The 71020-nt window shown below is 40.6% G+C and overlaps 3 protein-coding genes and 2 pseudogenes across 7 annotated transcripts in view; 1 reads left to right on the top strand and 4 right to left on the bottom strand.

The window, feature by feature from the left end:
- Gfpt2 (glutamine-fructose-6-phosphate transaminase 2) overlaps positions 1-2805 on the bottom strand; it is a 119203-nt gene extending 116398 nt beyond the window's left edge. Inside the window, exon 1 of the mRNA XM_028781899.1 lies at positions 2769-2805. Coding sequence (XP_028637732.1) covers positions 2769-2805 — 37 coding nt within the window. The remainder of the gene's footprint in view (positions 1-2768) is intronic.
- Positions 2806-14354: 11549 nt separating this feature from the next.
- Cnot6 (CCR4-NOT transcription complex subunit 6) lies at positions 14355-56619 on the top strand. 4 transcript variants are annotated; one of them, XM_028781904.1, is made up of 13 exons: positions 14355-14736; positions 24427-24540; positions 38870-38874; positions 38963-39056; positions 41341-41426; positions 42678-42767; positions 42878-42946; positions 44658-44815; positions 45772-45926; positions 46631-46785; positions 47784-48014; positions 49732-49934; positions 52720-56619. In XM_028781904.1, exons 4-13 carry the CDS (start codon positions 39043-39045, stop codon positions 52930-52932), a joined length of 1374 nt encoding a protein of 457 aa, XP_028637737.1. In that variant the 5' UTR covers positions 14355-14736; positions 24427-24540; positions 38870-38874; positions 38963-39042; the 3' UTR covers positions 52933-56619. The 4 variants fall into 4 exon arrangements, with proteins under 4 accessions (XP_028637737.1, XP_028637735.1, XP_028637734.1 ...); XM_028781902.1 differs by having other exon boundaries at positions 38870-39056; XM_028781901.1 differs by having other exon boundaries at positions 38870-39056; positions 42678-42782.
- LOC114633325 lies at positions 30685-31174 on the bottom strand (annotated as a pseudogene).
- LOC114633319 lies at positions 51112-52017 on the bottom strand (annotated as a pseudogene).
- Positions 56620-65694: 9075 nt separating the features above from the next.
- Positions 65695-67115, bottom strand: Scgb3a1 (secretoglobin family 3A member 1). Of its 2 annotated transcripts, XM_028781913.1 has the most exons (4): positions 66997-67115; positions 66670-66774; positions 66194-66429; positions 65695-65827 (listed from the first exon to the last, which is right to left on the bottom strand). In XM_028781913.1, the coding sequence occupies exons 2-4, from the start codon at positions 66692-66694 to the stop codon at positions 65804-65806; spliced, it is 285 nt and encodes a 94-aa protein (XP_028637746.1). In that variant the 5' UTR covers positions 66695-66774; positions 66997-67115; the 3' UTR covers positions 65695-65803. The 2 variants fall into 2 exon arrangements, with proteins under 2 accessions (XP_028637746.1, XP_028637745.1); XM_028781912.1 differs by lacking the exon at positions 66670-66774.
- Positions 67116-71020: the final 3905 nt, after the last annotated feature.

Genomic DNA, 71020 nt, shown 5'->3' with positions numbered 1-71020 from the left:
TTGAGTATTTTGTTTAGCCAAAAGATGTCTGCACCTTAATTTTTCTCTCCTGTTGGCTCTGTGAACCATCACAAATAAGCAGTTAATCTGTTCCATATTTCTTTGTATTCATGTTTCTCTATGTACAGAATGGTATGTAAGTTGATTCTAGGCTCTTTCTCTGTGTGTGTATGTGTCTGTATATGATGCATGTGTCTATGGTGTGGGTACATGTGGAGACCAGAAGAGGACACTGAGTGTCCTGTTCTATCACACTCTGCCATATTCCCCTGAGACAGGGTCTCTCACTGAAACTGGAGCCAGGCTGGCAAGGGGCAGGCCTTAGCAATCCTCCTGTCTATCCATCCACCGGCTCTGGGCTTACAGACATGTCTTCAGCATGCCAGGCTATTTATATGTATCCTTGAGATTTGAGCGCAGGTCCCCATGCTTGCACAGCAAGTCTTACCCACTCCCCCAGCTCCCTGGGTTTGATTTTTTTTTTGTCTGTTTGTTTTTGGTTCTGTTCACAATTAAAAAGGATACTTAGATGACATTTAACTTCCTTGAACTTCTATTTATGAAAATGTGTTCTGTTTATAGACTGTTATTTGCAAAATCATGATGTATGATATATATTTATGATATGGATTTAATGCAATGCATAGGTATAAAACCTTAGAGCAGCACTGGTTCCCAAGTTGGGATGATTCTGTGTGCGGAGGGCTGTTGCAACATCTGAAGATATTTCTGGATGAAAGAACTGGCAGAGATGTTACTGTCATCTAGTAGATTAGAGGCCGAGGATGCTGAGCATCCCATGATGTGCAGGGTAGCCCCCTACAAGAAAGACTTTCCAAAGCCCAGAGAGTGAGTGAGCACGACCAACCATTGCACACAAGTCCTTGTTTCAAAGCTTCAATGAAAGTTCTTTGCTTTATTGTCTATACAACACAGTGAGTCCCTCGAGACTATCATCTCTTCAAATATGCATGAAGCATATACCAAAATCACTTTACTCAGCCACAGGGACATCCAAGTGAATTAAAAAACGTAGGAGTTATACTACTTCCTTACCATGAGGCAGTAACTGGGAAACTATTATAAAAGCTAGCCTCACCCTGCTTCATCCTTTCCCTCTCGGAACCTATGCATAATTCTAACACCAGTCAGAAGTTCAAATGTCACATATAACATCAGTCTGTCTGTTTTTGTGTCTTTCTGAGTCTTTCCTCTTCCTCTTCCTCTTTCCTCCTCCCTCTCCCCCTTCTTCCCCCCTCCATCTTCTTTGTTTAAGATAGGGTTTCCTCAATGTAGCCCTGGCTTTCCTGCAACTCACTCTAAAGATCAGGCTGGCCTTAAACTTGCAGCAATCCACCTACCTCTGCCTGGGACAGGGCTGAGATAAAAGGTGTGGACCACCATGCCTGGCATAAATAACTACTTTCTAAAAAAGAAACAAAAAGTGAAACAGTAATTCTGGAAGTAATGTCAATTAGAATATTGGATGCTCAAAGTTCTTGAGTACTTCAAAACAAACAAACAAACAAACAAACAAACAAACAAAACACCCAGGGGAAAAAATAGTCTTGTGAAGTTTTATAAAATGAAGACAACTGAAAACAAGAGAGATGAGTTTTCTTTCACTTGTAGAAAGAAAACGAGGAAAATTATAGTTACCAAGAGAGTAGGAGGAGAATTTCATAAAAATGAAATGAAACTAATGAAACACAAACCAAATGTGACTCCAATAAAGGCTGCTTTAAAATTCCAATAAAAATAAAGAATAAAAGAAACAAAACTCAGATTCCTAGTCTGAATTTGAACACCCAGCATCCACGTAAAATGCTGGATATGGCCATCCAAGAACCTATAACACCAGCACTTTAGGGGGCAGAGACACGGCATAAGGATCAACAGAGCTTGCTGGCTGCTAGCCTAGCTCCTGGTTCAGTGAGAGGCCTTGTCTCGATGGATTAAGGTTGAGAGTGATAGAGGGACATCTGACATCTTCCTCTGACCCCCTGTGCACACACAGCCATGCACAAACATCTCATACACACACACACACACACACACACACACACACACACACACCCCTACCTTCACAGTGCACATGCTGCCCCACAGCCAGTACTATACAATTGGCTTGCATCAGCAGAGCGGTGAAAACACTCACTGTGCCAACTGTTCTGTTGAGAATGATTGAAGTCTCATGTGAATATATCACCCCAATGCCTAGACCCATGTCAAAGCCTTCCCTGGGTGAGGTTAGAGAGATTGTATGCCTTTCCCTGATCCAAGTGTGAATGTTGTTGGTGTGTGTAGGAAATGTCCAGTATAGTCTTCGTCTTTCACATGCTCTGTTGCAGAGACTGCTCCTACAAAGATTAGCTAACCCTGTTTCCTTGTTCAGCTCTATACAATAGCCCTACCCCTTTGTTCAAATGCCTCCTTGTTCATCTTATATGTAACTCTGCCTCCTTGCTTACTGCATACACTAACCCTACTCTCTGCACAGCTGTGTGTATTAAATATTCTGAGCATTCATGCTATTGTCTCTCCATCAACACAGCCCACTCGACCCCAACTTTTCTGTACCTGTGTCTGTGTGTCCCTGTCCTCTCTTCATTTTCCCATCATCCCTAGTCAGGTTCCCAGGACTAAGCCGTGGAAGAACATAGCACAGATCTAGCCCTAGCTACGGTACTATCTGAGGCCACTGTCCTCAGCAGCAGTGGTAGCAAAACTTTGGCAGGTCCCAGATCCTACTCTACAACCAGACAGACCTAAGGCAGTGACGCCAGCAAAGCCCAGTGTCTTCATGGTGGCGTAAAGAGACTATGGCTTCTTCTCTTTCCTTCCCAAAGGCCACCTAGAAAATGCCTAAGAGACAGGTGCCTTCCGTTGTCATGATGAAAACAGGGACAGAGGGGGAGAGGAGGTGACATGGCAGCATCAGAAAAACAGAGACCAGGATGGTACTGCAAGAGCTCAAAATTCAAGCAATTGTCAGAGCTAAAGTCCACAGAGGAAGACAGAAGTGCATGCTAACCTGGAGAGTGCATGCTGAAATAAGACATTGAAGGAGGATTAAAGGTCCTCTTGTCCAATAACCAAAATAGGAAGGGTGCAGCAGAGAATCACTCAGCAGACCCAGAACCAGGAAAACCACAAATTGCATTAGAGATGACAATCTATGCCAGTACTAACATGAATCAACGAACACGTTGGGATGATATGGGATTTTAAAGTACCCATTTTAAAAGTGCATCAGTGGTCATTTACAAATTCTGTTGAGACGTTTTTTAAAAAGAAACATCTCAACAAAGGAAAAGAAGCTCTGAGAAGGCAGAGGGATTGGAGGGGGCACTTATAAAACTGGAAAATGCAAGAGTTACAACTTCAACTCTTACCAGGCAGACTTAGTCACACCATGCATGATGCTTACCCGATTTCAGTTGTTCTCATATGGGTGACAGAGGAGTCTTTCAACTTAAAGACAGATGGAAGGAAGTTATTAAGGCTGAATAATAGAAAAACAGACTGAAAAAGGAGCTGAGACTAGTGGTATGATGTCATTGTTCCCTGTGATCTCACTGTCCATGGTTTCAGTTAGCCATGCTCAAGGGCAGTGTGAAAATGTTTCAGAGAAAACATCTTTAAAACATTGCTCATAGCCAGGTCTTCATACCTTTAGTCCTAGTACTTGAGAGGCAGAGTCAGGTTGATCTCTGTGAGTTTGAGGACAGCCTGGTCTGTAGATCCAGTTTCAAAACAGCCAGAGCTATACAGAAAAACCCTTTCTCAAAAACAAAACAAAACAAAACAAAAACTTGTTTATAACTTTTAAACTGTATGCCATTCCAAGTGACAAAATGAAACTACATGCTGCCTTGGTCCAACCCAACCAGGATACAAAGGACCCCTTTGTCATATACTACCGGTCCATTACTCACTTAGCAGACATCAGATGAACTGTTGTGGTATTGCAGTGTTATGTTCAGGTAACCCTTACATTAATTAATAATGGCTCCAATGTATAAACTTGTATTGTTATAATTGTCTGGTTTTGCTGTTAGTCCTTTTATTTACCTCATTGTGCCTAATGAACGATTTTATTTACTTATAAATTAAGCTTTACCATAGGAATGCATGTATAGGAGAGTAAACAGTATGTAAGCTGAAGTTTTAAGCATCAGTGCTGTAAGTCTTGGAACTTAAGTCTGAGGATAAAGAGAAACTGTATAGAAAAAGAATTGATACCATAAAAATTCTAGGAGGTGAGGACAAGATTTGTATCAGACACCAAATGACTGAGTATTTCCTTGGTGAAAGCTGTTAAGTCTACAGATCTAAGAATAGGAGTGACTCTCAAATAGAAATCCTAAGAAAGTCCATATGACACATAATTAAACCTCTCAAACCAAAACCAACTTAAAAGTCTTTAAAACAGTTAAGAGAAAAGGGGCAAGTCCTTGCGAAAGAACAATTAGAAACTGATAGGATTCTCATCTGAAATGATGGGTAGGAGGATGTGGTACCCTTCAGGTTGCTAGAACCAAGACCCCCCCCCAGACCCTACGCAGGTTGTTATGGAATTCAAGGACACCTTGAATAAAGGAAAATGAAGGAAGTTGCTGCTGGCATGTTGGGGGCACAAAAAATCCTTGTGCCCACAGAGCCCTAGAGAACCAGGTATGTTAAACACACAGGGGCCTCTCCACAATGGAGGAGATAAAAATATCTTTTTTTTTCCTACCCAGAGGGCTGGGAGTAGATACTGATGCCTTGGTGACCCTTTGCCTATCTGTGGAGGCAGACCACACCCAGCTTTTGTTATAGAAGCAGACCTCCCCCAAATCCCCTACAATGTTTATCTCAGATTCTTGTCCCCTGGCTCTCAATCAATAGAAAGCATCCTTAGGGTGGGATGTCACATGTACTTCATAGTCTGCTGACCTCTAAGCTAACCCAGCCAGAGAGCATACTAGATTCTAGGCCCTTTACCAATAGAACCCGCCGTCTTGGTCTTGTGTACTTTGCAAATGAGTTTCTAAGTAGTCACACCTTAAGCTTTATTGAGCACCTGGAATTGGAATGATTGTTGCTTGGAAACCTGGAATGGCAATGACTGTTGCCTGGACATTTTTTCCAGATTGCACTGTGTTTTAAATATGCAGACAATGAACTGCCTGGCGTTCGACTCCCTGAAGTCTGATCCAGGTTGACAAAGTCAATCTGAACCAAGTTTTCATTCTCATCTCTTGGTGGGTTCGCTTCCCTGCCTGGACACCTGCAGATCCCTCTCATTGAGACCTACCTTTAGAGAATGGCTAAAGGAAGCTCTCCAGAACTGAAGAAAATGAGAGCTGATGCTTCTAAGAGGAAAACACAATGAGGTGGGTAAGCTGACATAAATGTAAGAGACTCTTCACCCCATGAGTTCACTTCCTCACACTTTATGGTTAAAGTAGGACGATCAGATGATCATCCAAGGTGCTCAATGTATGTGGAGCAATGACTTGAGATGACACATTTTAAGTGACAGGAGTTTGGTGGTGGTGTGGCTCATTGGTAGCCTGGGTATTTAGTACCCACAAAGCCTTGGATTCTACCTCTAGCACCCCATGGGCCAAAGGATATAAAGAGCAAAATGACAGCAGTAGGTAGTGATATGTTGTATATGGGTATAAAAATGCACAAGAAAATGGGATACAACTGCAACAGCTTTATGGATACACATAGAAGGTCAAGCAGCCAATAGGAAGGCATGGAAAAGCAAAACAAAACAAACAAAAAATAACAGCAGTCAGACACAGAGCAAACAGAAGGAATATGCAAAACCCAAACATTTAAATGATGGACTTAGCCCTAGCATTTCAATAGCTGTGCTAAATGTAAGTAGTCTGAAGCTGGACAGAAGCCTCAGCGGTTAAGAGTGCTCTGCTCTTACAGAGGACCCAGATTCAGTTCCCAGCATCCTTGTCAGGCAGCTCTCGGGGGATCCAATGACTCTGGTCTCTGTGCATTGCATTCACATGCACATGGCCAATCACACACATACATACACACATACAAACAGACACACACAAATTTAGAAAAATGAAATAAATCTTGAAAAGAGAAAGAATAGAACAATGAATGTTTTTTTAAAAAATGAAAAAATGATTTTTTTTTAAAAAATATGGCCCAACTATATGTTACCTACAAAACACATAAATAAAACTGTTAAGACTTTGAATATATGTCCTCCCACAGGCTCCTACAGTGGGGATTTGGTGGCTGGTAGGCCTTTGGGAAATAATTTGATCCTAAGGACTTTGGCCTAAGTAATGGGTTTATCTTTCATGGATTCTCGATGTGATGCCATTGTTGGGAGGTGGTACAAAGCAGGAAGTGGGGCCCAGTTAGAGGAAGTAGGTCAGTAGGTTGTGCCCTAGGAAGATGTATCTTGTTCCCTTACTCTTCTTTCTCTCTTCTTAGCCACCATTAGGTGGATGAATTCCTCTTCCACATGCTCATGGTCTGCTTCATCCCAGGCCCAAAGTGATGGGTCCAGTAGTCATGTACTGAAACCTTTGAAGCCACGAGCCACCGTAAGTTACCTCAGGTATCTTTGCCACAGCAACAAAAACTGGCAGAGTAAGGAAAGTAAACAGATGGAGAAAGATAAAGGAGTCCCAGGCTGAATACTCCGCCAAATATAAGATCTGTTCCTTCAAATAGAAGAGGGGGCACTTCACTGGTTTTATGGGCCAGTTGTACTCTCATATAAAGATAGCACAAAAAAGAAAACCACAAATTTATATCTCTCCTAACTTATGTAAATATACGCATGAAAACATTGGCAGATCAAATCTAAGAATGTACAAAGGGAATCAGATGCCTCCACTAACTGGGATCTGTCCCAGTTACACAAGGTGTCTCAGTATTTGAAAATCAACAGGAAAAGTCATATGACTGTATCAACTTAAGCAGAAAAGCTGAAGATATCATGTATTTGTGATAAAACATTTATGATAAAAACTCTCTGTGTGGGAAGGGGATGTAGTAGCTCGGTTGAGTAAGTGCATGTGTGCTTAGTACACTAGTCAGGGTTCTCTAGAGGAACTGATAGAATGAATGAATGAATGAATGAATATATTAAAGATTTATTTAATTATGTATATGAGTGTTTTGCTTGAATGTATGTCTGTGTACCACCTGTGTGCCTGGTACCCAAGGAGGTCAGAAGAGGGCATCAGATCCTCTGGTACTTGAGTTATGGACAGTTGTGAGTCCATGTGGATGCTGAGAATCAAACGTGGATCCTCTGCAAGAGCAATTATTCTTAACTGCCAAGCCATCTCCAGTCCTCCTGAATCTCAATCTCTCTCTCTCATATATATATGTATATGTATGTATATGCATATGCATATGTATATGTATACACACACACACACACACACACACACACACACACACACACATGTGGCAGCTAGCAAGCTGCGATCCAGCCAGTCCAACAACTGTCTCCAGATAGAAAGGCAGAGGATCTGGTAGTTGTTTACTCCACCGGCTGGATGGCTCAGCTGGTCTCTCAATCTTCATTGGAATCCTAAAGTAGGTTAGATGAACTTGCCATAGAGAATGAGGGCAAACAAACAAACAAACAAACAAACCAAAGCCCGGAGAAACACCACAACTTCCTTCTTCCATGACCTTTATATAAGCTGCCACAAGAAAGTGTGGCCTAGATTTAGGGTGTGTCTTCTGAACTCAAATGATCCAGATTTTAGGGTAAGTCTTTCCACTTTCAAATGATCCAATGAAAAAAAAACCCCTGAGTGTCCAACTCCTTGGATTTTAGTTGATTCCAGATGTAGCCAAGTTGACAACCAAGATTAGCTATCACACTTAGCATGCATATAATGTTCTGAGTTTGCTACCTGTGACCATATAACCCAGTGGTGCTGCAAGCCTGTGAGCTGGGCACTCAGGAGGAAGTAAGAGAAAATCAGGTGCTCAAGGTCTCAGCCTGTGAGACTGTTTAACTGGTAAAGACACTGCCAAGCCTGATAACCTGAGTTCAATCCCTGGGTTCCACATGGTAGAAGAGGAGAACGAATTCATTCACATTGTCCTCTGACCTCCACACATGTGACATGCCCCCCCCAAAATAAATTTAAAAATGTGATTAAAATTAATAATAAAATGAAGACAGCTAGAAAGAAGATTCAGTGGTTACGACCATAAATTACTCTTCTAGATGACCCAAGTTCAATTCCTAGTACCCATGTTAGGTGTGGCTCACAACCACCTGTAACTCTAGTCCCAGGGGATTTGATGTGTAGACATATGTATTCATGTATGACCTCTCCTCTCTTTCTCTTTCTCTCTCATGAACATAATTAAAAATAAGTCAGGTGTGGTGGTGCATTCCTTTAATCTCAGCCTACATAACCAATTTCAGGCCAGCCACATAAGGAGACAATAAACATAAAGAAGTTCAAGATAATCTTTGGCTACATAGCAACTCCTCAGCCAGTCTGGGATACAGGAGACACTGTCTTAAAGATGGGGTTCAGTGAATGAGGACTTAGCTCAAAAGCAGAAGGACCTGAGTTTGAATCCCCAGAAGCCACATAAAAACTGGATGCAGGATGCAGTAATGTACTTCTATGATGCAAGTGTTCCAACTACAAGATGGGAGAAGATAAGAGAATCCCCAGATGCTCATGGGCCAGTGAATCCATCCAGCATACACAGTAGACAACAATAGGGATACCCTACCCTATCTCATACTAGGTGGAAAGAAAGACCCAATACTAGAGGTGTCCTCTGACCTCAGGAACAAGCTATGGCAATCTCATGCCCACATTCACACACACACACAAACACATACATCTGGTATACCATTACATGCACACGCACAAAGATAAAAAAGCAAAAAACCAAAAACCCCTCTCAGTTTAGTAGTAGTGATTTATATATGAACCCTAGTCATCTGGAAGAGCCATAAGGGTTCTTAACCACTGAACCACCTCTCCATACACTAGTTATACATTGAAATAGTGCATTCAATAACAAGATATTCTGGTGAGCCTAATGTCCGAGTCACAGCAGTAAATGAGTTAAAGTGGTATTTCAAGACATCTCCAATAAACTCTGCCTTGGGATGAAAATACTTTATAACTGGAGAGAGATGAGTTTACAATATTGCAAGGGCACCAAATGCTACTGAATTATACTTTATAAAGTGGTTAATTTCTACACAATAAGAATCTTACTTTAGTAAAGAAAACAGCATTAACTTGAGGAGAAAGATGATCTTCTCAACATCCAGACAGGAAAATGAAAATGTCTCGTTTGAATTTCTGCTGATGATTTCAGGGGTGCTGGTCACCTTTCTGGAACTTGTTACCTGTGCTTAGTTTCTCTTGTTGCTGAGAAAGTAGTTCAGCTTACAGTTCCAGGTTACAGTCCATCATTGTAGGAAAGTCACTGCAGTGGAAGCTTGAGACAGCTAGTTACAGTGCATCTGTAGTTAAGAAGCAAAGAGCAACAGATGAATGTATGCTGCTACCTGGCCCCCCTTTTCATTTATAGAGTCCAGGATCCGAGGCAAGGGATGGTGCTACCCACAGTGGTCAGGTCTTAACCTGATCAAGATAATCAACTGGCCTGCCTAGAGGCCCATCTCTAGAGTGAGGCTAAGTTAGATCAAATGTACAACACTAACACGCTGCTCTAGTCTCTTTTTCTTTTGCCAATATCATGAAACTATAGACTGAATAAGTTATAACGGGGGAAATGTTTACTTCAGCTTGTGGTTCTGATCAATATTGAAGGGCCACATCTGGTAATGGCTTTCTTGGAGCCAGAGTCCAACGATATCTCAGGCGTGATAGTTTGGAACATATACATTCACCAAAGGCCCATGTGTGAAAGACTTGGTCACCAACCTGTGGTGCTGTTGGGAGGTGGGGAGGCCTTTAGGAGGTAGGGCCTAGTGGGGGGAAGTTAGGTCACTGGAGGCATACCCTGGAGAAGGCTATTCTAACCCCTGTGCCTTCCTGTCCGTCTCTCTGCTTACCACTCACCATGAGCTAAGTAGCTTTCTTCTCTCTGTGTTCCTACCACCAAGCATCCTTCGCCTTGCCTCTGGCACAAAGGCAATCGGAGGAAGCAACCACGAACTGGTGCCTCTAATAAACCTTTTTATTTATATATAATTTGGTCTGCATAGTGAATTCCAAGCCATCCAGGACTGCATAGTGAGACCTTGTCTCAAAACAAATCAACATAAAAAAAGAGTACCCTCAAAGAGACCTGCCATTTAACTGATTCTAGATCCAATGAAGTTGACAGGCAGAATTAATCATCACACGATGCAGGATCAGTTTTGAGAATTCTCTAAAATAAACACAGACTTCGAGTTCAGGTTCCTGCCATCACTCTAACACCTCATTTCTTATAATAAGAAGCAATGTAATGGAACGAGCTCTTCACCCAGGGGAGTATCAGTGATTAATCACTTATAGGCGTTGGTACTTTACATTTGAGGTGGAAGGAATCTCTGGGCTTTTCCAGCATTGCCCAAACTGAACTCCAACACCTCTGTCCTACACATCAGAACTGACACCAAATAACCTGCTGGTTGCTGGGGCCAAGGTTTCTTAAAAACACATAAACGTGTTGGATTTATGAAGTGGTCAGAAAGATGATGGTGTCTTCATGCTTGCACAAGGAAGTGTTCCTACCCACTGAGGCATCATCTCCCCACCTTGCCTCCTCCGGACGCACCCACTGCCATAAATCTACAGATTTACTAGCCTGAAATGGTATCTGGTAGTGAAACAAAGATGTGCTGGGCATGTTATTTGGAGTGTGATTGGTGCACCTTTACAACTCGCCTGGTTTCAAGACATTCTCCGCACATGTATTAAACCTTAGGGCATGAAACCTTCAGGAATTAGGACACCTCCGTACTTCTCATCTCGGGAGTAAGTACTTTATCTGACAACTAAGCCAGAGGTTTACCAAAAAAAATCCAAATGCTCAGCTTTTAAGGGTGTGGCTGGGGTGGGGACCAGGCTGAGGATGCTCAGCTTTTAGGGGTGTGGCTGGGGTGGGGACCAGGGTGAGGCACACTTTCTTCCTCATGCTTTTCTGCTTTTTAAGTTACCCTTCCCCCAACTTCATGACCAACGATTCTTTTATTTTTTATTTATTTCTAGTGAGGATCCAAGCCAGAGCCTTGTGTATAATAGGCAAGCGCTGCACACCTGAAGTGTCCTCCAAGTCTCTAGTAATTTTTGTATAGCAATCAAAAATTAGCTTAATTCTTTGAAACCTTGATACATAGGTCAAAGCAGAAACAAACCTGCTGCTTCCTCCTGTTCTGGTCGATCCTCTAAGGTGAGTCTTCAGGGAGCCTGTTGAGCTCAGTGTGGAAGTCCTGTTTTCTGGTTTTTAAGGCTTTCAGGCATCTTCTCTCAATTCTACCTGCTAGGAGTGGAACTAGGGCAAACCAGACATGTTGAGAAGAGAAGAGAAGAGGCTAGCAGGGCTCTCTGAGCGTAGGCGACCCAAGAGAGAATAAACTTTAGGCTTCGGTGTCTTCCCACTTGTTTCCCTTTCCCAACAGCATCATCTCACCTCCGTTCCTTCCCCTCGTCCCCTTGTCCCCTCATCCCCTCGTCCCCTGCCCCCGCCCCCTATTCCCTCCATTTCTTCTGAATCCAGCCCAGTTACATGGGGCGTGGAGATGGACTGTGATTTCTTCCTGGCCAGGGCAGGAAATTCTCCTAAAGATGGTATTTAGTTCAGGAATGGAAATGAAAGTCAGGCTCAGGACAACAAGCTCTCATTTTCTTGCTGGTCTTAAACCCTGTAGAAGTTGACATCTACTTTGATTCAATATGGCTTCTGATGATGTGGTCACCATGGACAAGACTAGATCTTAGCATGTCATTAGTTCCCAGATCAAGCCACATCTGAAGGATATACTTTTCTTGGCCTTTAAAGCTCTTAGTCAACTAGTTTCCTTTCTTTCTTTTTCCTTAAAGCTGTTTGAACTGAATTTTGAATCACATGAAGCCTAATATGCTAGACCTAGAAATAATAAATAATATGAGGAAGATCGATGTTGACCTATAACTTTATAATACCAGATTTTAACTGAAGAAAACTGTGGCCCTGAGCCCAGAGAAGGGAGGTAGATGGCAAGGATATATTACTGTCCTTACTACACACGGAAAAGGGACTCAAGTTGTTAGCAATGGTCCTTGGACACCAAGTTTCCACCTAACAAAGGACATGCCAGATTTTCTGAATTAACTAACTATCCTGGGCCCATATTTCAGGCTCTCTGATATGGCTTTTCTTTCCTTGTGCTTACCCACTAGAAAAAAAATCATGGACCTTCTATAATAAAACATTCTGGTTCCTTGGCAGCTCAGTTTGTCAGGATTGGCTTGAGCAGGCAGTTTTGTTGCTGTAATCAGTTTCAACAATACTATGCATTCCTGGGGACCCCAGTCTTTGCAGAGCTAGTCTACCTCAATGGTGCTGAATAAGTCTACCAGGCTATGTGCACACAACTGCTCCCTGGCTTGTCTCCTCTCTTAAATCCACACTGGGCTTGTGCTTGGTTGGTGGATGGAATACAGAGAGAGAGAGGGATGCTTTACAAGACCTGAGTGCTTCTTTTTCTTTCCCCTGAGATCCCTGAGTTGCCCGATAGTGATCAAGAATTACCTTCAACTGGAGATCATCCACAAAGGCATACAGAAGCACTCCCATCATAGGTGGAGGAGCTTTACTAAGGCACACACGCGTGTCAACTATCCAACATTCATCCACCTCTGTGAGGCACTGGCATAAAAGACCACAAGTGGGACCAGTAGAACTGTCTAGCTAAGCATCTGATTCCTGAATTATAATAGAATTGCTGCTTAATGAGGCTAAGGCTTTTGTTACATAACTAGGCTCCTCTGGAGGCATACACTCTCAAAAGTGCAGCTCCCCTTGGGTGGATGAATAACAACAACAACAACAACAACAACAAAACCTCTTCTTTAGGATGGGGCAGAGTTTCCCAGGGCACAGCACTGGAATGGAAACCGCCCAGCAGGATGTCTACACCCTTGTCCCCTCAGCCTGGTTGTACCCTTTGTATAAAAGAAGCACTGAACAACCTGAGTAGGTCAGGGCTTAGAATAGCTTCAGGTTGCTCATTTGCACCTGTCATTTCCTCATGTATAATGGGTGTTTCCATTGCCTTAACTTTTCCAGTGTCTCATGGCACTAGACGCCTACACTGACACGGCTATCCTGGCAAATAGCAGGCAATGATGATCTCAAGGCAATCCGGGGCCAGGCAAACACAAACTGCCTTGAACAGAACATCTGGTTCTTGGAAGGGCTTTTTGTCCCTCAGTGCTTTGCTTGCCCAGTTCTCTTCTGCCTTAGGCAACAGCCATGCAATCCTCACATCCTGGAACTCAGATGGACTTCCATGAGAGATATGCATTTATTTTTTTCCTCGTTATTTCCTGGAAGCCATTTCACGTTCACTTCTGGGCTGATCTGCCACGGAGGTAGGGGCAGCTATTTTCCTTCATACTATACTCGTCAGCCTATACAGCCAGTGGGTTTTAAGTCCGTTGGGTGTTACTCTTGCCCATACACTAGGACGCTGACTCGACAAGGTGGAGCTTGATTAATCCCTGTTCCCAGAATACCAGTCAACTACTTATTCCTGATGTAAGTATCATTAATCAGTCCATTCCTTTTCCGGTTTACCTGAAATCACAGTTTGTCCTGAATAGACTGTGTTAGCCTTTGAATGCAGCTATAGCTCGTTACTTAAATTAGGACTCAATTATCGAAAACTGTCTATTATTTTTTTCTGCATAGTTAGGGCAGGAACAGTTAGTTGACAATTGAAGATTGAAAGTTTTGTCTCTCGGCAGATCAAGATACTGGATAGGGTTAAACGTCTGAGAATTTATCTGTGCTTTCAAGTGATTGACAGGCCAAGGGAAAAAAATGAATCAAGAGGAGGGGAAAAAAATCAAGTGGAGATAAAAGTGGACGAGAAAGAAAAAGAGCAACTGAATCGCGGAGGAACAGCTTTAGAAGAGATAAAAAGCGCGGAGAAGGACAGGCGCAAAGAGAGCGGGAAGAGAGGCTGGGAGGGCGGGCGGGAGCGCGCCGGACCGGCTCACTGTTCGGAGACGCGGGGGAACGTGGACGGGGCTAAAGCGTCGGGCTGCGAAGAGTCACCCCCCACCCGACGCGGGATGGTCGCGTCCGGCAGCGTCAGCCAATGGGAAGCCGGGATGTTGGAGAGGCGGCGGTGAGCGGGGCGCTCGCTGGCTGGGGTGGGAGGGGGACGGCGGCCGCCGCCATGATGCTTGTTTGCTTTCAATGAAAACGAGGGGGGCGCGGAAGAGGAGGCGTCGGCGTCGGTGGCGGCGGCGTCGACGGCGCGGAGGCGAAGGCGGCGGCCGGCGCGGCGAGGAGGGCGAGGCCGGGGTCCGAGAGGGCGGCAGAGCGTAGCGGCGGCTCGTGGGGTCCGGGCGGCCGAGGCGGGCGGCTGAGGAGCGGCGGCCGAGGAGGGGGAACAAAGAGAGGCGGCTGAGGAGTGGCGGCGGCGGCGCTGCAGCAGCGGGCGGGACTGGTATGGTGGTTCCACAGGGCAGACCCCGCTGCACTCACCGGGAGGAGGCGGCGGCAGCGGCGGAGGAAGGCGGCGCAGCTCGAGAGGTGAGCGCGACGGGCCCGAGCGACGTCCCGCCGAGGCTCTGCTGCCTGCGCTCCCCCATCCCCCCAGGGGTCGTGCCCAGGGGACCCCGAGCGAGCACTCGCGCACAACTTAGTAGTTCTCGGAGTGACGTCTGTCTGTCCCCCTCCTTGACACCCAGCGATCGCCATCCCGTCGGTCCCCGGGCCGCGCCCCCGCGCGGAGTCCCGGGGCTCGTCCTGGGTCGGGGGGTGGGGGGGGGGGGGGGGAGTGTTGATTGACGGCAGTGCGGCGGCGTACAGTGGGCGGTGTCGTGAGCCCTGGCTTCTCGGACCCCCGGCTTCGGTCACGCGCCCCAAGAGAGGATCTGGTGTGCGGGAACTAGGAGCTAGGAACCAACCGGTCGGTGGCAACTTTGGAGAAGTGGCTGTTCGGGGTGGCGCACTGTGCGGCGTGGAACTTGGCACTCGGTGGACGCGCTTAATGCTCACCCCTTTCCTCCTAAAGTATTTTAAAGTCAGTTTAACGCAGATATTGTTGGGGGCGGGGCGGATTACGTGGCCAAAGAAGTGATTATCAGCTGTAGAGATTATTGGATTCAGGACTCAAGCACTAATTTCTCGAAGAAAATTTCCCTAGTTTAACCAAAGCGGACGTAGCCTTTTCTTGTTTCAAAGCCAGTGCTTATTTTCTTGGTAACATCCCCCCCACCTCCTCCTCGAGCGCCTTGACAAGGTCTTCAGAGACTGCTCATAAGCAACTGTAATTCTTTACTTTTAACTGTTCCTACAGTTGACAACGTTGTGAATGGACCATCTTGTTACTGTGTTTAAACAGTCTGTTTGAATTTGAGTATAGGTAAACCTGTTTTACAGGGAGATTGCCTGATTACTGCTAGGTCTAAATTCTTCTCTGCCTGTGTTTGGGATTTTAACTTTGGAGAATAAATGAAAAACAATTCGGTGTGTAATAGCATTGTCTTTTCCACACTTCCCTAGAATTCTCCACCATCCCACAATAGCTCTTGTAGGGTGGTCCAAAGATTGCAAAGGCATATTTTGGCTTTTTTTGTAATTGCTGCCAGTCTTTTGAAGTTGGCGCTTTTTAGAATACATTTTAGAATTAAAATTACGTGGAGCCAGTCTAGTCTAATTCTCTGACGCTGTCCCTGAAGAAACAAGTCTAGAATGACTGAAGTCATTCAGTCATTCAGGATATTACAGTTGTAAGCATAGTCACAAGGCTTTGTGTCTTTGTGAAAGACAGACATTAAGGGTAATATAATTGTTAGGTAATTGGGTTTTGTAGAAGGAGGAGGGTGTTTTTATCGGGTAGATAGTACTTAAAGTAGGTCAGTGTGGCCATTTCTCAGTAGGCGCACAAGGTGCTTGCTAACATGGACAAAAAGTATGTGGCAGACATTTTCTAGTGTAACTGGAGAATTCTTGAAAAACAGTCCTTGTATAATTTCAGATGTATTATGGTTGGTGGGAAATTTCAGGCTTTTTTTTTTTTTTTTTGAACAGACATAGAAGCTGATGTACAGAACGTGGTCCTGACTACAAATAAAGGCATTGTAGGAATTTGCCTACTATGCATGTAGTTTTAGCTAGTATTTTGGTTAATGTTTAAACATCTCACTGAACCCATGTTAACTTTAAAAAAAAAATGAGTCTTAAAATACAGTTCCTGCTGGTCTGGAACTTTCTTTGTAGAATAAGCTGGCCTTGAACTCCTGTTTCTGCCTCTGGAGTGCTGAGGTTGAAGGTGTACAGCACTATGATTAAGTTTTTCATTCAGTGCAGCCTAAAAGGACAATATATGTAAGACATACTGTAAGTGTCTGGAGTATCCTTTGGTCCTTGTGTGTCAAGGGATCAATATCTTCAGTACACATGCAACCCTCTCCTCCAAGAAAGGTCCACTGGCAGGAAGTTCAAGCTTAACATGTTTTATCACTCTGAAAATGTCCACATATATTCAGTTGCAAAATATATAGGTTTTCTTAATTGTACCTGTTACTTAGGCTATGGAGGTAGTAGCCATGTTAACAATGAAATGAGATTAATAAACACTACTCACAAATTAAGTACTGACTAAACCCAAGTATAACTGTATGTATAACATGTACCTTTGAGTACAATGGAATGCAGTAGAGTTTGGTGTTTAAGTAGTTAAAGAAGAAAAGAATGATTATTTGAATCTAAGATGGAGGCTGACTCAGGCTGCCTCAATTTTACTCTTTGGGCTGTACTTTTCTGTTGTCCATTTATATATTTCGGATGAATTGCACACTGAGGGATAGCATTTGATGGTCCTGAGATAGATGATGAGAATTCAGAGATGACCATATTCAGTTTCTGCCTCCCTGTCCTGCATAGGAGTAATGGGTGTACAAGTGCTTCAAGGAACAGAAGAATGATTAAACTTATGGATGAGGGTGTGGTGCCAGTTTAAAAAAAAGTAACACAGCGTAGAAGCTTGCCAAGTTGGAGAAGGGAAGCGTTCTAAACAAAGGGAACAGTGATGAGACTGAGGTATCAGGTTTGGGGGTAAGGCCAGTCACCATAAGATGCTGCTGGAACAGTGGGAATGGATTGAGAGCAGCTTTACAAAAGCTGTGTCTAGCAGCCTAGATTTTGAATGACTGTTTGCTGAGCTTTGTTTCCCTTTAGCAAAGGAGGGTCTGATTTTTCTTTTTCTTTTTTTTTTTTAAGCAAGAAACAAAGTTTTAAAGATAACTAGGCATCAGCTTGGGAATAAAGACCATGCAAGTAAAACTGAAGTCATATTTGAAATAATACAAGTAGTGACTGTTTTTTGACTCAGATATGGTGTCTGTGGCTCCTTTTGTAATGGGCTTGAAGACTGCCCAATTGCTCTGTAATACAAGGCCATATCCAGTCAGAATGTTGGTGTTTTAAATGTTAAAAGCAGTCAAAGCAGTGAAAGCCCTGAAATGATATGCATGAAACTTGAGGTTTGTGGAATTTGCTTCCTAGAGCTCAGACAGGCTACTTAATTTGGAACAGTCTACCTTGTGTACGTTAGAATCAAAGCAGTCAGGCTGTTTAGGAATATGGTTTGTTAGAATATAATAAGTATTTTGTGAAATGCTGGGGGAAGACGAGTTTTTTCTTATAAATTTCTGGAAGTAGAATATTGAGACTTTGAAGCCATGAGACTCTTAATGAAGGTGCTGTTACAGGGTTTGTGTGGAAATCCCAGGGCTTGGGAGGAAGTGGAATTGGAGTACAACACTCCAACATTAAAAGAACAGGAACTCGGTAAGAATGGTAGCATGTTTTTTCATGTTAAATGGCTAAGAAGTAGACCAGTATTATAATAACTGTGTACCTAACCTCAAAAACACCCGGTTTACTTGAGCTGCACATCTGCAGGGTTGCTCCTTGTAAATGACTCTGAATTGCTAGGAGAGTTACCTGAAAGCCTGAAAACTGGCAGGAAAGTTGAATGGGTGCGGTCCACAACACGGAAGGAGCTGACTTACTGGTTGGTGTTCCTGTCTTACGTATTTTTGTGCAGCTCAGTTCACCTGAGGCAAAGTTTTCTATCTTTGTCTAATGTTTTTTTCACAGATTAAAATAGCACATAAACAAGTGAGAAGTTTGCAGTGATTGTTCAGTATTAAGTCAGTCATGTTGGGACAAATTTATATTTTTCCAAACAAGTGTTATATAGACAAACTAATTATACTTGAACACAGTATATGAAAATAATATTCAATTCAGAGTGAGTTTATAGTGATGCAGAGAGAAAAAGAGTAATAAACATAGCAGGTTATATGGTAATTAGAAATATATAACATTTTGTGTGTCCTTAGGAAGAATCTAATTTTGCCTGGGAACCTTTGAAGGAGTTATGTCGGTGATCTTTGAGCTGAATTAGAAGATGAGTGTAAGAGTTGTCGCGCTGAGTAGGGTGTTTCAGAGAAAGCAACAGCATGTCCACACTAAGTCACACACAACGCAGGCTATGCAAGTGTGCTAGATAGAAGTCAGGAACAACCTTGGCTACTTTTCTTAAAATGTTAGAGCACCTTCTTGTATATAGTGGGAGCCCACTGAGAGTTTTTGTGTGCCATACTTGAGAAGTAATAGTAAAAATGGGGAAACTGGATGAGAAGGATCAGGACACACTGGAGTGGAAATTTCTGGTTATGTGATACACACGGATTAGAGAGATGATTAGGTCTTAATGAGAGAATGAGGGCATCAGCATTGAGGGAAGAAAAACTAATATGCTCTGTAACAATTTTGAAAGTACTAAAATTAAGATAATACAGAGACTGCATAGTAGCTGTTTCTCATTCTCTAGATTTTTCTTTTTGAGTGTGGAGAATAATAGTCTTGTATCAAGGGCTACAATATCTGTTTAAGATTGAAAAAAATTATCTCTTTACATTTTTGAGACAAAGTCTGGCTATGTATCCTTGGCTGGCTTGGACTTTACTATGTACTCCAGACTGCCTCTGCATGGTATTAGAGGCCTACACCACTCCACTTGGCTTGAGGGTACCATTTCAGTGCACGCAGAGTGCCAGAAAGGCCTGAAAAATAGTAAGTGCAAAGAATATTCATATGCTAGTTCAGGGTGTGTCAGTTATCAGTGTAACTAATTTTGCTATTATGCCTATTGATGTTTGTTTGGTTTGACTTTTTGCTTATCTCAAGGTATCCTAGAACCGGTATTTTCAGTTCCCATGGTCAGTAGGAAAGTTCTTTTAGTCTGGTTTCTCTGGATTTTGCATTCACCACTTGAAGCCTGGGTATCAGTTTTTTCATATTCCTAATAAGGTGGATCATAGCTTCTGTTTTGTTTTATTAACTATCACAGCTTTCCCCGTTGAATTCATATAAACATTGAGTATGATCTAACTTGCTAGATGCTGGACTTATAAAAATATGCTACCAACTCTTCAAATGATGTAGAAACCTTATAGCACTTATGTTTTATTAGATATTAGAAGTTATCTGGAGTTAGCTTAAACCATGATAAGATATTTTGTGATTTTTTTTTTTTAATACGGCACATTCTGAAAGTTTTGTATTCATTTGGGTTCCTGGAACCAGTCATCTGGAATCAATCCCTAGCAGATTCCTTGGGACAACTGTATTTAACACTTTGTCTCAGGTACAGAGAGAGTCAAATAAAATTTAGTTTGGGAACAGTCACCAAAGATGATATCTAGAATGAATGAAGGTAGGAAGACAATGGAACAAAGAAATAGATCTGAGACTGTGCAAATAACCCAGATAAGATCTGAAGGGGTGAGAAATTTGTGTTAGAATTGGAGTCTGAATACTCATTTTTGCTTGGAAAATTGGGCACGCGTCATAGGAGGAAAGACAAGGTTGAAGATCAAGAGGCTAAATATCTCTTTAGACTTTTGTTCTCTTTCTACTGTAAGGTAAAAGAAGTGAATAAACTATGTAGTACATTTGATACAGGATTATTGGAAACATGAGTTATATTGTATTCTAGTCTCTTATGTAGTAATTTCAGAATGATCTTTGGAAAATGTTTAAATCTAAGACTGTGCATTGTGGTGGACTTCTTTAATCACGGCATGTGGGAGGCAGAGTCAGGTAGATCTCTTGAGTTCAAGGATAATCTGGTCTACAAGTGAGATCCCGGCCAGCCTGGGCTACATAGTGATACTCTGCCTAAAAATAAACGAATACACAGGGCTAGAGAAAGTTGGCTCCGTGGTTTATAGCACTTGCTGTTCTTAAAGAGTACTAGGATTTGGTTCCCAGCATTCATATGGTGGCTCAAAACCACTTATAACTTGAGTTTAGGAGATCCAGTGCCTCCTTTTGTTTAGACATACATACAAGCACTTTTGCATACACTTGAACTTGAAAATAAATCTTGATAAATATTTGTTGGAAGCCTGGAAGTAGTGGCACATGCCTTAAATCTGGGCACTGGGGAGGCAGAAACAGGCAGATTTTTTTGAGTTTGAGGACAGCCAAGGCTAAACAGAGAAACCCTATCTTGAAAAACAAAACAAAAGAATGGTCTTTGTCTAATCTTGTGTGATGAATATATTCATGGTTCTATGTTATAGGAAAATGGGTTATGATCTACTAGTTAACCTTAGAAATAATGACTAGAATTTCAGTGTGCAAATGACAGAATTTTTTAGGGGTGAAAGTGGAGCATATCTGAAGGATGTCCGTTCATTTGCTGGCTCTGTCAAAAGTACAAAGAAGAGTACTGGGATAGAAGTTGAGAAGATAGGGGAGCTGGTTGATTGTGGCGCCCACCTATAGTCCCAGCACTTGGTAGGCAAGGACAGGCAGATCTTTTAAGTTTGAGGCCAGCCTGGTCTACAGAGTGGGTGTTCCAGGACAGAGCTATACAGAGAAACTATCTCGAACAACCATCATCAATACCGCCACCACCACCAATAATAACAACAAAAAAAGAAAATAGGTAGGGGTTCTGAATCTATGGAGTTTGAATTTATTTTCTAAAGTGTAGGGATTTAGTGGGTTTTTTGCAGTGCAAAAGATGGAATGTGTGTGCTAAGTAGGTCCTCTACAGAGCTACGTCCCCATTCCAACAGATCAGAAAAAGGTGCAGAGGGGATGCTGTAGATCCTTAAAGCTGACGTAGGATCAGAAGTTAACTCTAGTTAAGCTTTGTCATTTTAGATGCCAGTGAAGATTTGCAGCAAGGATGTCTCTTTAATGTTGTATAATTAGATAGAACTCAGCTTTAGGAAGAATAATTTGAGAGTGGTATATAGGTCAATTGTAATCCTAAAAGTGTGTAATATCTAGAAGAAATAAAGCAGTACAAATAAAGGGCTAGAGTATGATTATGTTCCTATAATGTTTTTGTTTTTCTCTGTAGGTTAAAACTTTCTGATTTATTTTTTGTTCTAATACCTGACAGATTGCTTGACACACTAAAATTTTTCAGCAAATATTTTATGAATGAATGGTTGCATAAAGAAATTTCCCTTAAAGAAAGCATAGTTCATCTATATCAAATTACTTTCAGATTTCTGTGAAAATCTTTCTGGGCCACAGGGGAAGGAGTAAGCTCTTGAGGTATCATCTGGCCAAGTCCTCCAGTTTTCAGTCAGGGTAAACGTTCATAGTCCATCACTCTAAGTTACCTGATGCTTGGTTCTCTACTGTTAAGATTACTATGAATGACAAGGAGGTGGGTAACAGAATGTTTCCTTGTTTGTGCTCTGAAAGTAGTTTGTAGTGGTGTTATCTTAGTAGTCTTTCTATTCAGTGCTAAAAGGTTTTAACCTAGCTTAGATTCTTTGCCTCAACAATGTTCATTAGGAGTTAAAAAATTGTTACAACTTATACATAATAATGTTGACTTTTAAATCTTTTATACTTCATTTGCATTATTAGCTATTTTGTCTGTTTGAGATAGGGCCTTCTATGTTACCCCAGCAGGTTTTTATTTAATTTAGTATGTATGAATGTTTTGCCTGCATATATGTCTGTGCACCACTTGTGTGGCTGTTGGCTTTAAAGGCCAGAAGGGCACATTAGAGTCACTGGAACAGGAGTTAAAGACAGTTAGGAGCCATCATGTGGGTGCTGGGAATGCTGGGAATTGAACCGTGGTCCTCTGGAAGAACATACAGGGCTCTTAACCTTTGAGCCGTCTCTAGACTAGCCACAAAGTCAGACTTTTAGCTGTTACTCTTTTGTAAAGCAGGTCTTTCCTTTAGCTGAAGTTTGATTCCTCTGTATGCCCTTCCTTTCTGAAGGGATAACTAGGTAAGCCTTTCCTCTTTAGTTATCAGTTGTCTGTGCTGCTTGCTCCCCCTCCTCTTGCACTCCCCCTCCCTCTTCTTGTCTTGGCGGTTATTAGAGGAGTATCTCTCCGCTGTTATTTCATCTTCTACATTATGTTTTTCTGCAGCACATGGAGCATCATGTTAATTCCTCAGTTTATCATTCTTTCTTTGAAGTACTCACTTTATTAATTGTGCTTTAGCCTATTATAATTGTGATTCTTTTTGACTAAATTATCACTATGACTAGTGATTTCTTTTAGGTAGTTCCTGCATTGTGTTTACGTGAAAATCCCATTAGATTTTGCTTTTTGACACTGAAAGATGCCCTAGATTCATGCTATATTATTTCTTGTACCATATTTACAACTGTTTATCCTACAAAGAACTTTGTATTGTTGGTAGCTCATTTTTCTGGTTTCAGTTGTCTGGGGTCAGTCTTTTTCCAAAAATAAGTGGTAAAGTAATAAGCCAGGTGTTGGTGGCACATACCTTTAACCCTAGCACTGGGAAGGCAGAAGCTGGCAAATCTCTGAGGTTGAAGCCAGCTTGGTCTGCAAAGCTAGCTAATTCCAGGTCAGCCAAGGTGTCTTGAGGGAAAAATTACAGAAATAAGCATATATTTATAAGTGTTAGACCACAAGCCATTTCAGGTGCATGGTGAATACTTGTGCTATCCTACACCCAGAAAATGAAACACCTTTATCCCTATTGTATGTACTACCTGCCCATTAGTCATTTGGTCTGGTTATTAGGTGAACTCTGATGGTCCAACAGACTAGGCTAATAGGCTAATAGACCAGACCATAGGCTAATGTTTAAGAAATGTTTATTTTACTCCATGTCACCAAGGCACAAGAATACTGATCCTATGCTGGGCAGTGGTTGCGAACACTTTTAATCCTAGCACTTGGGAGGCAGAGGCAGGCGGATTTCTGAGTTCGAGGCCAGCCTGGTCTACAGAGTGAGTTCCAGGACAGCTAGAGATATACAGAGAAACCCTGTCTCGAAAAACAAACAAACAAACAAACAAAGAATACTGATCCTAGCAGTTTGGCTGGTGCACCAAGAGAAGTATAGCAGTTCCCCCTCCCCCATATGACAGTGAAGTCCATTCTAAGATCACAGTGGGTGCCAAAAACTTTAATGGCACCAAATCCCCTATCTACAGCATGCCCACTCCCCCACGTGCACATACTTACATTTCATTTCTAGATTAAGCGTAATAGATTAGTAACAGTTGAACTGTAGAGCTAGTAGGAATTTATTTTTTTCTTAAGTTGAGAACTTTTATATTTTAAGTCAAAGAAAACTACTACGTCTCTTTGCTATCTAAATTGGGAACATCATTCTTGTATCTGGGGATGTAAGTAAGTTATTTAAACAAGCACTGTGATACTGTGACAGTATATTCTACACAGCTACTAAGTGACTAGTGGGCAGCAGTGTATGCAGAGTAGATACATTGCACAGCATGATTTCCTGGGACCATAAGGAGAGAGTGTCTTCTGCAGGTTTCCCTCTGGCCTCCACACATGTGGCACCTCTGTGTGTACATGAACATGTGTGTGTGCGCATATAAACAGATAAATGTAAAATACATTGAAAATGAAATTATGAATTCATGCAGTTTATCCTGATGCAGTTGTGGTTACTCGTGTGATGTTGAGATTTTCTTCTGTTTGACCAGTGGAACACTTCTCAAGCTAACAACTGTATTTCTTCAACTATCACACCTTTATTAGCTCCAGGGTTTAATCAGCTGTATCCTAGAACTAAAAATCATTTCTACATGGTACTCCTAGTTCCTAGTTCTATTTAGTGATACTAATATGTCTGCTTTTTAAAAACAAGATTTTTATTTATTTGATTCTTCAGTATGTACTGATTGGTTTCTTTTCTCATTTATTAACAGGCATGCCCAAAGAAAAGTACGAGCCCCCTGACCCTCGGAGGATGTACACAATTATGTCCTCTGAGGAAGCAGCAAATGGAAAGAAATCACATTGGGCAGAGCTTGAAATAAGTGGTAAGACATGTTACCATGGATTTATGGTCTGGAGATTAATGATATGTTGGAAAATTAGGTTTTCTAATACTAATGCATATATAAGAGCAACAGTTGTATTTTACAAATGTTAATTCCACTTTGGAGCAGGAAGGGCCAGTAAAAAGAAGTGGTTTGAGTTGGAATTTAAATCCCCTTGATTGCTTGTGTTACTTCTTCTTGTGCATGCTCTTCCTCTCACTTCCTAATGCGTCATAAACTCTAAGGTTAGGAACTGTGGATTTAGACTTTTTACTAGTAGGATCACTATGTTGTCTTAGTCTGTAATAAATAAGCTGTGTGTGGAAACAGTTTGGTTGAGTTTTTAATGTGGAGACACTGTTTTTATAGAGACGATTTAGCATTAAGTTTCTTTCCTTCCTTTTTTTCTTTTTGGCTTTTTGAGTTTCTTTGTGTCCTGTCCAGGGCCGACTTAGAACTCAAGAGATCTGCCTTCCTCTGCCTTCCGAGTGCTGGCATTAAAGGTACACATACCATGTCCGGCTATGATGGCTTGTTAGTTCATTTTATTTAGCCCTGAGTAATGCTGCACTGTCTGGAAATACCATTGACTCTTGTTTACTTACTTTCACTCATGCTCAGAAACTGCTTAATACTTTTTTTTAAAAAACAAAACAAAAAAACCCCAAAAATCCCCAATATTTTCTAAATGTGTTTCTGCCAGAGTAAACAAGAATTCCTGTTTTACAGCTTCCTTAGGATTTGGTGTCCTCAGTGCTTTGAGTTTTGCCATTGTGATAGTGTATGGTGACCTGGAACTCACAGAGATCTGCCTGCCTCTGCCTCCTGAGTGCTAGGATGAAAGGCATATGCCACCATTTCCTGGTATTTTGGCATTTTGTAGTTTTCTTTCTTTCTTTTTTTTTTTTTTGGTTTTTGTTTTTTCTAGACAGAGTTTCTCTGTGTAGCCCTGGCTGTCCTGGAACTCACTCTGTAGACCAGGCTGGCCTCGAACTCAGAAATCACCTGCCTCTGCCTCCTAAGTGCTGGGACTAAAGGCGTGCGCCACCACTGGCCAGTGATTTTTGTAGTTTCTTAATGACAGCTCTGTTGTTTGAATATGAACTGTCCCTCTTTAGGTTTCTGTGTTTGAATACTTGGTCTCTAGCTGGCGGTGTGAACGTTCTGTAGGCTTTAGGAGATGAAGTCTTCCTGGGGGAAAATGGGGAAGGGCTTTGAGGCTTTACATCTAGTCTGGCTCCATATTTCTCTTCATTTTGTTTTCCTGAAAAGTTGATGCTGTGCTGGCTTCTGAGGTTTGGCACCATACCTTTTCTGCCTGCTGCCATGTCTTTTTCCTTCTGTGCTGTAATGGTCATTAGAACAGTCATTCTCAACCTGTGGGTTGTGACCCCTTTGGCAAGCCTCTTCCAAAATATTTATTTTATGATTCTTAACAGTAGGAAAAATTATAGTTATGAAGTAGCAATGAAAATAAATTTATGGTTGGGGTTCACCACAGCATGAGGAACTGTATTAAAGGGTTGAAACTTTTGGAAGGTTGAAAACACTGCCCTAGAACAATACATAAGAGCAAACTTCTTCCCTTAAATTGCTTTGTCAGCAGCAAAACAAGAACTAACACAAGTCTTTAATCAGTCTCTCTCATGCTTTTTTTTTTTATTTTAAATTAACTTTACATCCCACTCACTGTCTCCCTCCTGATCACCCCTCCTCCACAATCCTTTTCCCTTTCCCCTTCCCCTTCTCTGAGCAGGTGGGTGCCACCTGGATATTCCACCCAATCTGGCACTTCAAGTCTGTGAGGTTACGTACTTCCTCTCCCACTGAGGCCAGTTTCTCTCACTCTTACTGTTTCACTTTGGAGATTAAGTCCAGGGCCTCATGCGTGTGATATGTGTTCTTCTATAGAATTATATCCCCAGATGTGCCCTTTTATAAATATTTTCTTCCAGTTCAAGGCTTGTCTTCTCATTCTTTTTTTTTTTTTTTTTTTTTTGGTTGTTCGAGACAGGGTTTCTCTATGTAGCCCTGGCTGTCCTGGAACTTACTCTGTAGACCAGGCTGGCCTCGAACTCAGAAATCTGCCTGCTTCTGCCTCCCAAGTGCTGGGATTAAAGACGTGCGCCACCACCGCCCAGCTTTGTCTTCTCATTCTTTTGACAGTTAAGGTCAGACTTTTTTTCCCTAAAGATTTATTTATTTTATATAGGTACACTATAGCTGTCTTCAGACACACCAGAAGAGGGCATCGGATCCCATTACAGATGGTTATGAACCACTATGTGGTTGCTGGGAATTAAACTCAGAACCTCTGGAAGAGCAGTCAGTGCTTTAACTGCTGAGCCATCTCTCCAGCCCCAGGGACAGACATTTTAAAATTTAAATGGCTTTGGTGTTACATTGAATATGTGTATTGGGAAGAACTGGCATTTTGGAAATACTGGATCTTAGCCATGAACATGGGCTGTCTTTTCACTTATTCATTCTTATTTGATTTCTTTATATGGAATTTCATACTTTTCCTTATTTTGTATCTCTCCTTATCTTAGTGCAAATGTAAATGATGTTTTTATTTTAAGTTTTATTTTATTCAACATTGGTGTACCAAACAGAATGAATGATTTTTAAGTCTTCTTTCTGTTTTTAAACTTTACTCATGTGTTCTAGTTCTAAGTCTCATTATATGTTGATACTATTCCTTTAAATGTCAAAGTTTTTATCCACCTAGGTTTTCCAGTGTTGTTCATTCTTTAAACATGCAGATTCTTGTTGGTTTTGTTTTTTTGAAAGTTGGTGATAGGTCTCTTCTTCTTTAGACTCATTATTTTGTGCTAATTTGAAAGATAATTTCTGCAGGAGGAAGAGTTATCCGTTAATGGTTTGCGTCTGTCTGTCAGATGCTCCTCTTCTTGCTTAAGTTGTTTTTCTTAAGACTACAGTCATTCCTGTCCTTGCTTCTGTATCTGTGTTCATTTTTCTGAGGCAGTTGTTAAGTTTTTGTGCAGTTGGTTTTAAGCACTGTGATTACAACCTTCTTGAATCTGTGGGTTTACAGTTTATAGCACTGTTTTGTCAAATAATTTTGCGTGCTTTCCTACCCTGCCCCTTTAGAGTTACGTGGTTACCTGTATTTTAGCTTACTTAAAGTTGTCTTACAGATTAGTTACGCTTAATTTACTGTTACCTTTATTTTCTTTTGGACAAGTTTTTATTGCTATACCCTTAATTTCACTAATTTTTTTCCCCAGTGTCTAATCTTCATCACTAGAGGTTTTGGGAATTTGTTTTCTGTGCCTTACATAGCATTTCCCTTTTTAAAAAGCCTATACCAAACTTGCTGTCTTTGGCATTGGTTCTGTCATCTTTTTTTCATTTCTAGGTTGATTTAAAGTCTTTTCTTCCAGTTTGCATGCTTCATAATTTAATTTTTGTTTTAATATAGAAAGTATAGAGGTTTATACTTTCTGAGTTTTGGATAATTTTACATTCTTGGAAATATTCTGGAGTTTTGTTGTAGTGTAGACTTAAATATCTTAGAAACAGTTTGCTCTGTCCGACGTTTACTTTTAAGTAGTACTCTCCTAAGTAGTCTCTGGTTAAAAGGTTTTCCACTCTGGTGGAAAATCAAATTGGTCTGATCTTTGGGATCCCCACAAATTGCGTTCTGTGTTCTTGTCATTTTCCCTCTGCTCTCTTCTCTCTGTCCAGGTTACTCGTTAAATGAGGACTCATGGGGGCTTTCTTCACATCTCTATGCAGCTCCATCCTTCATTTCAACTCAAATAGACCGTCAGACTCTGCCTGGTTCTGTGTTGTTACGTATCCTCAGGACACTAGGCAGAAGGCTGGAATAGCGATCTGAGCTGACTTCATTTCCCACCTGTCACTGATGTCCTGTGCAGACTGGTGTCCACCATCTGAAAGCATCCTTGATTGTCTTCTGTGTGATTCCTGCCTTCCTTCCTTTTGTTCTATTGTTTCTTTTTTTCTTGTGTTTTTACTTGTTTAATATTTTTATTCATTGTTGGAGGTAGTAATTTCATGGTCGTCTTTTCCTTAGGAGTAAATTCACTTGTGTACTTTTCAGCTAATTATGGAAGGGTAGGTGGCCTTAATCTAATCAGGGATTGGTCTGACTTGAGCTGGGTCTCACTGGTTGTGAGCGTCTCTGTCTATTGTTGGATCAGCCCTCTTCCATTTATAGCTCCCAGCTGGAATCTTGATGGTTTAACAGGATCTTCTTCTTCAGGGTTTCTGAGTACTTTATCTTGAAAATATTTAAGATGGCTTGGATTCTCTTTGGCCTCTGAGTCTGCTTTCAGCTCACTTCTTAGCTGCTGCTTGTGATTCTGGAAAGAAAAGCATCCTCTTCATCCCTTTCCGTGCTTCCAGCTTTGCCTGCTCTCCAGCTCGTCTGTGGGATCTTTGCTTCCTTTGTTCTCCAGGGCAACAGCTGGCCAACCACACGGATGTCGAACAGTCTGACGTTTTAAAATTATTTTTGTTTATTTAGTTTTTTATTTCACATAATACATTTTGAACCATGCTCACTCTCACACCCAAACTCCTCCCAGGTCCTCTTCTACCTGTCCAACTAAATGCTCATTCTTCTTGTAAAAAAGAGAGTACAACAAAACAAAAAACACAAACAAAAACACAGAGAGTCCAGTTTGTATTGGCCAATTATGCCTGAATATGAGGCTTGTCCTAGACTGGTCCAAGTGTCACTTCATTGAAGAAAACTGATTTTTCCCTCACGCGGCACCAATCAGATGCCAGTAGCTTCTTGGCTAGGGGAAGGACTTTTTGCCCACTACCAACAAACTCTTTATAGGAATCTAAATTTGATGTATCCAAAAAATTTCTGCCTGAAGATGCCAAATTGATTGACTGACTGACTGTCTGTCTGTCTAGCTATCTAGCTATCTCTTTTGTTCTCATTTTAAGGGGGGCAGGACTGCGATTACCTGCTTTGGAGGTACAGCAGTAGCTGTTTTGTTCCAGGCCTTTTGAGATACCACTGTAGAGCAGGAGAAAGTGTACTAACCAGAACTACACTCAGATAGCTTCCAGGAGATATAGTCTTGGATCTGAACTTACTGGCACTCATTGAAAGATTTTTGAAGCAGGTGTCTTGCCTTGTAGGTCACACATGAGCTTTCATGTATGATATTCTGTAACATTTTTATTGAGTAAGTTTTATTCAGATTTACTTTTCTATGAAGAATAATAGACCATGACTAACATCCTGAATCAAAATTAAAAGAGTATTCTGTGATGCTCTTTTGGACAATAAGTATAACTTGAGAATCAGGTAGCTTTCATTATGTAGTCAGCTTAGGAGCTTCCTGCTCTCCATCCAGTGCTTGTTACCAGAAGCTAAGAGTAGGCAGGCTAATGCAGGAGAGGAAGAAAGCCCAGTGTAGTTCTAAGTCATCACTTGCTTGCTTGCTTGCTAGTCATTACTTACTGCCATTCATTCATTTTTTGTCTTTATGAACCGATGAGTAGGTGATTACATGTAAAGATTTCCAGAATTGTACAAGCTGTAGGAGTCCCTGACAAAGTAGTTAAGAAACTGATAAATACAGAACACAAGTGCTTGAAGTGTTACCTTTAAGGTTTTACTAGCCTGGCAAGATTAAAGAAAGCATCTTAGGCTAGCTGACGACTGAGATGGTGATAAAAGCCAAGTAGAAACAAGATTGAGGGCAGTTTAAGAAAGGGAGGGAACACACAAAAACTATTTTTTAAAAGATGTACCACAGCCGGGCGGTGGTGGCGCACGCCTTTAATCCCAGCACTTGGGAGGCAGAGGCAGGCGGATTTCTGAGTTCGAGGCTAGCCTGATCTACAGAGTGAGTTCCAGGACAGCCAGGACTACACAGAGAAACCCTGTCTCAAAAAACCAAAAAAAAAAAAAAAAAAAAAACCCAAAAAACCAAAGATGTACCACAAAAGTCTGTTTTCCCCTATTTCTCTCCTCAATGTGTTACACAGCAAACACATAGACAAATTATTCTATGCCTCTTTTTTGATGCAAAATGCTGTTATATATTTCATTACTGTGTTTATTTTTTCACTTAAAGTTTACTCAATACAACCTAATCTCTAGCTTCACTGAGATGGTGACTGTGTCCACTACCAAAACCATCTAAACTGGAATTCAGTCCCTGAGCCAGCCCCAGCCTCAGCTTTCTTATCAGCCCTAGAAGCCACAGCACTCTTTCTGCAGGTGTCTCCGTCCACCTCCCCTCTTGCAGGTCACTCACCCTCTGGATCTTTGGGCTAAGGCCTGCCAGTCTCAGGGTGACTGTGGCTCAGGGTGGCAGGCACAATCTTCAGAAGTAGGTGAAGGTAATCTTGGAGATACTAGATGCTTTCGTTTGTAAGTTACCAATAGAAAGTCTCTAGGCAAACTGCTCCTTCATGTAGCTGTGATACTTGAGAGACTGCATGGCCTTCGTTGCATGAAGGTTGGCCCATTCATTGTCTGACAGCTCGGAGTGTTAGGCATATAAATATCTTTCTTGGCAACCATCACTGCTTCCTTAAAAAGGAGTTCATAGATGGCAGTCTGGTTCTTCTTAGTCCTCAATATGCCAGCCGCAGGGTCCGAGGTGGAGGTTAGAAGGGAACGAGAAGAGTTGGTTTTTTTTGTTGTTGTTGTTGTTTTTTTTTAAGTGGTATGGGTTTTTTGACAAACAGTACCCTAGTTATTTTCTATTACCCCTAATACCTAAGGGCACATAGATAAGGTTATAGTAGTCAAAGAGTATATGGATTTGTAGTTTTGACATGTGATATTTTGGAGATTTTTTTTTTGTTATTGCGTAAATTAGGATAGTTATGATGGTTTTCTTTCATCAGTCTTACCTAATTACTACAACTACTAGTTTTTCTGCATTTTTGTTTGTATGATAAATAGGTCATTCTATTTTTTTGATTATTATGTGTACAAAATTGGTTAATAATGCATCCTGTATGCTAACAGGATCATTCTTTGTCATGCTATGGACTTCTCCTTTTTTCTAAATCCTTGTAAATGTATGGGTTAGTTACTTTGATTTCTTGGTAGGTTCACTGTGCATTAGGTTTGTTGACTGAACATTAGGTCACTATCTTTCATCCACTTCTTACATATGACTGACTTGGTGTGGGGTGGGGGATGCAAAAAGTACTGAACTGGGAAACAGTAGAGATCAGGTACAGTTCCTGTTTCTTCTAGTATGTCAACTAGATTTAGATTTTTTTTTCCTCCCAGAATCTTTCTTTTTTTTTCTTTTTTTTTTTTTAAAGATTTATTTATTTATTATATATGAATACACTGTAGCTGTCTTCAGACACACCAGAAGAGGGCAGCGAATCTCATTACGGATGGTTGTAAGCCACCATGTGGTTGCTGGGATTTGAACTCAGGACCTCTGAAAGAGCAGTCAGTGCTCTTAACCACTGAGCCATCTCTCCAGCCCCTCCCAGAATCTTTCTAAATGTATAAGTAGTTATTTTGGTTTCTTGATAGGTTCATTTATTATCCCTTAGGTTGCTAATCACCTGCCTCTGATTTCAGGGAATGATATTTCTTGTCTCTTGATATTTAGTAATACAATATTCTGGGAACTATAGAATGAATTCACTTACTAGAATAAGGCTCTTAAATGTCAGCCTATCTTAAGCCACTAAGTCACCCTAGAGTACAGTTTCTGCGTAACTATGGCATGTTAGAGAGATGTTTCTAGACTAGAGTAGTCACAGTTTTATCAAAGTGTAACTGACATGCAGAAACCAGCATGCATGGGAGCTGGAGAAATGACTCAGTGGATAAAAGCACATGCTACTCTTGCAAAGGCCCCCCAATTTCAATTCCTAGTGCCCACAGCAGGTAGCTCAAAAACACCTGTCACTGGGGGTTGGAAGCCCTTTTCTGGCCTCTGCCAGCACCTGCATATCCACACAGAGACACACTTACTTATACATAATTAAAAATAAGTTCTTAAAATCAGTATTTGTTTACATTGTAATAATATGATCTATTCTGACCTGTAGATGTGCCTGATAGTGCCATCATTCCTGAGAATCTGTGATCCTTCTTTGTTAATGTGCCATTGCTACATCTCTTCTCTTATTCCTATACTAGATTGGTGTTTTATAGCATTTATATAAATGCTATCATTCAATATGGGTTTTGTTGTTTTATTTTTCTGGTAGACGGGTTCTCTGGTAGCCTCAGCTGGCCTTGAGCTTGCTATGTAGCCAAGGGTGATTTTGAATTTCTGATCTTTCTGTCTGCATGCCCTTCATTCTGGGACCAGCCATAGGCATATTCCTGGTATATGTTGATACTGGGAATCAAACCCAGGCAGAACCTCATGCATACTAGACCAGCACTCTGCCAACTGAGGTGCATCGTCACCTCCAGTGTGGTACAAATAAGGCTACTGTAAATGGTCCTGTTGCTGTTGGTGTAGCTTTTATTTCTATGGGGTAAATATCTTTTGTCAAATGGTAGTGTCTTTTTAAACTTTTGAGACTCTTGAAACAGTTTTGAAACAGTTTACTCACTCCTTGCCTCTCTCCCTCCTTCCTTTACAGTTTTACTAGATGTCTTTGATCTTCATCCTCAGGGCAGTGGCATGTAGTGTTTAAGACTTAGTTTTTCTCTGAGTTTGTAGTGCTAATTGTGACTTTAATTCAGGTTTTTTTTAAAAAAAATTATTGCTGATATTGAGCATCTTTCAGTATGACTTTGCCCTCTGTCCTTTTTGTTGAAGTGTCTGTTTAAATCTTGTACAAAGAGTATTTTAGGGTTCTTTATTGTCTCAGTCCTTTTAACCTATACCACAGGCTAGATAATTTATAAACAGTTCAAAGTTGTTTTATGGCTTCCTAATGCTGTGGCCCTTTAATACGTCATTACTACTTCATAACTGTATTTTTGCTACTGTTATGAATTGTAATATAAACCTGTGGAAAAATTGTTTTTTGTCTTTGTTTTTGCTTTTGTTTGTTTGTTTGTTTGTTTTTTGTTTTTTATGGTTTTAGGCAACCTCTGTGAAAGGGTCATTTAACACCCCTAAGGGGTCAGGACTCACAAGTTGAGAACTACTGTTCTAGAGACTGAGGAGGCTGAGATCCAAGGAAAGCATCCTGTAGGGCCAGTATAGATGAAAGCATGAAGTACAGGAGTGTGTGAGAGGAGATGAGAACAGACCAAACTGTCATAAGCTGGTTTCCATTATAACACAAGGGCAGACCACTGGTGACCCAAACATCTTGCATCATGCCTGCTTCTCAACACTGTTGCCAAGATTCAGTTTCTAACATAGGAGCTTTAGGAGGTGCGTCCACACCGTAGTGTGTGTAATAGATCATTATAACTGGCACTACCAGCCCACCGGCTTCGTTGTGTTGTTTCTCTAACTTTATAGTTGCTGTAGACTTTCACATATCTTCACCTAGTCTTAAGACATGTCATTTCTCAGCATTTTACAGTTTCTGTACTGTGTATAGGTTGTGTTTTTTTGGTCAGATTTACTATTAACTTTCATAATTCAGGAAATGTTGTAAATTGTATTCTTTGACTTTCTAGTTGCTCATTAGTGTTCAAGAATACAGTGCTTTTTTAATGTGGTGATCTTATGCTACACCTTTACAAAACTCACTTAATGGTGGCATTTTTGTTTATTCAGTAACTTCTACATATATGATTATGACATTGGTGGATGGGGCAGTTTTATTTCTACCTTCCAAAATATTTCTTCTCCCTTCCCAGTGTCCTGGCTAAGACTCCACCATGTTAAGTGGCAGTAATAAGAGGAGACACCCTTGTCTTGTTTCTGATTTTTGGAGGACCCTTGTATCCCTTTACCAACCACTAAGACTTTTATAGGTTCTTTTTCAGAGTCAGGTTCTTAATTTTCTGAATTTTTAAAAGAATCCACAGTGGATATTGGACAGACTGTTGGTTATGTTGCTTCTACAGGCAAAAAGCAGAGGGCCATGATGCTGGTGGTGCTTGGCCCCGTTGTTCCTTTATATTCAGTCTGAGACCTCAAACATAGACTGCTACCACTCACTTCCCACCTCAGCTAACCTAACCTAGATAATCCTTCAGAGACTTGATTCCATGGTGATCCTGAAGTCCATCCGATTGACAGTCAGGACTAACCATCATACTGTGTTGCATAAGGGAGGGTTTTCAGCCTCCCTTTCTCTCTTTCTTGTGACAGCTTGAAATACAACTTATGCATCCGCCTTGTGTAGTTCGAGATTTCTGTAGTGTTTATCTCAGTTTGAGAGCATTTCCATTAGTTCCTAAAAGGAACTCTACTTATTAGCGTCCTTTTTCCCCTCCTGTTTCTCCTCAGCATCCTTTCCAACAGCTAGTGCTCTTCCTTCTTGGTGGGTTTTTACTGTTTTGAACATTTCATGTAAGGGCATCGTATGGTGTGTGAGCTCTTTATCACCAACTTTGTCACTGAGGGAGTATTTTCAAGGTTGATCCTTGTTCTAGCACATACCTGTTTTGCATATAATATTCTATGGTAGTGAACATACCACATTTATTTATTCATTCATTGAGTCATAGACATCTAGATTATTTCCAGTTTTGAGTTTTTTTTTTTTTTTTTAAGTTTTTTGAGACAGGGTTTCTCTGTGTAGCCCTGGCTGTCCTGGACTCGCTCTATAGATCTGCCTGCCTCTGCCCAGCCAGTTTTAAGTATTAAAACCTTCCGCAATCATTTATCTGGACGTATATTTCAATTTCTGTTGTGTATATGCCTAAGAGTTAACTGCCTATCATGTTAACTCTATATTGAACTTTTCAAGGAACTGCCATGCTGATTGAATACCTGAGTCGTTTTACAGTTTCATTAGCAACATGTAAGGTTTCTCTGTGTACTAATACTTTCTGATTGTATTGATCCAGGTGGGTTTGAAGTAGTTCATCACTGTGGTTTGAGGGGGCTTCATTTCCTTCATGGATATTAATATTAAGTATCTTTTCCTGTGGTTATTGGCCCTTTGTATATCTTTGGAGAAATATATATTCTACTTTTATTTATTTATTTTTTTGAGTGTTTTTGAGATGGGCTCTCACTATGAGGCACTGAGTAGCCTGGAAGTTACTGCATAGCTTAAGCTGGTGTCAGACATGCAGTCCTGCTGCCTCTGCCTCCTAAGTACTATAAACAAAGCCTGTTCAGCTGTACTTAGTTGTACTTGGTGGGTTTTTACTGTTTGAAACATTTCATGAAAGGGTCATATGGTGTGTGAGCTCTTTATCACCAACTTTTTCACTGAATGAGTATTTTCAAAGTTGATCTAATTTTATTTTGTAAATCATATGTACCTGTGTGAATATAGGTACATGAGTGCCACCATGCTTGTCTGGAAGTCAGAGGACAACCTTGTGTGTTGGTACTCAACATTCACCTGGTTCGAGTTAGGGCCTCTTTGTTTCTTTCCTACATCTGCCAGACCTACACATTTCTAAGAGCTTTGAGTGGTTCTCTTGTCTCTGCCTCCCCTTCCCTGAGAGCTCTGAGATTATATTCACACTGTCTAGTTTTTCATGGAAGTTCTGGGAATTGGAATTCAAGCCTCATACTTGACTACAAAGTGCTTTACCTATTGAGCCAGCTCCCCCAGCCTTTTTGAGTTTTAAGAATATAAATGACTTTGCAGATTTATGATTCGCCAAATATTCCCCTTTTCTGTGGGTTTGTCTTTTCCTTTAATGCTTTTCAAAGTGCAAAAGATTTTTCTTCCTAGACAGGGTATCTCTGTAGCTCTGGCTATCTAAGAACTCTCTCTGTAGCCCAGGCTGCCCTTGACCTCACAGACATCCTCCTGCCTCTGCCTCTACCTAATGAGTTCTAGGATTAAAGGCACATGGCCCCACTGCCTGCCTAGTTCAGAAGATTTTAATTTTAATGAAGTACAATTCAACTGTTTTTGCTTGTGCTTCTCAGTTTTGTATATAGTGTTAAATAAGGGCCCAGCGTCTTTTTTTTTTTAACATTTAAAAATGTTTGTGTGTGGTGTTGTACTTGAGTGTATGTCTGTGTGCCACAAGACTGCCTGTGTTCAAGGAGGCCAGAAAAGAGCATCTGGTTTTCTGGGACTGGAGCTCTTGATGATTCTGAGCTCCCTTATGGTTGCTGAGAGTTTAACTCTGGTCCTCTGGAAGAGCAGCCAGTGGTTTTAACTGCTAACCCATCTTGGCAGCACCCAGTCTTCATTCTTTTGCATATGGTTATCTATCCAGTTGTACCTTTCTGTTATTTCTTGTTTTGTTTTGTTTTTTTTCTCCTGTCTCCTGCATCCCTATTTGGAGTCTCCAGTGTCTACATATGCTTCCACTGTTAAAAGTTGTCCCAGACATTACTGAAGTGCTATGCTTTTTTCAATGTGTTTCCTGTTTTTTTTTTTTTTTTAAAAAAAAGCTTTTTCTTGTCCTGTATTCAAATCCAGTAATTTTCTTCATCGTCTAATATACTGTTAATCTCATCTTGGTCATCCCCCTGCTTGCCCCTCCCCTTCTGAATCTTGATGTAAATGCAATTCTACAAGTTCAGTTTTGGTGTTTGGGCTGTCATTTATATCTCAGCATAGTTGTTACTTTTCTTAGTTTTAATTTTTCTCTATGAATTTTTGCTTTCCTGCTGATTTACATGATTGGTAATTTTTCTTTGGTGCCAGAAACTGAGGCTTTTTTTTGAGTGATAATGTGTTTGTGGATTCCTCCAACTAACCTTGGGCATTGTTACAGGGATGCAGTGAAGTTACTGGAAAACAGTCTGACTCTTTTGAGGTTTAAGCTTTCTAGGTACAACCAGAGCAGTTATTAGTCTGCAGTTGAATTTTGTCCCTATACCTTCTGAGTTGAAAGGATTTTGTTCTCACATCAGTCAGCATTTGGTCATTTGGGTGTTTCTTCCTCTGGCTTGTGCAGTTTTTCACATTTAATGGTTAAGGGACACCGTCATACCCACAGATCACTCTATTTTTCTCTGTACTGTTCCTTGGATTCTGACCACCACAGTGTCCATGCTCTTGTCTCCAGAGCTCAGGAGCTTCCTCACTCTAACTGGGATTGCCCCCTGTCCTGTTTATTTTATTTTATTTTTTTGCAAATATTGCCTAGGAAGTAAACTGAGAAAACTGTCGAGACCACTATGTTTGTTTCCCATTCCTCCTGGGTAACTCTGCTACCCTGGTTGATGTCTTCCTTAGGATAAAACATTCATGCTTTCTTACCCTGTCTTGACTAGAAGTAAAAGTCTCAGGGTTGTGTTCTCAGACATTCATTAGACTATAATCAGTTCTCTAAGGCTGGTATATTTCCACTGCAGCTGTTTGTTTCATTCTCTTCCAGATTAGGCCTGAACCATTGAGGAAATATGGAGAAAGTTCATATGTATTGTAGAAACTATTGAATTCTTAATCAAGAAATTCCTAAGTATAGATTTAATACTGTATTGAAAGAAGGCTGTATTTTTTAGTTACTGAGCACTGTGTCTGTTGCTTGGCTAGGTATCTGAAATGTTTCTGGGCAGATATTTTTACTTGTATATTAATAGTGCAGATTTCCTTTTTTATTGTTTTTTTGTTGTTAGGTTTTTTGTTGTTGTTTTTGTTTTCTTTTTGGGGGGTTTTTTTGGAGATTAGCTCTCACTGTATAGACGAGGCTGACCTGGAACTCCCAGGGACCAGCTTGCTTTTGACTCTCCAGTGCTAGAATTAAAGGTTTTTACCACTATACCAGGCTTTACTACCTCAAAGGCACCAACATGACACAGATATTGTTGTCTTATATGATGCAGTTATTACTTGAGCAATTTGTCCCTAATCTTAACTAATCTAAGACTATCTTAGTTTCCTTTTTTTTTAAAGGTAAAATATTTATTTTCTTGTGTATAGGATAAACAGTTTTCAAACATTATTTAATTTTGTGTTACATAAAGGCAGACCTTTCATAGTATCCAAATTCTAGATTTATTTTTTTCTAGATTTATTTTTGTTTATCATATCTGAGGTCGTTTAAAGGATATTCTTTTCAGTGTGCTCTTAAAATGAAAATAGTTTCAAGTATTGACACTTTGCATTAATTTTAGCTTCATTCTGCTAATGAGAGTTAATCATTTAGTGCATTGTGAATTGTTCTTAGTATGGATAAAATCTTGTTAAGCCTTCTCAAACCTTTTAAAATAGTAATTTAAGTACCTAATTAAACATCTGACTTTTATTTACTACTTCGAACAAATCTGGGCCATCACTATGTATAACTCTCCCCACCCTCACCCCCGTTTTTGTCTTGCAGGAAAAGTAAGAAGCTTAAGCTCGTCTTTGTGGTCACTAACTCACTTGACAGCTTTGCATCTGAGTGACAATTCCCTGTCCTGTATTCCTTCAGACATTGCCAAGCTCCACAATCTGGTATATCTGGACCTGTCCCATAATCAAATCCAGAGCTTACCGGCAGAACTCGGAACCATGGTATCACTCAGGTATGCAGACTCAGTATTGGACCTTTAGGTTCCTCTGAAACAAAAGGCAGCATGCATGTAGTTAGGAAATAAAGCTGTTTTATATTTAAAGAAAGGAGGCATAGCTATGATTTTTATTAAAAGATTTTTTGATAAGAATTAAATGTCCAATAATAAAAATTAGGTAGGTCCATTGCTTAGTTTTTTATTACAATGCTATATATTTTGTGTTATGTATTTTATTTTTGAACCAAAAATTTTAAACAGTGTAGAGATAAACAACTCTAAGGTACTGTGTTATTTGATGTCCTTATCTGTGGCCAACAGTTGGTGCCACACAAACATATTCACTTACATGAGTCCTTGAAGCCTGTTGCCCACAGTAGGAAAGCTTGGCGTGAACAAAGCTGGAAGTAGTTCCTGTGCCTGGAAGCCTGTAGTGTATGGGGAGAATTTATAGTGATACAGTTCCTGTAGGAAATTTACTCTGCCATATGTAAATTATGTGATCTTGGACTGGCTTCTTACCAGAGGTTAGGGATGTTGGCAATGGTGAGTAAAAAGCAACTCACCTGGTCCAGCTTTAAGCTTCAGCAAATGATAATTGCTGGGTTTTTATTCTTTGTTTTGTTTTGTTTTTCTAAAAACTTCTGAGGGACTAGTGAGATGGCTCAGTGGTTTAGAGCACTGACTGCTCTTCCAGAGGTCCTGAGTTCAGTTCCCAGCAGCCACATGGTGGCTCCCAACCATCTGTAATGGGATCTGATGTCTTCTCCTGGTGTGTCTGAAGACAGTCACAGTGTGCTCATATACATAAAATAAATAAATAAATCTTAAAAAAAAACCTTTTAAAGGTTTTGTTTGAAGATCTACATAAATTCAAACCCAGCTTCCCTGCTCAGAGCGTGGTGGTTTCCCTGGTTTCTCTGCTACCTTTTAATATAAGGAGTAAAGACTTACAGAAGTCTCCTTGTTTTTATCAGTCCCAGTCCAGCCTTTAACACTTTTCTTGTCTCGGTTATTGAGTATTTACTATGACTTTTTTGCTAGTTTTCTTTTTAGTTTTTTGAGACAAGTTTTTTCAGTGTAGCCCTGGCTGCCCTCGAACTCGCAGAAATCCTCCTGCCTCTGCCTCCTGAGTGCTGGTACTAAAGGCGTGTATTACTACTGCCAAACTTACTATGACTTTTTAATCTTTGGAAACAAACTGGTATACAGAACCTTTTTTCTATCTAATGTATTTAGAAATAAATAGGAACCAGTTACTCAGATCTTGTTCTTGGGTTTTTTTTTTTGTTTTTTTTTTTTGTTTTGTTTTGTTTTTTGGTTTTGGTTTTTTGGTTTTTTGAGACAGGGTTTCTCTGTGTAGCCCTGGCTGTCCTGGAACTCACTCTGTAGACCAGGCTGGCCTCGAACTCAGAAATCCACCTGCCTTTACCTCACAAGTGCTGGAATTAAAGGCGTGCACCACCACTGCCCGACAGATCTTGTTTTTCTTGTTCAGTTTTCTCAGAAGTAACCAAGATTTGTATCAAGAAACAAGGATGGTAGACATCATTCTTCTCATCTAAACTTTGATTATAAAACTTAAGACAGGAAAGCGACAGTATTTCAGGCCGGTGTTCAGTGCTTGGTTGGCTTTTTATTCCTTGAAGATTCCTGTGATATTTATAATGTGGTTATAAGGAATGTTAAAATAATCTCTTGATTATATAGTTTTTACTTTTAAACTGAAAGTTTTATAAATTTGGAGAACTGGTAAACATAACTGCCGCCATCGTTACGTTTGTTCAGCAGTTCTCATGGTAGCTGCATGCTAACTGCTTTTGTTGTTGCTGTAACCAAATATTTGACAAGAAACAAACCTAAAGGAAAAACTACCTTGTTAGATTCATGGCTTGAGGGGATACAGTCCACCGTGGTGGGGATGACATGGTGCAGAGATGCATAGCAGCTGATGACATGCGCCCGCCATTGGGCAGTGGAGTCGGATGGGCTTCTTTTTTTCCCTCTTTTATTTCGTGTGGGTTCCTAGCCCTGAGGCTGCCTATGATGATATTATACTTTGGCTTTGTTTCTTTTATAGTAATTCCCCCCACCCTCCTGTATTTTACGAAAAGTGGTCTGTGGCAGTTTTGTTGTTTATTTTTAACTATGTAGGGTTTGAGAAAAGCCAAGGCTAGAAATTGGAATATCATATATAAAACTGTCGTTCTTAGGGGCATATTTTCCTAGAAGTAACATTGTTGATTTTACTGTTAAGATTGACATGTCTTCTGACTTCCTGGAATTTTTATATCACTAGGGAGCTCCATTTAAATTACAACCAGTTACGAGTTCTACCTTTTGAGCTGGGAAAACTGTTTCAGTTGCAGACTTTAAGCCTGAAAGGTAGGATTTCATTTTTTTCTTACAGTTTCAGAGAAGCTGTGGTATGCTTGGGCAGGCAGTGCTATCCTGGGTTTTATTGCTTTGCCTGTGCTGTAGGTTCCTGTCACTCTTCAACACAGGCAGCCCATGTGGTCTTTTGGCTTCTGGTCTGTCTTGGTGCTACCTTACTTATGCTATGCTTTCTCATCATGTTGTAAACAGCTTTTCCCTATGTTCAAATCAAGTACAGTTCCCGTAAAATAAGAAAAAAAGATTTCCCCAGTAAATAAAAATTTTTGATTTGGTCCTGGTACTAAATATTATGCTTTTGAGGGTTTCTTTTTTTAAAAGGAAGTTGACTTATGGGTACTTAGTGAGTATTTGAAGTGGGGAGTAGAAATGCAGTGGGAACTGTTATAAAATGGCTTAAGCCAGAAGGAGGCAAAGTCAGATTTTTAAAGTATGTCAAGATATGGACATGTTTTGTAATGTGATTGGATCTTCACCAGTCTGGGCAGGTGTGGGCAGATAGCTGTCTCCTAAAGCAAAGGCTTCTGGGTAAAGTCTCTAAAAGTTACATTCATATTCTTGAAAGATAAGTATAGGGTCAGGTAATATTCCTGAGTTCATTTGATATATCATAAAAACTGTTCAATAAATAAATAAAAACACGTGTGTATATATAATTCTTAGCAGCCATCAACTTTGTAAATTGTTCAAGACCATTGCATGTCAGAGAAAGCCTCTCTTGTATATTCTTCCAGTTCAGAATCCATACAAAGCACTTCTTTATTAAACATTAATTCATTAATAATCTTTTTATGAACTTTTGTAATCTGGGTGGAACAGTGCAAAATTTGAGGCTGGAGACATGGCTCAATGGTTAAGGGCACTGGCTATTCTTTTAGAGGTCCCGGGTTCAATTTTCAGCACCCACATGGCTCCTCAGACCTGCCTGTAACTTCAGTCCCACAGGATCCAGCCCCTGTTTCCTGGCCTCCAAAGGTACCAGACATGCACTTGATGCCCAGATATAAATGCAGGGAAAACACCTATACACATAAAACAAAAATAAATAAATCTTTTTTTAAAAAGTGCAAAGTTTTGTTATGTGAAATTTTCAAAATTGACATTTTTATTTGGTAAGTTATTAGCAACTATAATGTAACAGTGTTACAATGTTTTTTGTAGTGTTAGGTGGTTATATTTACATATTTTTTCTATGTTTGAAACACTTTATTATCTTAATTTACCTACTTAAATTTTTCCCAGGAAATCCACTTACCCAGGATATATTGAACCTCTGTCTGGAGCCAGATGGAACAAGAAGGCTACTGAACTACTTGCTCGATAATTTGTCAGGTACTGCAAAAAGAAGTAAGTGGCTGTTTGTTTAGACTTTTTATTAGGAAAACATGTAAGGATATCACCTAATTATTATTTATTTGTTTTCTATATACATATATACCCAGTTTCAACAGAACAACCACCTCCAAGATCTTGGATTATGTTACAAGAACCAGACAGAACAAGGCCAACAGGTTGGTAGCCCTGTTTTTTAATACTAATTTTTTATCAGGTCTTGATAAACCTAAAAGTATTGTTGACAGTGCTTCAGGTTAGGAAGAAGATTTAAGGTAGTATTCTTATAAGTTGATTTGGTTTGGGGAATAATGATAAAGATTTAATTCTGCAATACGTTGCTTCTCAACTAGGAAGCAGTTTATCTTTGGGAGGCATGTGTAGCATGTAGTTTTTTGCCACACCACTCTGTGTTCCCAGCTGGATGCATGCATGCACACCCAGGATCCACCTCGGATCTGCAGATGAAACACGCACACACACACACGCACACACACACACACACACACACAATGCTTTTTAGCTCTATGGCCGGACACTTATCTTTACTCCCAGCTCAACAACTCTAATTCTTCCCTCAAACTTAATTGCCCGGTTATCTACTCCTAAGTCTGTCTTCAACTTAGTTACGTTTCCAGGCTCCCTCCTGCTAACTCAGTCCCAGCTGGGGAAATGGCCAATGGCCTCTCCACCAGAGATCTCACATAGCTGGTGGCTTTTTTTCTCCCTCTGAAGCGTGGTGAATCCTGAATCCCTTTCCTCTTCCTGCTGCTGCTACCCTGCCTGTGAGAAACTGGAAGTCCCGCCTCTTCCACCCTGCCATTAGCTGGTAGCATCTATTGATTGATCAGGAACCAATTAGGGAACAGGGCCTTCAGCATTCATTCCCAATCAGAGCATCAGAACCACCCCTATAGACATGTATCACTTTTGGCAATTCTGATTGTCAAACTGGGAGAAGTACAATATGGAGAAATAGGATTGAAGTCAGGGACCCAGCCAAATATCCCACGATGCCCGACCATGTCAGCCATCTTGAACACTTGATCTTTTGTGTCCATCTGATTCACATCTTTCCACATTGGAGGTTTTCATGTGCTGGTGCATTCTAGGTACTTAATATCAGAAAAAATAAAAGATAGCTTTTTTACTTGAGAGAAAAAAATTGAACTAATGGCTTTGAATCTATTTTTAACCTAAATTTTATGAGAATAGTTTAGTTCTCAGAGTATGTTTGGCAGAATTTGGCTGATGATATGCCTGTTCTTGTGCGTGAATTAACACACAGGTTACTTTGCTTCTTGGTACTTTGCATTATTTTGCTTCATAGATAATTAAATTCTTTGGGCTTTTGTTGCAGCCCTATGTCAGCACAGTCTACCATTGCCATTCCATGGCAAAATTTTCTTAGAAATAAAATATTTCTTAGTCTGTGTGTCTAAGACAGTGCTGTTCTATAGATTATAACGAAAGACTTTTTGTGTACCCTAGGAAGCCAAAAGTAACCTCTGTGGTTTGCTTTGTTACATATTCATTCTATTTTCGTGTTCTGAAGCCACACTCACAGACTGTCTCCAAGCTAGTCTGCACTTGCTCTGTAGGAAAAAGAAAATTGGGCAAACTGTTAAGGAAACTGCTTGTCAAGTTTCCATGTTCTGCATTTACAGTTAGTGGCATAGAAGAAATAAGGAGTCTTGGTTTGTCCTGTCTTTTAGGTTCTGTAGATACAAGCATATTGTATCCTAATTGGTTCATCTGTCTTTACATCATTTATTTTTCTTGTGTTAAGAGCTTTTCAGTGACTGTAGGTTGAGTGGTTAAGTCTGACTTAACATAGTGAGGACTTTGTTTATTTCTGCCACGTGTGTGAATAAGTTATCTTTCCTACAGCCTTGTTTTCTGTCATGTGCTATAATGTTCTCTGTGATAAATACGCAACCCGGCAGTTATATGGCTACTGTCCATCATGGGCACTAAATTGGGACTACAGGAAAAAGGCCATTATTCAAGAAATTTTGAGCTGCAATGCTGATATTATAAGTCTTCAGGTAAGTCATGCAGAAGACTCTTTTAGGTTATGTGACCCTTCAAATCAGAACAAAACAAGAAGCAGTTACACTTGAATATATTATGTTGACATATTTGAAATGCTAGTTTCAGTGGCCCTTAAAATCCTGGCCTTTTCTAGTTTGGCTAAATTCTGAGGAAAGTCAACTGTCTTGCTGTGCAGACTTCTGTGCTGTCAAATAAAGCAAATGGGTTCAATTAGGTTTTCAACATTGCTAGTAACTTTCCTCCTTTGTACTGCATTTGAATTGGGTGGCAAAGTTACTGAATTTGTGCATTGTCTGGATATTTTCTTACTTTACCAGCACTGTTACTAGAAAAGTTATGATGAAGTGGAAAAAGATTTGACTGTCTGCACAGAAACCTAGGCTTTTTAGCAAAAATCTTAAATAATTAATACAGTTTTGGTCACTTTGCTTTTTTTTTCTGGGTCTAGAATTACAATCTGTGACAACTGCAATTCCTTCTCGTTTGGTTCTTGTTCCATCAGTTCTAAGACACGAATATACATTTGTAGGTGTACATGTCTTTCATTATTTTAAAAAGATTTATTTGTTTATTTTATGTATGAGTGCACTGTAGCTGTCTTCAGACACACCAGCAGAGGGCATCAGATCCCATTACAGATGGTTATAAGCCACATGTGGTTGCTGGGATTTGAACTCAGGACCTCTGGAAGAGCAGTCAGTGTTCTTAACCACTGAGCCATCTCTCCAGCTCCATGTCTTTCATTTTACTTCTATAAAGAACTAGCATTGGCAACTCGTACAATAAAGTCTCATGATTGGCTTTAGAAAAATTACATTTTGAAGATGTTCCATTCTTTAATCTATAACTTGATTTGTTGAAAAATATTATTTCAGGCTCTACCTATGGGGTTAATGTATAGGACAGATCTTTTATCTTTGAAGTAACTTTGCTGGTTATGATCTTTCAGGAAGTTGAAACAGAGCAGTATTACAGTTTTTTTCTGGTAGAACTGAAAGAACGTGGCTATAATGGATTCTTTAGTCCTAAGTCTCGAGCTAGGACTATGTCTGAACAAGAAAGGAAGCATGTTGATGGCTGTGCAATATTCTTCAAGACTGAGAAGTAAGCCTATCTGATTTTTTTAAAAAATAGGATAGTGTACTCAATATTTGCAGGGTAGAGCCAAGGATGTAGCAATTAATTGATAAATAAAAGAATGAAGTGCCATATTATTATTGAAGAAAACGTGATTATTTAAAATTAAAGGGTCTTTTTTTGTTTGAAATAACTTGTTTTGTGGTCATATTGAGAGTACTGCTATTTCTTTGGGTGGTTTACTAGGGATTTAATTCTGCTGCTAATTGAAATATTTTGCAAGTAATCTTCCCTCTTGGAAAGCTGTGCTTTGGAAGATAGTTGTTTAAAAATTATGAGTTGAAATATTTCAGCAGTAATAGTAAAGATGACCAACTACACTGTCCTAAGTTGTAAAGGTCTTTCCAGGTCTTAGCTGTAGATGAGTAACAAACTGAAAGCAATTCTCAGATCTAGGAATATACGTCAGTATTTAGAGTCTAGGGATACATGCCACCAGTGTTAGAGAATTTGCCTAACATGCACCCTGAGTTTGATCTCAGTAACACAAAAACAAGCCAACTTAGACTGGAATTAGCCTTAAGGGAACTTGGGGTGCTTGGTACCGTGGGGGATTTTTCACTATATGACTGAAGTGATTTTTGTATCTGGTAATAAAGTTTTGGAGAAAGACTTTCTCCCCAAGAGCTAATGTCTTGTATTCCTGATCCCATGTTTATGCTTTATTTCAGATTTACTTTGGTTCAGAAACACACGGTTGAATTTAATCAGCTAGCAATGGCGAATTCAGAGGGGTCTGAAGCCATGTTAAACAGAGTCATGACAAAGGATAACATTGGAGTTGCCGTACTGCTAGAACTTCGAAAGGAATTGATTGAAATGTCATGTGAGTGATGGCTTCATTGCCTGCAAAACTGACACTCCCATCTTCCCAGATTTAATAGTTCCGATTAGATACCCTCAAAACAGAAATGTTTAATAGGCTAGTCCAACATCTGACTATTTGTCTTTTCTAAAATATTATACATCGTTTTCTCTATCACAAAGCTAAAGATAAGGAATTGTTGTCCCGAAAAATTACAACCTTGAAAAGGCATAAAGAAAAAAGATGTTTTAAGGCACTGAAGTGATAGTAATTGAAATAACTGCTCAGGGATAAGAATTTCATATGCTCCCATGGATTTCTTGTCAGCAAGGGTGTTTGGTAAAGCTAACTTTTTATAAGTTGGTCTTCTTGACTGACTTAGAGTAATTGTGCTAAGGGTCTTGAGTTTGGGGAAGGTTGACGACTTTTTAAAAGTTAGGAGGATTGTACATAATGACCTGGATGCTGCGAACTGAAACGTCCATCACTGAGGTTGGTGCAGACACTGATGTTCCTCTCAGAAGTGAAGAATATTATTCATAAAGCCGCAAATCCACCATATTGGGAGACTATGGAGCTATGCCGCTGTGTTATATGCAGATCTGAATTCTTTTCCATTCTTTGTTGTGGAATTTGGGATATTTAATGTAAAGATAAAATCTAGTGACTGAGGATCATGTCCCAATGCTAGTACTTATAGAATATATACAACATCTGTGCTCATTCTCTAGTTCTGAGGAAATAAAAAGGCCAAAGAATTAATAACTGCTAACAAAAAAGTGCATATCTAAGACTATTTAGATTTAATATGAGAAACTTGATTTAGTACTACTAAAAATAGCTGACATGGGCTGTCTTCTAGGTAGGCTTTAGTGCTTTGTTGTATATTAGATTCAGTGATTATGTAGGAAACCATTAGATACATTAGATTCTCTTCTGAAATTTCAATTGTTTTAAGATGCTGTAAGAAGCTATAGACCAGTGAGCAGATTTTTGTGTTTTATTTTTATCTAATATAGCTGGAAAACCACATCTGGGAACAGAAAAACAACTTATTCTCGTGGCTAATGCTCATATGCATTGGGACCCTGAATACTCAGATGTGAAGTTGGTACAAACTATGATGTTCCTCTCAGAAGTGAAGAATATTATTGATAAAGCCTCTCGGAGCCTCAAATCCAGTGTATTGGGAGAATGTGGAACTATTCCGCTTGTGTTATGTGCAGATCTGAATTCTTTGCCAGACTCTGGTGAGAAAAGTAATATTTTATATGGAATAGCTATCTTTTGTTTACAGATTTTAAAAAAAAACCCTTAGTATATGTGCACGTCCTTGCACAAATGCATGTCAAGGTTTTCATAAGGATCAAAGAACAACTTTATGCAGTTGATCCTCCCCGTCTACAGCTACATGGGTTCTGAACGGAGAACTTGGGTAATCAGGCTTTCAGGACAAGTACCTTCACCTGCTGAACCGTCTTACCAGCCCTGTGATATTTGTTTGCCTGCTTGCTTGTCTGCTTGTTTGAAAATTCAGAATTTAGTATAAAGGAAAATTTATTTTGTAGTGGCAGCTATGTTCAGGTTTTACAGTTTCTTTCTATAAGATGGACAAAGGGGAAGAGACCATTTTGAAATAGAATAGAAACTTATGGAAGTGATGATCAGTGTTGCTCATTCTCTCTGTGATCTCCCCTTCCCTGGTCCTCACTCCACCTATTTATTTATTTATTTATTTATTTTTATTTATTTATTTAAAAGACTGGATTTTAGACTCAAGAAATCTTCCTAAGAAGGTATAACCCCAGGGCGCGTGTCACCATACCCCCAGCTAAAAGCTGATGACTTAAAATGGCTTACTAAAAACATGATTGTTTTTTAATTTCCCTGAGACATTTATAATCCAAACTCTTTAAAAGCTGTTAAGATAACTTCTTTGAGATTCTAGCCTGTGGTAAACTATGACCACAGTTATATTTGACCAATAATATATTACAGAAACCCAAATTTTGTTTCTTCTGATGACTTTCATAAAAAGTACATCTTAGATAGAAATTAAGACCTTTTATCATAGATAAAGATGTCAACATATCTTTTTGTTTTGTATGATAAAAAAGAACATGACCCTTGGTCTTTAGTTTTGTCATAAAGTAGGACTCTGAGAACCTGGTATTATTAAATACTTGTATGGGTAGATAGATATCTCAAAGAATAAAGCCAGACCCCTTTTAGTAGCAAACTAGACGGTCACTGTGCTCCAGCTCTTGTTCATATGCTCATCGGACACTGTGCGTGTGTAGCTAGGCACCGCCATGTTGATCATAGTCAATAAATATAATACATTATTATGACAAACAGAGCCATGAGGAAGAAACTTAACATTTGTTTTCAGGGGCAACAAAAAGTGCCCGAGAACTCTAGTCCTTTAGCCCCGTGCCATCCAGCCATCAGGCTGTCAGGGATCCGTGCTGCTGGAGAGATGGGGATTCCATATGCTGCTCCATATGCTGCTGCTCAACCCTCTAGTTGCAAAGTATTGGAGGGAACGGGGGATGGGAAAGTTAAAATATATTTGTAGAGCCTACTCTAAGAGTTTAAGAAAATAGTGAAGTTGCTCTCTTACTTGATGACATTCTATTCTGTTTGGTGGGATGGTAAGATGACACATAAAACCCCAAAGCAGGTTGTGTGGCCCTGAGGATAATTTAGGGTGTGAGGAAACCTGCATACTATTTTGATTGTGGTATTCTCTTAAGTCTGAAGTTAAGCAGAAATATTATAGTTATCTGCTTTATTTAACCATGGAAGGATTTGGGAAGTCACATCTGTTTATCAGATAGTTTTAAACAAACTAAAATGTAAAATATTTGGGTATTATAATTGCATAAGGATGAATTTGGACAACTTAAGAATTTTGTTTTCTGTATCTTATACTTGACAAATATAAATGCATTTCTGTTTGTTTAGGAGTTGTAGAATATTTGAGCACTGGTGGGGTAGAAACAAATCATAAAGATTTTAAGGAACTGAGGTACAATGAAAGTCTTACCAACTTCAGCTGTAATGGGAAGAATGGGATGACCAATGGAAGGATCACTCATGGTTTCAAGTTAAAGAGTGCCTATGAGAATGGCCTGATGCCTTACACAAATTATACATTTGATTTCAAGGTAAGCTTTCACAACCTCGTTTTTATCAGCACATCTTGTAACTTCTTAAGTCTTAAATACCAGTGGATGCTCTGCCTGGAATTGAGCAGCCTTAACTTAGCAGCAATATTCATTGTCCCGTAGACAAGCACAGGATAGGTGTCAGTCTTTCTAGATAACCTAGCAGAATGGTTTCCAGAGTGAAAAGTCAGGTGAAATGTGGCAGTAAAGCAGTCCTTGGTTATTCTTTGCCCTTTGCGACATTTATTTCTTAAATACTGGACACTAAAAGCCAGATACTGTAGTATCTACTTTGCTATCAGGTAAAGTGAGGCATCCTTCTGTCATACTTCAACTGAAATGCCTTTGAATGCCAAAATGTGGCTTATCTTAGCCACTTGTAAACGTGTGTGTGTGTGTGTGTGTGTGTGTGTGTGTGTGTGTGTGTGTTGGGGGGAGGGTGCTCATCTTGCCACAGTGCTTGTGTTAATGTCAGAGGGCAGCTTGGAGGAGTCAGTTCTCTCTATTATCTGGTCCTCTGGGGATTGAACTTAGATTGTCAGGCTTAGCAACAAGTACCTGTACCCACTGAGGCGTCTTACTATCCTTACACAAGTATTTTTTGTGTTTTGTATAGGGAATTGAATCCAGGGTCTTATGTTTGCTAGGCAAGTGTTCTTAAGCTTGTCCCTAGTCTTGGTTCTAAAGTGTGTTGTATGCTGTATTACATAGTTTATAGCTTGCAGTATGGATACCTTATTTCAATAATTACCATTTTTGTTTGTTGTTTGTAACTGAGGATAGGAAGAAAACACTTGAATATGCTTTAGTGTCCTTAACCAAGAACACATGAGAAAGGAAGGTGAGGTTAATGGAGGAGAGCTCTGGAATAGGCAGATTCATTTCCGTGTACTGTGTTACCTGGTAGTGCTGAAGATATACAAATGGACATAGTCCTCCACTTGGGTAACTCAATTGAGTGGGAAAGACATCTTGTTTTTGTTTGAGACAGGGTCACACTACATAGCCCACATTTGCCTCAAATTCTTAAACCTCTTAGCTTCCTAAGTGATGGCATTACAAGTGTGCAGCACCACACTTAGCTTAAAAAAGCAAACCCTGTATCGGATAACTTCCTGTGACTGTAACAAAATGCTTGGGATTGGTTTCTGTTTTTTTTTAAGGTTTATTTTGGCTCTTTTTTTTTTTAACAGACTTAATTCATTTATTTTTCTTTTATAAAAACCCTTATGTGGTAGCCACAGCTGGAGCCTGAGTCCTCTGAACAGAGACTCTGGTGTGGGTCTTCACAAGATGGTCAGTGAATTCCTGATAAGGAGACTTGGTGAACACAGTCTCTTTCCAGAGGTCGGGGGTCAGGTAGCTGTAGGTCTTGGAGATGGCATCGAAGGTGGCCTTGGCAAAGTTGCCCAGGGTGGCAGTGCAGCCCCTGGCTGAAGTGTAGCAGTCATTGATACCGGCCATTATCAGTAGCTTCTTGGGCACAGGAGCAGAGACAGTGCCAGTGCCTCTGGGGGCAGGGATGAGACGCACCAGCACAGAGCCACAGCGGCCTGTCACCTTGCACGGAACAGTGTGGGGCTTGCCAATCTTGTTCCCCCAGTAGCCTCTCCGCACAGGGACAATGGAGAGCTTGGCCAAGATGATGGCCCCTCGGATGGCAGTGGCAACTTCCTTGGAGCACTTGACACCAAGACCAACGTGACTATTGTAATCCCCAATAGCGACAAAAGCCTTGAACCTGGCCAGCCCGAGTCTGCTTCTGCACTGGCATAATCTTCAGAACCTCATCCTTTAGGGATGCTCCCAGGAAAAAATCAATGATCTCAGACTCCTTGATGGGCAGAGAGAACAAGTCGATCTCCTCCAAGGACTTGATCTTCATGTCCTTAACCAGGCGGCCCAGTTTGGTGACAGGGATCCACTCCTTGTCTTCAGCTTTTCCTCCATGAGCCCCGCGGCCTCGACCACGACCGCAGCCCCTAAGACTGCTGCCGAATCCTCCACGGAAGCCACCGTGGCCTCCTAATCCTGGGCCCCTGGGTCCTCCGGGTCCTCCCGCTGCACCGGTGTCATCCGCCATTTGGTGTTTTCCTGAAGAAGAAGAAGCTTGGCTCTTGTTTTTCAAGTTTTTTGTACATAATCAAGTTGTACTATGGCTGTGGGCCTCCCTGTTGGGAAAGAGTATCACAGTGAGAGCATTTGACAGAGCAGATTGCTCACCTCAGTTGCCAGTAAGAAAAAACAAAATGAAAGAGGAGAGTTGGGATTCCATAATCCTATTCAAGGGTGTGTTTCTAGTGACCTAAGGACCTCCCTGAAGGTTCTTGGCATCTCCCAGTAGCACTACCTGGGGGACCGAGCCTTTAACATCCGGACCTTTTGGGAGACATTTAATAAGAAATGAGTATGTTCTTACACTTTAGAGTGTGCATTAGGAAGGGAAGAGAACAGTGTTGGAGGTTATTAAGGGGTGACTGCAGGACTTAGGAGGGTTTGATGCTTGGTAAGGAGTTAGCCAGGTAGCAAGAAGAACATGGGTACTTGTAGTTTGTTAGGAGAGAGCTTATCCAGCCAGGACTGGTTGATTTTGCAGAGTTTGACTTTGGACAGGTTGTGTTTTGTTTTTCTTGTGTAGGGCTGAGGGTTGCGTATACTGCTGTTTGTTCAAGCTAGCAAATTGCTTTTGTTTACCAAATAGAACTTCTAAGGATATATGTTGAAAACATTTGGTATTTCAGTATTTTCTTAATTGGGGCTTACCATTTTTATTGTTGTTTTTCAGGGTATAATTGACTACATCTTCTATTCTAAACCTCAGCTGAATACTTTAGCCATCCTGGGACCTCTGGACCACCACTGGCTAGTTGAGAACAACATCAGCGGCTGCCCACATCCACTCATTCCCTCAGACCATTTCTCACTTTTTGCACAATTGGAGCTCTTACTGCCTTTCCTGCCCCAAGTTAATGGCATTCACCTTCCTGGCAGGAGGTAGTCACGGACTTTCAGAGGACCTCAGATTTACTTGTAAACTCGTGAAAATCTGAATATAGGGGAGTGAGGTATGGCCACTAGGGATTTTTCTCAATGATCATTTGAGTTTTCAGTCTGGTTATTTGATAAAGGATATAGTATGAAAGCCAGGTGCTAGCAACAGACAAATTCTGAGCCCAGTGTACTTTATATACTGCTAGACAGGGACTGGTGTGTTTACACCTACTTTTAATTTGTTACAAGTAATTTTCCTGTTTCTTCTCTCCAATGTGTATTGTCATGCCTTGAAATAGGAAGATGTGTAAGCAGTGTGCTGTGTGCACAGAAATCACAGCACTGTTTCCTGAGGCCAGTAGTAACATCAGAGACCGTTCTTCCAGACTTTACTCCCTCCTTTTTCAGACTTGTTTGTAAAATGTAGAATTTGAATTTTAGCCTTTATGATTGTATATGATCCACAGAAGACCTGATTTATGAAGTTTTATACTAAAAAAAAAAAAAGCAAAATTGAAAACAATTGTATTGTAAACTAAGGCTAATTTTTTTTAACCTGTGTCCTATGTTCTGAAGGCCAGCTGGTAACAAAGTTGCATCAGACTTTCTCTGCAGTGATTTGCACTGTTAGGGTTTTGTTAGCCCTTTTGTACTACTTTATTTTTAAATTGAGAACATTACTCTTTAAATGTAAGTTTGCTTAGATCTTGGGATATTTTCTTGGACCAGAGGCAACTTATGTATGAATTCCTGAATTTCTATGGAAACTTTCTACCAGGACAGATAAGCTAATCTGTAGGCATTTAATGGACTGAATATGATAGTTGACATATGTACATTCTGGTATTTTTAAGTCTTTTTATGTTAAAAAATTACAGCTGCTTAGGTACAGCTTCTAAGTCCTTTCTGAGACATTTTCTGTTCTGTCTCCACTGTGCCTGCCTAAATTTGTTCTCACTGAGCACTGCCTGTGCATGCAGAGAAAATCTGTGCATCTTTTATATTTTTAAAAAACTAACATTTGTGAGAATTTTATGGAAATGCTTTTGTATGAGCTGTGGCTTTTCCTCGTTGTAAAGCGTTGGATAGCACATTCTGGAACATGTTCATGGGTCCTGGGTCTTTGCTTACCAGACCCAAGCACTGCTTCTTGGTGTCATTGCACCCAGAGTGCCACTATCATGTGTATTCCTTATTCTCTTACCATTTAAAAAAAAATCATTCCTTTTTTCAAGAAGCGTAATTTTCTGTTTATGAAGCAGTATAAATTAGATGCATTTTCAAAACAGTTTCCCTAAGACAATTGTTTGGATCATTTTTAAAGTGACTAAGGAGTTTTAGTATGTCAACCAAGATAAAAGTTATACTGTACCCTATTTTTTGCCCATAGTGCCATTAGTAGATTAGAGATTAAAGTCACCTTTAACTTTACAAAGTTAACTTGTATATGTTCTGTTCTCAGTCGTTAGTTCTCTCAAAATCAAATGAATTCAGAGGGAACTTGTCTGGCTGCTTTTGTTTCAACTGCAGGCAGTGGAGCAGAAGGACGCCGCGTGGCACTAAAGTGAACTGTTGAGTGTTAACAGTTTTATACAGAGACTGAGCCATTTTGGATGACTCAAAATTTTATGAGAAGACTTTTAATTGCTTATGCTGTTTTTAAGAGGAAATAAAATTACATACTGTTTAAATAAATGAATTTTTTTCTTTTTAAGAAATTCTCTAAAAGGTCTTGATCTTGAATCTGTCTTGGACCTTGTTTTTCCTTTAAGGTTTTTTGTTTTGTTTGTTTAATCTTAATTGTAATGTTGGGTTTATTTGTTGTGGATTTTTACTTTAAGTTGTGCTGGCACCAAACACATCTAGTTTGTAATCAGCAGGTTGGTGTAGAACCAGTACATAACTTCTAATGGCTTTTTGTCCTGTCTTCCCCTCTTCCCCCGTCTCTGTCTTGTAAAGTGTGAATATAAGATGTGTTGACTCGATTTTCTTAAACACTGTGTTGGTAGTGTGCATCATGACAATTTCCAGTGAAGGTGAACTGGAGCTGGTTGGACTGATGGGACTGAGGAATCCACTTTTCCTGTGACCTGCTAAGGGAGGCACAGGTCCGGAGCGTGGGGTGAGGAGGGGAGGAGCACTTACCCATTTTTGCATTTGTTAGTGGAAGATGTATTCCTTTCATGGATGCTGGAACTAGAGTGCACTTGTTAGATGGGAAAGGTTTGAGCTTTACACAAAACATTTCATCTGTATTTGTTACTGTCTACAGTATATTTGAATTTGGGGGCAGCATAGTAAGATATAATTGCCTGTTATGTCTTGAAAGTTCTTGTTTTGCCTCTTTTAGGCATACTGCATTCTGTGGGTCAGTTTGAATATCTCCACCTTGTTTAGATAGTGATAAGTTGAATGGAGAGTGTAGATTTACAAGTATAATCTTAAAAGAAAAATATTTTGAATCTATCGAGAATAAATGTTCACACCAAAATAGACTGATACTTTGTTAAGTAAGGTTTTATGTTTTAAATGCTTTGTGTCCAAAATAATTTCCAAGAACCTATACTTCTTAAAATGCATAAAAACTAGTCTGTTTTCATAATGTAGATTATTTTTGAAAAATTCTGTAATAAATATATGTAATGTTTTACTATAATGTAATTTCAGTGTTCTTGCTGATAAATACATCTTAGGGGTGTTTTACAGAATGTTTGGAATATGTTTCCCTTTCTAAAGATGAGCAGATTGGAGGCACTCAAATCTTTGTAAATCTTATGAAGTACAGTTTACAGTATTGGTGGTAATTATTTATGCTTTTGAGAATTTAAATAATGTTCACTGAAATTAATTTATGGCATAGTATAAACTGAAGTTCTAGAAGTAAATTGTTGATTGCAGCTTTAATAATCCCAGAACACAGGCATCTCTAAAAATTGTTTTTGTTGTACTTTGATTTGGTGTTAACCAGGAAAATTTATTTCATATTAGCACTTTTGAAACCTAAAGACATAATTAAATTGGGTAGAATGCACTTCTAAATCTTTAAATTATAATTGAAACCGCTTAAGATTCCATTTTCCAATAACATTCATGGTTTAGAGTTCCACCTTCTCACTATTTAGACTACAGAAGTCATTTCCATCATGACTCTGAAGTTCACTGGTCATGACATAGGACAAAGCCAACCCAGGCAAGATGATTTCAATCTTCCGATGAGTCGACCAGTAGACCAGTACAGGTGTTGCAGATAATTCAGAGAACATAAGCAGGTGTCCTCCAACCGCAAGCAGTATTTTAAGATGTTTGCTTTGTTTCTTTTGGTTACATAAATTTTAAAAACTGGTATGTTGATGTAGTGTCTAAAATAGAGTAGTCTTTATTCACAGTACATTATATTGTGTAATGCACTGGACTAACTCTTGTTTACCATTCATGTAACAAAACCCAGCACACTTTCTGCACTAAGCTCAAGAATGTCACATCTGCCTAGGCAGCTCTTTGATAAGGGTGATGAGAAACTGAATTTACACCATATGGACTGGTGGTAACAAGGGCTTTTACTGTTCTTTTCAGTGGAATCTTCTTGGTCAAATTGTAACTAGCTAGTATTATATTTATATACAGGGTCTCTTTTCCTTACCGATGTATTTTCCTACTCATAGCCAACCAATAAATTCAATATCTGTTTCAAATATTTTAAAAGTGTAGTTTGTACAGCTCTAGCACGGAAGTTTCCAAACAGGCGTTAATCAGAAGACCACGCATTTACAGTTCAGAGTCCTCTGGGACAGTTACAGGTCACCCTTATGGGGGATGGGGTTGGGGTGGGGCAGAGGCATGGTATAGTGAAATGATGTGAACACGGTTCCTCATTGGCTGTGTTATTCTGTAATAATCAACATTTGCCAAAGTTCAATTTTATATATAGGTTATGGCTGGTCCTTTTACATTTTAGGGGTTTTGTTGTTGCTGCATACCTCATAGTATAAAAATGGGCTCATGTTATAGAAGGACATTGAAATATATTTTAAATAAATGATTTTAAATACAGTAGCAAACATTGTGTTGAGGTTATACTAATTATTAAAGGTCTTACTGTTAATCTCTAAATTTTGTTGCATGTATAACCTTTAAAAAGGTTTTAATTTCCCAGGTTTTCATGTGTGGGCTTACAGTTTAAAAACAAAAAGTTGATTTCTTTTTCTGAAACTACTCCATTCTATTTCATAGGCTGAAGCAAGAGGGTCATGGTTTCTAATCATCCCTCTTAAAAAGGAGAGGGAGGAATGACTACTTTCATGAGCTTTGTATACATGCTGAAAAAAAAGTTTAAAGTCAGAAGACTAGAGGGAATGACAGTTTCTTAGCGTAAACATACATCATATAAACCTGAGTCTAATATTCGCTAAAAGCAAGTAAGTGTAAAAGCCAAGTATAGTTTGTGAATTCTAACTAGTGGTTTTTTGAGGGAATAGTTATCTAAAATATGAGCTGAAAATATATTTAGTATAATACTTCAAGCTTTTAGGTAGCAGTGTTAATGAATATCAAAACCCCCATTTTGGGCTGGAGAGATGGCTCAGCGATTAAGAGCACTGACTGCTCTTTCAGAGGTCCTGAGTTCAATTCCCAGCAACCACATGATGGTTTACAACCATCTGTAATGGGATCTGATACTCTCTTCTGGTATGTCTGAAGACAGCTACAGTGTATCTACATATATAAAATAAATAATTTAAAAATGATAGTTCGTAGTATTTTTTTAAAATCCCCTTTTTGAGTTCAAATTGATTTTGATAAGCTGTTATACTATAGAGATTTAAGAGATGCTGTGATCTGTGTCTGCCTCCCCTCCCAAGTGCTGGGATTAAAGGTGTTCTCTACCACTCCTGGCTTTACAGAGACAATTCTAACCTAACATATATTAGAAGAAAGTATGTTGTACTCTTGCTAGAATTTTTGGCAGAGTTGGAGGCCTGTTTGTAAGTATATTTGTCCCTAATCAGGTTCTAAGTTCTCGGACTAAGTATAACCTGCAAGTCTGTGTCTGGGAAATGGGGAGACTGCTGGGTAATGGTGCTGTCAAAGCCCTTTCTCCAGACTCTTGAGCACATTTAACAAGGAGATGTTGCTGTTCTTAGTTTTTTTTTTTTAATTGCAACCTTAAAGCACTATAATCTACCCCATAATTATTAAATTTACGTTGGACATGTCAGGACAAACTTTTTTTCTGTCATCTATGACCTAAGGCAGACTGTAGTAACTATTATTGTCACTATTCTCCAGCCTGCTAGCAAAGTAAGTCCAGGCCTCTGGGCTCAGACTCAGTGAACAGGAGTGGGGAGAACTCTTGGGGTATTGATACATCTTGGTGAATGGGGGTTAAGCCATTTTTTTGGTTGCATTGAGGAACAGTCATTTTGAATTGCAGTATTATGCTTAGTTAGGAGATAGATTTACTTGTTTGTCGGCATAACCTAATGCAGTAAATGTCACACGCATACCAGGGAGCAGCCGCCTGCATGGGTCAGGAGGTGACCTTGTGGCTGGCTATATTTTAAAGGGCTGAGAACTCGTTTCCCAGAGGAATAAAAATATTTGTATTAAAGCCTCTATGGACTGTCTGTGACTGTTGGGTGGATTTGCCATATGATGTGGTCCAAGCTCGTGGAGTGCACTTGAGCCACACAGGAAGGTTGAACTTTGTTTCAGGAGCGGTGTAAATAGCCATATGAAGGTCTGAATGGGGAGTAGTGGACCACCATACACTCCTGGACTCAAGCTTTTCTCTCGTTCCCTTTCACAAGAGGGAGGTTTAGTTGGGTCACCACTCCCTTAATTCCATTTAATATCTTTAATCTTGTTATCTCCTTGAACACAGAATTTAGCTGCATTCCACTTCCTGGTGCCCCTTTAATCCTTGAATCATACTTAAAAAAACATCTGGAAACATTATTGTAAGCAGCACTGTGAATGAGAGATGAGAATAATGACACTAATTAGTGACCAGCTGCGAGCTTCAGTATGGTTCACTTGAAAGACGACGAGCAATAAATGTCCTTGGCGCATGCGTACAGAGAGGAAGGGTGGTGGGAGAGAAACCTTTAAACAAAACACACAGAGTAACCTTTTGACGATCAAAGCAATCCAAGAATTTTAAATGAGTTCCTTCTGAGAGGAATTAGCTCTGTGCCTCAGCCACCCACAGCTTTTAATGACTTGAAACCTGGCTCTGCAACAGAGCACATGAAATAGCTTTTGTTATTTATGAAGCTTGACTTTTAAAAAAGATTTTTTTTTTCTTTTAAAGGCTTTATTTATTTTATGTATATGAAATATGTACACTCTAGCTGTCTTCAGACACACCAGAAGATCCCAATACAGATGATTGTGAGCCCACCATGTGGTTGCTGGGAATTGAACTCAGGATCTCTGGAAGAGCAGTCAGTGCTCTGAACTGCTGAGTCATCTCTTCAGCACCTGCTAAAAGATTTCTTGATTTAAAAAGTTGTGCATGTTTACGTGAGAGCTTCCTGACATGGGTGCTGGGATTCAAACAAACTCAAATCTGAAGGAGGAGCAAGTGCTCTGAACTGCTGAGCCGTTTGTCTCTCTGGCCCCTTGGCTCATCTTTATAGGACTCAGCATTGTGCAAGAAAGGGAACTACCATGTTGCTTCTCTGTATTATATGGAAACATCTCATTAGTGTCAAAGATTTGAATTCTAGTCATGTATTGCTACCAGCCAAAGCATTATAAAGTTGATTTGAGTATTTTGTGCAGAAGGCAGGGGAACTGTCTAGTATAGTACAAAGAAAATATATAGTAAGTAGTTCCTGTGTATGTTTGTGTTGTCCCCTTTAAATTTACAAGCATGGGGAAATTAGAATCAGTTCTAATACAGAATGTGGATGTGCAAACCTATTACCACATCAAGAATTGTGAAAACTGGGTGTGTCACAAAAATCTGCATGAATGACAGTTTGCTATAGCAAAGGGGGAAAAACACCTTTGTTGTATAAAAGGGTAGAATTAAAGGCAGTAACATGGATAGTATCAATATTTCCCAAAATGCATATTATAACATTTCAATGGTCAAGAAATAGATAGTGCCAGGCAGTGGTGGCACATGCCTTTAATCCCAGCACTCCTGGGAGGCAGAGGCAGGTGGATCTCTGAGTTCAAAGCCAGCCTGGTCTACAGAGTAAGTTCTAGGATGGCCAGGACTACACGGAGAATCACTGTCACGGAAAAACAAAAGAAGTAGACCTTCATATGAGGTCAGGATGTTGAACAAAAAGCTTTAAAACAACAAAAAAACCCAAAACAACCCACAAGATGAGGGCTTCTGGGTTAGCCAGCATCTATAAAGGGCTCATATTGCACTAGGAGGAAATGGCGTGTTGGGTGGAAAGTGATTTGGTAGGGAAATTTTAGTTATGAAAAGACCGAGTGAGCGTCTTATGAAAGTGCAAGCTTTGCAGTTAGCCCAACAGTTACTTAGCACAGGACTTTTCTGGTGCCACAGAAGGTCAGTTGATTGAAGGGCTGGAGAGAACTCAACAATTAAGGACCCTTGCAGAGGACCTTGGTTTCATGCCCAGCATCCACATGGCAGTTTTCAACTGTCTGTAATTCCAGTTACAGGGAGACCAAAGCTCTCCAAGGACATTCATGCCCATGGTGCCCATATTGCCTAATTTACACTTTGTCTTTAGAATAATTTCCAGGTTTTTAAAATTTTTTCTTTCTAAATTTGGCTGGGCCAATAGCTGAGTGAGTAAAGCGCTTGGTACAAAAACTTGAGGACCCGAGTTAAGATCCACAGCACCCACATAAATACATGCCGTCTACAGGACCTGTTTTAGGAATAAAGATACAGTAGGTTGACAAGCAGATGAAAAGTGTCACATAAACAACTAGTTGTAAGTGGTTATGCCAATCAGACAACAAAGGCTTAAATCCTTAATAGAAACGAAGGGGTTGCTTGTGATGATCACATCAGACCACAGAGCTCCAAACTAGTCCAGTCTCAGTCCGATGATGAGGAATTGGGTAACAGAGCTGTCGTAGTGGAACACTCAAGTGCTGGGCTGCCAGTGGCCAGCACCACCAGTTACTACACGGCATAAGAAGACTGTCAAAACCAAAACTGGACAGAATATAAAGAAGTAGAAAATCAAACAGTGCTGTAACTCAGATCTAATGAATGAGACAGTAATAGGCTGCTTGTCTTTTCAACTATACATGGAATAGTTTAAATTCATAGTAAATTGAGTCTAGCTAGTGACATGAAGTTGGAGAATTAAAGAATAAGTGGAAGTTAACACCAGGAAAGCCAGTGGATCAAAGAAAAGGCAAAGCAAAATCTTCTGAAATGAATGAAAAAAATACATCAAAGCAGGGAACACAGAACAATGCACAGAGGGAAGTTACAACACAAAGACATTACAGAGGAAAATGATCTAATACCAGGGCAGGCCAAAGCAAGAGGTAGGAAGAAGTGAGTAAAACACAAGTGTGGAGTGAAGAATAGAAATCAGAGAGTTAAAAAATGACCTGTGCTGGGTCTTTAGAAAGATGAGCAAAATTCATGAATGTACAGGTTGGCAGAAGAGAAAAAAATGTCAAGTGATTAAATTTAGATACTAAAAGGACATTACTGCCAACCTCAGAAAAACAGGAATGTTGAAGAATGGTGCATACCATCTCAAAAAAGGGACAGAGAAACTTGAAATCTGAGTAGATACATAACAAGTAGTGACTCTGAACTAGTGGGAAAATGCAAAAACAAAACCCTCTAGAAAGAAGACCTCAGGCCTGGATGGTTTCATGGTAAATTCCAACAGACTTTTAAGTATCTTCATTCTTTAACTCTTGTATTTTGAAAATCTCGATTCCTCAGGTATTTTTTTTTAAGGGTGTGTGTGTGTGTGTGTGAAAACATCTCACCTCACTTATGAATTCAGTATTATCACTCTAACACCAAGTGAGCCACCTGTAACTCTAGGGGTGTCCAACACTTCTTGCATTGGAGAACACCTGCACTCATCTGGGTGTATACACAAACAGTACAGTTAAAAATACAGACAGCAGGCTGGAGAGATGGCTCAGTGGTTAAGAGCACTGGCTGCTCTTCCAGAGGTCCTGAGTTCAATTCCCGGAAACCACATGATGGCTTACAGTCATCTGTAATGGGACCTGATGGCCTCTTCTGGTGTGTCTGAAGACAGCTACAGTGTACTCATGAATACATATGAATAAATAAAAATAAATCTTTAAAAAAACTTTAAAAAGCGAAACAGACAGCTCAATGGTTAAGAGCACTGGCTGCTGTTGCAGAAGATCTGAATTCTGTCCCCAGCACCAACTTGGTAGCTCACAGCTGGCTGTAACTCCTGTTCTACCAGGAGATCCAATACTTGTCCCCTCAAGGCACCACACGTGTGGTCCAGTCAACACACATAAAATATAAATCAAAAGAAAACATACTGATACACTTCAAAAACAAAAGTTACAGAGTTTCAGCTTCTACTAAATGTATTGTCTTTTTGTGATTATTAATAGCCATTGATAACAATCCTACAACTACAACTAGCTAGGCAATGGTACAACAGCCTTTAATCCCAGCATTTGGGAAGCAAGGCAGGTGGGTCTCTGAGTTCAAAGCCAGCATGGTCTAAATAATGAGTTCTAGGCCAATCAAGGCTACATAATAAGGTCTAGTCTCAAATCCTACATCTAGCTTTTGTTTAAAACAAAACCCTAATCTGTAGTATTTCTTTGCTTAGTGTTTTGTGAAAACATATCCCTCATCAAACAGTTGCCCTGTGTAGGATCAGAAAGGCAAGGCACATTCTTGATTATTTCTTTCATCCATTTTCAGAATAAGTTGGTTTCCCTGTCTTCTTTGATGAAAGGTATCTAATAAGCCATTTATTGCTCAAGATCATGGATTTATATACATACTGGGTAAGGTTTGTTTCAGCTATTACTGTTAACATTCAAAAATAACCTGATCTTTGGCCTGTGTACCTTTGAAGCGGTCCTGGTAGTCATTGATAATTTCCTATCAGGTATGAAAAATTGTTAAGTTTTATGTTTCCTACATAAGGGCTGTACTTAACTATTCATTCAGAGATTTCTGCTTCTTAAAATAGGAAGTTGCATATGGAGACCAAAACTGAATACTACAGGAAGGGATGCTTTTAGCCACTGTCATTTCCAAGTTCTGGGTCATCTCAGAGGACAGATGTGAGAATTTCACCCAAAGATAAAATATGTCCATGGTGTTTTGAAAGGAAACTGTTTCCTGTGGTCTTGGACATTTGAATGCTTGGTCCCCAGTTTGTGGAGCTGTTTGGGAAGGCTTAGGAGGGGTGGCCTTGTTGGAGGAGGTGTGTCATTGGGAACCAGCTTTGACATTTCGAAGACCCATGTTATTCCCACTTCACAGTCTTTCTGCTTGTGCTGCCCTTCAAGATGTGAGCTCACAGCTTCAGCTGTCATGTTGGCTGCCTGCTGCCTTGCTGTTCTGTCACTTAAGCCCCCGGAACTGTAAGCCAAATGAGTAAACCCTTCTCTAGGTCTTGGCGTTTTATCATAGCAATGGCAAAAGTACTAATATGTTAAGTGTTGATAGTTCTGCTTTATTTGAACCGTAAGGTTTGTAGTTAAAATTAATAGTCTTAAGTCAGTACTTCCCTTAATTTTGGCCAAAAAACTTGGGTTTTAATGACACTAAACTGACTTTTAAAAAATAAGATCTCTTCATCCCTAGTACTGGGACTGGGATCCAACATCTTATGCTGGGTCAGTCCTCTACCACTGAGCTATGTTCCCAGCTCATAGTTACTCATTTAACTTAGAATGTGCCATGAACAGCCTCGGGATAGCAATGCCATCACTAAGAAAAATGTCTTGTTACTTAGCTAGTTCTTGTCCTTAGGGTGCACCCTCTTCCACTGCCATCTTTTTCTGTAATATGGATTGCTTCTGTGTGGCTATCCTCAGAAACAAAATTAGATTTATTTCTTACTGTCAAGTTTTAGAGGATTGTCTTTTTCTTTAAAAGTATTTTTTGGCTTTGGTAGTAGTCTCAGTGGTGACAATGGCAAATTAACAAAATAAGATTTACTTAAGGAAATAAAGCTTTTTTAGTTCTTTCTCCCTGCCACTGATTTTTTTTTTTTAACTGAGACAGCCTTCTTAACAAACAGAACTTGTCTCATGGTGCCTTCTCTGAGACACAGGTTTATGTGCAGGGATTCTGTTGGAAAGATGGAGAGATGGTGTGGCCTTTGAAAGACGAAAATTGGAAGCTGGAGAGAGAAAGATGATTCAGAGTGCTTGCTGTTCTTACAGAGGACCTGAGTTCAGTTCCCAGCATTCAAGTCAGGCAGCTTGTAAACACCAGTAACTTCAGCTCTAAGAGATAAGACACCTTCAATAGGCATTCTAACACATGTGCGTATACATACACACATATACATAAACAAACAAAAGAAAAACCTTAAGGAAAAGAGGAAAGGCAGATACCAGATTGGAGGTGACACTGGTGTGAATGAGGGAGGAGTCATCCTCTAGAAAGAACTCTGCACACACCCTGGAGTTAACAATTCCATGGTAGTGTGGGAAAGATTAAGGAGTTAGTATTGGGCAGAGGGGAAGCCGAGTGGTAATGGAATCACTAAGTCCTTATATGATCCTTATATGGGAGTGTGAAGACCCTGGTGCTGTGAAGACCCTTCAGATTTGTTCCCCCTTGAAGCTAAGAGTCCAGGTCATATATGACCTACCCCAGAGAGCTGCTAACACAGAAGTAAACCCACAGCAACCAGAATGCAGACTTCCTCTGGCTCAGAGTTCTGACCTTGTAGTTCTTTGAGTGTGGTTCCTAGAAGGCAACTCAGCTAGGTGCTGTCAGTTGCCAAAACGCTCTATGGAAAAGACCCCCATGAAGGGTAACTGAGTACATCCAGTACAGTCGCCCCTTTGCACTCTCCTCACGTCTCAAATAACAGATTTGGGCATCCACCTCCTAATCAGACCAGGATTATGCTGGTCTCATTTCCCCTGGAATCTACAAGAGCTGGTCTTGGGCTTCAGCTGAATCCTAAGGTCTCTTCTAAGCATTTGTTTCTCACTGTCCTTAGGGAGAGTTGCCAGTTTAATAAGGGTAGCAGAGCTGGCTCAGACTGGGCTATTTAATTCAGTACAAGCCTGTCCACTCCCAGGTCTTGTGAGCTTCTATAACATACAGTGTTTCTGTGGCAACTTAGGGCATGTTATCAGACAATCCACAGAGTCTAGGCATGTTATTGTTAACAAGAAGTTATCCAGGGACATGTCAGGGTGTCCCTACCCACTTCACCAGAGTTGGAAAACAAGTCATCTATATGTGTTTGTGGCTATTCAGACGAGAGTCTTCCACAAAGAGCCATACGTCTTGGTGATCGTAGGGGCAGTGTATTGAAAATGAAACTCAAACCTCCCCTGAATCCGGGTGGCTTTTTCCTCTAGTTTTTATCTCATCACCTCCCAAAATGTAAAGTTCAAATCTGGTTGTTTTTATAATTGGAGTAGAAAAATCCCAGCCCTGGGTTTAAGTGGAAAATAAGTAGTCCAGTTTCTCCATCTCTCTCTTCTTCCCCCCCCCTCCACACACACACACACATACATACACACACACACACACACACACACAAGTATGATGCTTTTTGGCTTCCTATAGGGATTGGGTTTGAGGCAAGAAGACATCAACTGCAAAGCTGCTCTGGCTGTGTTTATTAAGGTAGAGAGGACAGGTGTGAGAAGCAGGGTTTCCAGCTCCTGTTGAAGAGTAACATCTTGTCAGGCAAAATTTTTCCAGGGTCACCTCAACCGAACATTGTCAGGGCCCCCTGGAAAAGAGAAGCCAAGCTTGAGAGAGCCCTTCACTGCTACTAAGGATTGCTGAGGAGAGGACCTGGGCACCTTAGGTTACTCAAGACAGGAAGGCATAGTAGCTGTCTGGGGAGAGTCTCTGTAAAGCCTATGGGGAGGGGACCCTAGGACAAGTGTCGTGGCCTGCTGGCAGCCACTTGTGCAAGGTGAACACTGAAGAACTCCTTGAACTCTTCCCAGTTTAGTTAGGATATAGCTTGCTGGAGCATATCAGGAAGCAAGGACTCTATCTTTACAATGTCCAGGGTGTCTGGGGAGGGGTACCCACCCAGGAAGGGATACCCATGCAAGGAAGGAATAGCCAGGATGGATCCTCATGTTACCAGCAGTGACTTCACAGCTCCTACAGCCTCAGGGCCCAGCTCGGTGACACACTTCTGGGAACCCTCTATGAGAGGATCCAATGGGATGCCCAGGCTGGCCAGGATGAACTTCAGGATGGTCAAATGGCTTAATGGTAGGCTAGGCACAGCCCCTGCCACAGCCTCTGCAGCTGGAGCAAGGGCAGCCACGGGTTCTACCGCAGGTTTGGCCAATGAATTCACGAAGAAAGCAACACCTGTCAACACAAACAGAGAACCTAGCGCCCTCTCGATTCTGAAGACACAACTCCTCCAGGGAGGCACTCGAGGGAGATGTCACAGACACTCACCTACCTCTTGATTGATGGCTGCCCTATGTCAAGGGCGATGCCAACAACAGCTAGGAAAGGTGGCCACATAGAGGGCCCAGGGAGGAGATAGCTACAGAGAGGGCCATAGGAGGTGGGTGAGGTTTTTAGAGTTGGGGACATTCATACTGTGCCTTGCTGACTGAGGGGACATTAACCAGGTTGAGAACAGATGGTGTCAATCCAGGGCTGGCCCTTGAATAAGCCCTCAGGCTGGTAGGTGAAGAGAAGAAGCTGGAGGTGGGTAGGTATACTAGAGGCAGGTCGAAGGCTCAGGGGGGCCGGATGGCAGAAAGCTTTAAAGACTACAGGAAATGTAGAGGAAAGCCTCCAAGGGATAAGCAGAGGATCGTCTGGGTTCCCCTGTAGAAAAAAGCCAGAAGAGCAACGGCCAGGAAAGAGCAGGTACCAATGGCAGGTCCTCCATAGGAGATGCTAAGCCCCAAAAGAACTCACCAGAGTCACTGAGCAGAGCCACACAGAACACTAGAAAGGTGGTGGTAAGCTTCATGGTAGAATGAGACTCAGAAGATGCTCCTGGGACCTAAGACACTTTTCCTGAAGCCTGGCCCTGATGGTTTCATATATCCAGGAGTGGAACCTCACCCTCCTGGGAAATGTGTTGTTTGTTCAGCTAATAGGCAGACCTGCAGCCAACTTCCTCCTCTGGTCAGTGGACCCTGGGAGGATTGCACATCCCACCCCTGGGGATTTCCTCTTGGCAGTGTCTCCTGAACTCAAGTGCTAGGCCTTTCTTCCAGGAACCACAGATGTCCTTTGTCTCCATGGGCCCACCCAGGCCTACACCTTGATACTGTGTCTGACCCCACCTCAACATCACCACGGTATAGGCCAGGGGCCCATGGATCAGTGGGAACAGGCTCCCTATGGGTGATTATGCAGGTTCTAAGGCTGGAAGCCTGAAGATTACAGTGTGGATCAGCAGGTCCCAGGGACCCTAAATCTCTCAATGAGCTATTGGTCCCATAACTGTCTTCCCAGCTCCTGCTGGTCTGGGAGCACCAATATGTTTGAGCCAGAAAGGAATGCCTGATAGCCTGCCTGGGCAACCAGGCCTTATTCTTGACTGTACTGTTAGTTGGGCCACAGGTAGCTGCTGATGAACAGAGAGAGAGAGAGGGAGAGAGAGAGAGAGAGAGAGAGAGAGAGAGAGAGAGAGAGAGAGAGATTTTTTTCTGTATTTGAAATCACTCTCAAAGGCAGAAGATGAGCTTGGTATATCTCAGTTTCTCTAAAAGCCTTTTCTTGTCTACCGCCTGCAGAAATGTAGCAGAGAACGAAGCATGGATACCCTAATGTTGGGCTCATTAGTGGGGAGATCTGACTTCCAGCATTTTCCCCCAGCAGATGAGCATGCCTTGATTTTTGTAGCTGGGAGGAAAGGGTCTCCTGGCGCCCCTCTGAGCTGCTGTGAAGGCTTACAGTGGGCAGATCCCACCCGTTGCTTGCGAGCATACTGACGCTGCCTATGCTCGTTCCTTACATTTTTCCCTTGTTGCTTTATCTGGGAAGCGTTTGTTAGTCACCATGGAATTAATTTCAGCAGGAATTGGGTTTTCAGCTTGTGAGGTTGCACCTCCTTTCAATGGTTTTCCAGAAGAAACACTGCCTGTAAGGCAGCGTCAAGACCATCTGTGTGGATGTAGAGGGTGCCGTTGCCACACCCAGACTACCCCGAGCCTCTTCCTCAGAAGGACACATCATTGAAGTGGTCATTACTCTGACCAACCATCTTCCTGAAAAGCCAAGCCCAGCTGGTCTGACAGCGGTGTCCCCCAAAAGCATCCTTTCACTTTCTGTGGCAACCCTAGTCCGAGAACATTAAACAGAAAAATCCCACAACTAACAATTCTCAACTCTTCCAAAATTTTCTTCCTCTTCTTCCTCTTCCTCCTCCTCCTCTTCCTCCTCCTCCTCCTCCTCCTTTCTTTAAATTTATAGTTATGAATACAGATGGTTATATGTGGGTTTCACTGTGACATTTCCGTACAGCATGTATGATGCATTGACCATAACTCACTCTCCCAATGCTTTCTTGCCTTCCGTCTTCCTCCTCTACCTAGTCCCCTTGCACCACCGTGTTATTGCCTCTTCTGCTTTCAAGATGTGTGTGTGTGCATGCATGTGTGCATGTATGCGTGCGTTTGTGTGTGTGTGAGTTGTAATTCTGGCTTCCATGTCTGAGAGAAAACATGGAAATATTCATGAAAAAACATATTATGTGTATGTATTTGTATATCTTATGATATTTCTTTCTGTTGATTTCTGATTTTATTAAGATCTTATCAGATGCAAGAGAGTAATTAAATTATCGTGTATTTGTTAAAACTTGCTTTAGATTGTAAAATATGATCTATTTTGGAAAAGGTTTCAGGAGCTGAAAAAAAGCAAAGTGTATGCTCCTACTTCTGTAATGTCTGTTAAATCCAGTTAATCTAAGGCGGAGTCTCTCAACCTGTGGGTCACAACCCCACTGAGAGTCAAACAACCCTTTTACACAGGTCATATATCAAATATCCTGCATGCCAGTTACATACATTGTAATTCATAACAATAGCAAAATTACAGTTATGAAGTAACAACAAAAAGAATTTTATGGTTGGGAGTCACCACAACATGGGGAACTGTATTTAGGGGTGTGGTAGCAATAGACTTTAGTCCCAGCACTGGGGAGCAGGCGGATCTCTGACTTCAAGGCTAGCCTGATCTACAGAGTAAGTTCCAAGACAGCACACAAAGAAACTCTGTCTCAAAACAAACAAACAAACAAACAAACCAATAAACAAATAAGTAAACAAACAAACAAACAAACAAACAAATTCTGAATTCATTCTTTGCCCAGCATTTCATCCATTTTGGTATCTTTGGAGTCTCAGTTACTGAAAAGCTATGACTTTTTGGAGGAGTCATGTTATGCCCCACCCCCACCCCATGTTTCTTATGTTTCTGTGTTGAGGTATGCCCATATGTCTCAATGGATAATGACCGTTTTTTGTGAGGGTCTCAATGACTAGCTTCTCTGGAGAACTCCATCCTCAGTACTGTCCAAAGAGAAAGCACTAGTAACAGTAACCACAGTAAGAACAGACCAGGCACAGTAATGCACTTCACAAAATTACAAATGTTACCATTTGGCTAAGTGAAAAATTAAAGTTAATGAAAAGCCGTTACCAATAAAGAAAATGTTAGTGGAGAAAAGAAAATAAGGAAGAAGTAAAACTGTAAAAATAGGAAGAAAAATGAGAAAAAAGAGTTAAATAAAAATAGAAGATTCTTCTTGATTTTACGCAGCCATAGAGAGGTGAAATCAGTCTCAGGAAATGGATGCAGCAGGAAATCCCTGTGTTAAGGGAAATAAGCATACAGACAAATAGCCATGCTGTCTCTCATATGCAGATCCTAGATGTAGAACTATGTTCTGGTGTGTAAGCGTGAGTGTGTGTGTGTGTGTGTGTGTATAGGTATGTGTACAGGTGTGTGTATGGGTGTATGTGTGTGTGTGGTATGTGTGTATGTGTGTGTGTATAGGTGTATGTATGGGTGTGTGTGTATGTGTGTGTGTGTATAAGTGTGTGTATGTGTGTGTGTGTATGGGTGTGTGTATATAGGTGTGTGTGTATGGGTGTGTGTGTATGTATGGGTATGTGTAGGATGGGTGTATGTGTGTGTGTATGGGTATGTGTATGGGTGTGTGTGGTATGTGTATAGGTGTGTGTATGGGTGTATGTGTGTGTAGAGGTGTGTGTATAGGTGTGTGTAGGATGGGTGTGTGTGTATGGGTGTGTGTATGGGTGTGTGTGGGATGTGTGTGTGTGTATGGGTGTGTATGGGTGTGTGTATGGGTGTGTGTATGGGTGTGTGTATGGGTGTGTGTGTTAGTACTACAAAAACAATCATGATGCGGGAGGTATCTTTAGGGAGGTGGAGCCTGGAGTAATCAAGCATGGGAATAAGCAGAGGGGAGCATGACTGGGCAAAAGGGGAACCACTGGAGGGGCAGAAGGTGGGGCTCAGCACAGGAGGGAGACGCGCGAAGTATAATAACACATATGTACAGAGATACCGTGAAGAAAGTAACTACTCAGGTTGCTAATCTAAAAACTAACTTTTAAAGTTAAAACTACCATGGTTCTAAAATTCTGTATTACACAGCTATCTAAAATGCCCTTCTATGCCTTTTGAAGGTGTGCGTCCACATCGCCCCCACCTGTCCCTAGAACTCTTCATCTTATAAAGCCCGAAACCTGTGCCCATTAAATACAACCTCCTCTTCCTTTCTTCCTTATGGCCCTTGAACATCACTACCTTATCCTTGCCCCTTAGGTGACTCTAGAGTCTGACATAATTATCATGAATCAAGACTTCGGGTGATCACTGGCTGCTGAAACTGCAGGTGGGGTTGTTGGGCCATTCCGTCTATCATTTTGAGTAATCCCCATTCTTTTCCACAACCCCTTGC

Source organism: Grammomys surdaster, unplaced genomic scaffold, assembly GCF_004785775.1.
Source record: "Grammomys surdaster isolate TR1022 unplaced genomic scaffold, NIH_TR_1.0 577, whole genome shotgun sequence".
Lineage (NCBI taxonomy): Eukaryota > Metazoa > Chordata > Mammalia > Rodentia > Muridae > Grammomys > Grammomys surdaster.
The sequence above is the reverse complement of the archived record's forward strand: the minus strand, read 5'-3'. Positions and strand labels throughout refer to the sequence as shown.

What these genes read in the sequence shown, in the direction of transcription:
- Cnot6 (XM_028781901.1), top strand. Translation starts at nt 24,429, where the DNA reads ATGCCCAAAGAAAAGTACGAGCCCCCTGACCCTCGGAGGATGTACACA. An exon ending in GGAACCATGGTATCACTCAG is followed by an intron (nt 39,057 to 41,340) that starts GTATGCAGACTC and finishes TTATATCACTAG; the next exon opens with GGAGCTCCATTTAAATTACA. An exon ending in ATTATACATTTGATTTCAAG is followed by an intron (nt 49,935 to 52,719) that starts GTAAGCTTTCAC and finishes GTTGTTTTTCAG; the next exon opens with GGTATAATTGACTACATCTT.
- Scgb3a1 (XM_028781912.1), bottom strand. Translation starts at nt 67,051, where the DNA reads ATGAAGCTTACCACCACCTTTCTAGTGTTCTGTGTGGCTCTGCTCAGT. An exon ending in GGCTCTGCTCAGTGACTCTG is followed by an intron (nt 66,430 to 66,996) that starts GTGAGTTCTTTT and finishes TTGTGTTGACAG; the next exon opens with GTGTTGCTTTCTTCGTGAAT. An exon ending in GAGCTGTGAAGTCACTGCTG is followed by an intron (nt 65,828 to 66,193) that starts GTAACATGAGGA and finishes TCTCTTTTCCAG; the next exon opens with GGGGCCCTGACAATGTTCGG.